We start from the raw sequence: 72,089 nt of genomic DNA on the forward strand, positions 1-72,089 counted from the left end.
TCAGTAATAAAATGGAAGAAGAGTACTTTTCCATACAGATCGTGGTAAGTCCTTAATAATAGAGATGAAACTAACTTGTGAAATAAATCACAATAAAGGGGAGAATGGCATGTAGTTATTTTTCTGTGTATGTTTGCATATAAAACTGTTCTTCTAACCTATTTCTGAATCAGATTAATGATTCTTAACTACATTAAGTCTACTATTTTCCTCAGAAGCTCTTGCATTTTTTGTTTGTAAGGTTATTTTTTGTTTTGTTTGTTAATTTTAATTCATATTGGGGTTCTGTGATAATGGTTTACCCCTATTTAGAAGGCAAATCCATCCACTAGGAATGGGTGTGTTCATTATTTCTTTTCTTGCAAAATATTTTTAAGTGTGTTATTTGTATCCCAGTAACATAATTTTATTTACCAAAAATTTCATAGGCACAGAATAGATGATGAATCAAAGTCATAAATGTTTAAAAAATTAAATAGTAAAATATATTAGTTTTTCACAGATGATCTCTTGGAGTCACTTCCTGTATCTTCTATACACTCATCTACAATTAATTGGCTATAAGTTTCTCACATGTTGCCAAGGTCATTTGGTGACTCAGAACATAATTAGTGTTCAATATCATGACTGATATATCTGGGACTCCTGGACTAAAATAAAAGATAGGAGAAAAAAAATTACTTCAAAGAAAACTTAAGTTCTTTTCTCTATTTAACTACTATCTGTAAGTGATTATGGGAAATTGAAAATTTTCAAAATTTCACCAGGAAAATGAATCAGAACTTTGATCTGAGTTCCAAAGTTTGTTCTCATTTAGAATGTCTCTATAACTTCATCTATCCCATCGTTTACATGTGCTCAGATTAAAAATCTTTGTGGTAGGCATTAATACTCTTCAAGAATGGTCTGATTCTCTTTGATGCACATCTTAAAATTTTCTTTTCAACTGAGTTTACATTAGGTGTTGTCATGAAACTTACTTTGGACAATGGAATATGAGTGATAATGGCCAATACTCAATTTATCATCCTCCACCAGTCTCTCTCTCTCTTTAATTAGTCAAAGAGAACAGACAAGTTCTCAATAGTGGCTGCTGCATCTGCCTGGGTCGAATAGTAAAGGTAACACAAAGCAAAATGCACAGCCAGCTTGAAATGGACAGATATTTATATAAAAACTGAACCTTTATTTTTTAAGTTAATGAGTTTGTTTTTATTATTGATATTACCATGACATATCCTTATGCATCGTATATGAATCATCAATCTATACATCCCATCAGTGAAAAATACTTGAGAAGAGGATAGGAGTGGGGCAAAGGTTTAAAAAAAAACTACCTATTGGGTACTATGCTCAGTACTCACGTGATCCAATTAATCATACTCCAAACCTCAGCATCACAAAATATACTCAAGTGATACGATTTGGATCTGTGTCCCCACCAAATCTCCTGTTGACTCATAGTCCCAGTGTTGAAATCGGGTCTGGTGAGAGGGTTTGAGTGATGGGGGCAGATCCCTCATTGCTTGCTGTCCTCCTGAAAGTGAGTGAGTTCTTGCAAGATCTGGTTATTGAAAAGTGTGTATCACTTCTCCCACACACTCTTCTTGCTCCTGACATGTGACTTGCATCCTCCTGCTTTGACTTCCAACTTGAGTAAAAGCTACCTGAGGCCTTCCCAGAAGCCAAGCAGATGCCAGTATCATGCTTGTGCTGCCTGCAGAACCAAGAGCCAATTAAACCTCTTTTCTTTATAAATTACTCAGTTTCAAGTAATTCTTTATAGCAATATAAGAATGGCTTAACATACTAGGTAAAAAAATCCCACACATGTACCCCCGAATCTAAAATAAAAGTTAAAATTATTTATAAAAAGAAAAATCACACCTTATGATACCTCTTTAGCCTTATAATATTTATTTTTATAGATTTAATATCTTTAGGTTTTATTAAAATACAGGTTTCAAGCAGCCAGATACCACCCTAACTCTCTGTTCACCACTATTTCATCACTACCTATAAAGATCTAATACAGGGTAAGCAATAATTAAGTACTGTTAAATAATCTGGCTTAATTTGTAAAAATGACGAAATAATTATTTGTTTAGGACCTTGTGAATTCAATATTTGTTACTGTTAACTGATATGCAAATCAGATAATTCATAGAGTAATTAATAGCATGTAGGGTCAGTAGACAGAACTAGTGATAAATCTAATGTTTTTGGAACAGGTGGGATTGACAAAGTATATGCTTCACACCTGATAAACTGAATAAATTAAGTGTAAAATGATGTTTCTTTGGATCAAATGCATATATTGTTAAATCTTATAAGTATTGCCTACTACCTGTATACATTTCTACACTATTTTCTAACATTTTCTTAACTCCTTCAGTCTAAAAATAACAGAGCCTACAAAAGACCTAGAACATATTATCTCTTGGATGAAGTAGAATTATTCATAACTTTTGGACAAAGTAGAATAACCATTCTTGGCCTCATTTGATTTGATACTTTATGTTCTAATTTCCTCTGTAAATACTTTTTGCCTTGTTTGTAAAATAATACAGCTGAATGATAAACAATGTGATCGCTAGAGCCACATGTTGTGGGTCAAATAGACTTTGTGGTTCAAAGACCAGCAAGTCTTTGAACAAATTTATTATCCCAATAATCCCATACCTCCCTGTATGGAGGTAAAATGTCATTCATCATTGTGTCAAATAATGTAAACTAGATAAAATGCTGAGTAAAATAGTTTGCATAAAGTCAGTTTTCATAAAAATGTGATCTCAAGCTTGGCCCAAAAGGAATTCATGGTTTAATAAGAAAGAAGATACGTAAATCTTTAAAATACAATATTATCAATTCAGATAAAGATAGGCAAAGATACAATGAGATACAGAGTAGTGTTTACTTACTTATCCAGATAATGTTGGAAAATCAGTAAGGAGGTGATACTTAAGCAGAAACTTGAAGAAAAATCATGACTTGAAAAAATGAATAAGCACAATCATATAGAACATAATATAAAGGGAAAAATGTATAATGAAGCACAGTTTCTAAGTGAATGACGGTGCTATTTACAGAAATGAAATTTTCAAATGCTGCATTCAAGTAGACATCTGGTGAGTGTGTCCTTGAAACTAGTATTTGTGAATAGAAAAGTTTTAACTATATTGTTTCTAAAACGATGGTAAGTGGGTATCTAGAAAAAGAAAATATCACTAGGGTTAAAAATTACTATGGTTCGCGGTGGCTCACGCCTGTAATCCCTGCACTTTGGCAGGCGGAGGCAGACAGATCACGAGGTCAGGAGATTGAGACCATCCTGGCTAACACGGTGAAACCATGTCTCTACTGAAAATACAAAAAAAAAAAAAAAAAAAAAGAAAGAAAAAGAAAAAAAATTAGCTTGACGTGGTGGCAGGCGCCTGTAGTCCCAGCTACTCCGAAGGCTGAGGAAGGAGAATGGCATGAACCCGGGAGGCGGAGCTTGCAGTGAGCAGAGATCACGCCACTAGACTTCAGCCTGGACGACAGAGAGAGACTCTGTGTCAAAAAACCAAACAAACAAACAAACAAACAAAAATTACTATGGTTCATGAAAAATACATCAGAGAAAAAAGCTATTTCCATTTTTATTATAGGGTCCATTGATTGAAAACCAGGGCCTTATTACAGAAAAGAAAAAAAAAAAAAAAGAACCAAAAGAAAAAAAAAAAGCTGTTTCTGGATCTGAGAAAGTAGTTTCCTCATGATTAATAAATTAATTAGGCATGGAGGAAGCTCTCTATTGGTATGCCATTTGACCCGTTGTTTTGTTGTTGTCGTTTGTAGCTTCCCACTCAATAATATCAATAAGCTAAATGCAATATACTGTTCAATTTTGCTAGATATATAGATTTGAGAAGGAGAGCAGTGTACAATGGATTACAAAATTAAAAATGTTAATAGACAAGACTACTTGAAACTATAAGGTAAATTTTAAAAGAAATAGATGCAGAAAATTACATTGAATTAAAAAATCAACACATAAGTACAAAGTCTTCATCTTAAGGAGTCTCTTTACTTCATATTCTGGAATACATTTTTTTGGTGAGAATTACAGTCAATACTTAAAGCAAGAAAAACGGTTTATGATTGAATATATTTGAGAACTCTTAGGACACACAACATTTTAAAAATGTACTTATTAAATGAAGTCTCAAATTTACTTTTGATAATATCAACTGTAAGTCTATATAGGGGAATGACGTTAAGTAAAAGTTAAAAATCATTTAAAGTACGAAATCTACCTTCCGTAATGAAGCATTTTCTGGGATCAATGTTTTTGTTTCAAAGCTTAACCATTGCTGGAAGTGTAGAAAGTGATTGAAATTTTTAGTCAAAGAGATCCTACTAAGGGTAAATTTGCACACATTAAACTGATCACAGTGAGTACCTTATAACTGGTCTCTGATATTAATGCATAAATAATTTTAATTATTTTTGAATGCTGTTTAATATTTAGAGTCTTATATTTTACTTTGTTTATTCACTTATTAGTTATACCAGGGATACGCTGATATACAAGGAATATAATAGTGAATAAGATAGATGCTATTTCTTCAGTGAATTTGCAATTTAGTAGAAGAATAAAGGTACTAAGTAAGCGTGATAATTTTGGATTGTATTATACACATTTAAGGAAATATTTAGAATAATATATTACAGAATATTTAGCTTATTCTTTTAAGGAAAATACTCTGGCAACTCTCCTCAAGGAAACACAATTTGAGCTGTTAATTAAAATCAAAACAATAAATGAATGAAAGTAGATAAAATGAAAAAAAAAGCTTTAGGAAGAAATATGAGAGCAATTGATGAAAAAAACAATAGATCTTCCATGGACACATCATAATTTTTGTCTTACTAAGGAGTGAAAGCATTGTAAAGTTATTATATATCTTTTATTTGAATACACAAAAATTGTTTTATTTTTAACTTCTCTTCTATGCCTTCACACTTAGTGAAGATTCATTTTGTATTTTAACATTATATGTACATTTTAGTTATTCAGATTTATATGTGAGTTTTTACATTGCTTATATTTCAGCAATATATTTTTTAATTTTAGTAGGAAATTGGTAGACGTTAAAGCAACAGGTGTTAATAATATACTACTTAAACTAGAAGTCACTTTTAAACTTTGATTAAGGTTACACATTAATCATAATACTTTAGGAATCTGGACTCAACAGCAGAGTTTTGCTTGCATTCAGGGGAGAAAATTTGGGAATAGAAATACTAGTTCTTGAAGTCTTTTGATATACATGCGTAAGTGAGAAAATAGAGGCTCACTGTAAAACATCTAATCTATTAAAATGAAGAGAAAGAATTTGTCTTAAGCTCTTAGTTGTACTTGAAGTTCATTTAAATAAAGCACAGTTTCTTCAATTGTATGCAGCAGTACTTAGTAAATATAAAATTATTGTTTTACTGATTCAAATGTTTATAATCTCAATAGATAATAACAGTTGAATATTAAATAATTGAAATCATAGAGAATAGAGAATGAAAAAGGTCACTAGAGGCAAAAGAAATTAACTAGTATAAGATAATAAAATTACACTTTGTGCATAAATCCTAGTTTCTAATACCTTTCCTCAATATAAACAACCAAACCTCCTTAGAAAAATAAATGGTTATAGTTCTGCAGCAGGATACATACAGCAAAAGTCTGAGGCATCAAATGCTACCAGAAAGAAGTGTTAAAAACAATCAAACAAATAAACCAAACAACTTCTCAGAGATGGGGGTTAGAGCAAAGAAACACAGGAGCCAATTGAGAGAATTTACGAAGTTGAAATATCTTGCGGGACAAAGCAATAGCCTAATGTATAAAATACCCATGCGTCCATAGGCATACTGATATCAATAGCTGATTAAATAAATAGAGGGCATGACACAAATCTCTCTTGAAGAAGAATTCTGAATAACTTATGCAGGTATTCTGCTCTCAAGAAGGTGGTACATAACTACCACCCTTAAGTGTGGCCTGCACTTGGTACCTTCTCCGTAAACAGTGCCATATAGAAAGAGGGGAACTATAGCTTTCTAGTGGAAAATCCTGATAAATAAATTATATTGATTGTATATACCCTTGAGATAATATGATGTGATGAGAATGACACACGTTGTCTGTAGTCTTCCTTCCAAATATCTGTAATTCCATTTCAATCATGTGAAAATGATAGCAGCAGGAGGCAGACAAATTCCTAGGCAGACAAAGGTTGGTCCCTGGTGAAACCTGACCTTCAAACCAAAGACAATTTAAAGCCTGAAGTCTGATAACTGAACTGCCCCTTCTCCATAGAGTCCACCACTGGAATGAGAACTTCCTCGATGCCTTTTAACCAATCAAATAGTGCTTTTTCCAAGCCTGCCCATGGACCAATCAGCATAAACTCTCCCATTCTGAGCCCATAAAAACCTTGACTCAGCCACATGTTGGGTTACCGGCTTTCTGATCCCCCTCTCTCACAGAGGGCTATCCACTTTGGGTGCCCTCTCATGTGGAGAGCTCTTATGTCTGTCACTCAATAAAACCCTTCCCCTTACTCCCTCTCTGGTGTCCAAGTACCTCATTTCTCTTGGACGTGGGACAAGAACCTGGAATCCTCTGAACAGCCTGTGCAAAAAGAACTGTAACACTGTAATCCTTCCTCCCACTCACTGAGCAACTGGGGAGAAAAAGCAATGGTGCCACATGCTCCCATTCACCAAGCTTTGGGCAGTGGGACTGAAGGAGCTAGGACAATCCCTGTCCTCTGAAGCTACAGGCAGAAGGAATGAACATAAGCTGTAACAATCCTCTGGGGCTCAGACCTTGGGGGTCTCTGAAAAAAAGCTGTAACACCCCTTGAGGCCCCACAGTTACTGGCATCTCCGTGTTTTTGGGCACCACTGCATCCCCCTAGTTCAGACGCCAGCACCCAAGGTTGATAGAAGACATTCAAGGTGGCACACCTGGACTTGGTCTGGGAACAGATGCATAACAAATAAACATTTTATAATGAAAAGCAAGTTGACTTTTAAAAGTATAAAGAAATTGAAAATTAAGGGAATATTTTTTAAAATTCAAAGTCAAAAGATTTTAGTCTTAAACTCAAATAAGCAGATTTTCTTTTTACTAATTAAATGTCCTAGAGATTAAGCACAAAATTAGAAGACTTATTAAAAACCTGTAAGTGGTTTAGAAAAACAGCTATAAAATTTACTCTTTTCATAAAAAAAGAGAAGAACAAAATTATTGGATAATTTATAATAAGACAATAGAGTGGTGGTTTTTGTTTCTTTGCTTAAAAAAATGATGAGAATTATTGCTAAGAACAATTTGTGTTAAACTACTTATTTAAAATTCAATAATTTACTTGAAACTTTTATCACCACTAAAGTCATATCTCTCTTAATTCTCAGAACCAAATCTCAGTTCCAGACTCTGTATGGCAATAGGTGCTGTTAGAGGTAAGAAGAAAAAAATGACTGTAATTTAAAACAATGAATTTTGACAGAAGCAGCATTCAGAAAATGTCTGTCCCAAAGATATAATTTTAATATGCTGGAAGTAATAATGGACAACAGAGAATGAGTCAAAAAAAAGAATTAATATTAAACAATTTATTTTATCCAGTAACTTCAACTACCTGAAATGAGTTATTCCTTTAATTAGCAGAAAAATCTGAAAACATTTGTCCATATTTGCTTTGTTCTTTTGTCGGTGAGCACAATTCATGGAGTCACAGAGAAATTAAGTAATCTTTCTAAGGTCATGCAATTACTTTGTGCAGTGTCTTTTATATTTGCTTTCTTGGTTACCATACCAAGTTGTTTTTCATTAATTTATTAGTCCAAAATCAAGTACTGAATGCATAAGATGTCTGCCATCCCCTGTAAAAATACAAATAAGGAAAGGAAAACAAAAATGGGACTCTGTTGCTTCATAAAGTTTCTAATGTCTTATTATTTTTGTTCATTCTAATTTCTAATAAAACTTTTCTGGTCTTTTAGCTGTGCTTAATTCCCACACATTATAGATTTTTTTCTTTCGCATGTGTTTTATGTACTTTTTTCAACTATTTCATATCTGCTAATGTGAAGGATATATATTTTTGCAAAACTCGATAACTTGCAAGCAATGTTTAAATATAAATGCCACTGTCTCACATATTAGAATGTTTCAACCAATTAGTTGTCCATTTTTACTCAGTTGATTGGCCTCATAATTATTCACCACCATGATAACTCTCTGTGTTTTGCCTATTGTTGCCAAAAGACAAAGTCTCTTGAGTGCTATTTTAAAGGAATTTACCTTTTAGTTAAAGAATGTGAGAGAGCTCTAGATCCTCCATATTATATCTAATATTTTTTAAACTTAATTTTTAATTTTTAGTTTTTGTGAGTACATAGTAGGTGTATATATTTATGAGGTATATAAGATATTTTGATATAGACATTTAATATGTGATAATCACATCTGGATAAATGGGGCATCAAGCATTTAGCCTTTCTTTGTGTTACACTCATTCCAATTATACTCTTATTTTATTATTATTATTATTTTGAGACAGAGTCTCACTCTGTCACCCAGGCTGGACTGCAGTGGTGCGATCTCAGCTCACCACAACCTTTGCCTCCAGGTTCAAGTGATTCTCCTGCCTCAGCCTCTGGAGTAACTGGGATTACAGGCCTGCACCACCACACCCAGGGTAATTTTTTTTGTATTTTTAGTAGAAACGAGGTTTCCGCATGTTGGCCAGGCTGGTTTTGAACTCCCGGTCTCAAGCAATGCGCCTGCCTCGGCCTCCCAAATAGCTGAGATTGCAGGCGTGAGTCACCGTGCCTGGCCCACTTAGTTATTTTTAAATGTACAATAATTTTTTTTTCTTTTTCTTTTTCTTTTTTCTTTTCTTTTCTTTTTTCTTTTTTTTTTTTTTTTTTGAGACAGACTCTTGCTCTGTCGCCCAGGCTGGAGTGTAGTGGCGCGATCTCGGCTCACTGCAACCTCTGCCTCCCAGTTCAAGTGATTCTCCTGCCTCAGCCTCCTGAGCAGCTGGGATTACAGGTGTGCAGCACTACACCCAGCTAATTTTTGTATTTTAGTAGAGACGGGGTTTTACCATGTTGGCCAGGCTGGTCTCGAACTCCGGACCTCAAGCGATCTGCCCGCCTCAGCCTCCCAAAGTGCTGGGATTACAGGTAAGAGTTACGGCGCCCGGCCCCAATGTACAATAAATTTTTGTTGACTGTAGTCACCCTGTTGAGATCCTACTCATTCTGTCTAATGTATTTTTGTATCCATTAACAATCCCCACTCCCCCAACCTCCATCCCCCACTACCCTTCTCAGCCTCTTGTAGTCATCATTCTATTCTCCATCTCTATTAATTCACTTGTTTTTATTTTTAGATTTCACAAATGAATGAGAACATACAAAGTTTGTCTTTCTGTGCCTGGTTTATTTCACTTAACACCATATCCCTCAGTTCCATCCACATTGTTTCACCACTTTTTATAAACACTAAGAGGTTTTCAGTTACAATATGAAAAGAAGCTCTGTTAAGTTCCTTGTCGTAATGCTTTCTACGACAGTTGTTATAGGCAATCATTAAATTCTGCTATTAACCAATGTATTAATTGCTTATTTTAAGAGCATGTATTCACTTAAATATATTTATTTATGAAGTATCACTCAGGAAACAAAGAACTGAGAAAATTAAGTTTATCAGTTCATCAATTTTAAAGTTTTTAAAGTATAGTGCAAGATTCATGTTTAGTTTCCAAGGTATCACTTTACTACAAGCAATTTTTTTAAATCTACATATTCAATTCATAGTAATGTTTTTGAAACAAAGTATGTAATTCAGTATTTCATTATATTTCACAAAGTCTGAGATGAAACAAATTATCTTTTAATCTATGTGCATTCATACATGAACTTTCTTTGTGAATAATTTTCAGCAGGCATGGATTTACTATATGCCAAATGTCCAAAATATTTATTGATATTCAACATTTAAGAAGTAAAAAGACTCTCCTTATTAGATACATTTTCCCTGCTGTTTGCATTCTAATCATATGTAAATAAGTTGTTACATTTATTTCCCTTTGATAGTGCATTTGTTCATTAAGCTTTAACACATTGTCTGTGTTATTCACCACAAAGAATTTAGTTTCTCTGTTTAATCAAAAGTTGGAGGGTCCTAGGATACCTGTTTTTTTATGTTGCTTTTTACATCTCATTAACTTCTTCTAATTGATATCGGTAGTCAATGTATACTTTTTGTGCTGCTATTGCCATGAAACAAATTATTCTACCCCTCATGAGTGCTCTGGCAGCTTCCCACAAAACACCCCGGCTAGTTTCTTGGTTTTTATTGATATTAATTTATTCTGAAATAGTCTTCATCTGTTGCACAAATGCTGCAGTTTTAATTAGAGAGTTGTTAAATCTCCATACTTCAGATCTCCTATAATTTAGTACATCACCAGAGACATTGACACCAGGAAATTACCAAGCAAAGATAGATTTTCAATAGCAGATGGTTTCATGCTTCAACATATCCCATAATTTTTTCATACTCAAGTAGTCAGGCTTCAATAAAATGTTAATAAAATAAACCAACTTGTATATCTATTTTTATAGTTTATTTCTCAGTCAATATGAAATTACTTAAAGTAATAACGTATCCAAAACATTATTTTGCACCTTGCCTTTTTAAAAAAGAAATTCAGTATATTGTGAAAATTATTACAATGTAGTATGTGAGAAGGTTTTTCTCTATTCAGGGCAAGGAAACTATGTAGTATTATATCATTTTAATATACTGTAATTCATTTAGTTTTTATTTGAAAATTGCCATTAAGGTGATTTCAATGCTCTGAGAATGTCTTTGAACTGGAGAATGGGGGACTGAGTTTCAAATTAATTTTTAAAATTAATATGTTTAGACTTTTCACATTAATTTTTCCAGGGTCTAGGAAATTATGCTTTCAGTATCAAATTTAATATTGTGGAATTAGTTCATTGATGGATTGGATTTTATAGTATATTTCTTTCTTTTATTTTAGTTGAATAGTACACAAGATTATATTCAAATACAACAACTTGAAGATATGTGCCATCATATTCCACTTTATTCAAGTTGTGAAATCTACTGAATATGTAGAAAGCTCAAAAGATATGTAACAGATAAACATATTCTCTTTATATACATAAGTATAGATATATAGTTGATGTTAACATTTTGCCACATTTGCTATAGTACTGTAATTTTCAAAGAATAAGTTGTAACGGATACAGCTATGAATAGACCTATCATTCCCCCTTTATTTTTCCAATACAAGTTACTATTATTCTGAAGTGTAAGTTTTTCCTTCTAATTAACATTAGTTCCTTATAAATACAAAAATTCTGTCTCCAGTATGTACTACTGTTTACTGTGTTGTAAAATTTATAACATTTCTATTATACTGTATTATATTTTATAGCCTTTTAAAACTTTCATTTATTGTTCAAAATTATTATGAAATAAAACATATTGATACATGTATATATACTTCACTGATTTAAAATTATGTATCATACAATTAATATATTAATAACTGCTGCGTTGTATCATATACTAAGGACTTTTTTTTTCCTAGCACTTTTTCTTTTAACAATACAGAAAGCACTTTTGTATGTATCTTTATATATGCGTGAGAGAGTTTCTCCATTGTGCGGTTATCAGATGTAGAATTAATAGATCATGTAAGATAACTACCTTCAAATTTTCTAGGAATTGCCAAATGGCTAAGTAGATATAACAGTTGATCACCTACCATTAATGTCACATTTCATTCTTTTTCCAGTCTCTTGGATGTAAAACTTAAATTTTATTCTTTTAGAATTTCCATTTCCCTAATTGAGATTTTATTATTTTATGCATGATTTCGTAACTGTATTAGTACTTTGGAATTCAACTTTTAAAATCACTTCCTCCAATTTAGTGTCTATATTTCAAATGGAATGTGAGTGGTTGTGATTTTCTTTCTTTCTTTCTTTCTTTCTTTCTTTCTTTCTTTCTTTCTTTCTTTCTTTCTTTCTTTCTTTTTTTTTTTATTCTTTTTTGAGACACAGTCTTGCTGTGTTGCACAGGCTGGAGGGCAGTGGAGCAATCGTGGCTCACTGCAACCTCCACCTCTGAGGTTCTAGTGATTCTCGGGCCTCAGCCTCCCGAGGAGTTGGGATTAGAGGCACATACCACTATGTTCAGCAGGTTTTCTTGATTATTCAAAATGCTATAGTCTATACCATAATTAGTATTTTTGTGATTGAAATTTTTTCAAACACATTGACTCAGTCTAAGGTTTGTCTTGAACATTCCTTATAGTATTGCTATATAGGGCCAGACAAGGTGGCTCACACCTGTAATCTCAGCACTTTGGGAGTCCAAGGAGGGTGGATCACCTGAGGTCAGGAGTTCGACACCAGCCTGGCCAACATGGTGAAACCCCATCTCTACTAAAAATACAAAAATTAGCCAGGCATGGTTGTGGGCATCTATAATTCCAGCTGCTTGGGAGTCTGAGGCAGGAGAATTGCTTGAATCCGGGACGTGGAGGTTGCAGTGAGCTGAGCTTGTGCCACTGTACTCCAGCTTGGGTGACAGAGACACTGTCTCAAAAATAAAGTAAAATAAAATAAAATTTAATATAAAAATGAATAAAAATAAATAATATTGCTATATAGAATGAATTAAGACGTGCATTTTCCTTTAACTGCCTGATATCTGTGTATGCTTTAGGGCATATATATTTTCCATTACTGTAGTACATAGTCTCTATTTCTGTTGCGTTGATTTTATTGTTTATATTTGCATTTTAATGTATTAGCATTTTTACCCATCTGACACGTGGTCTCTCTCTCTATATATATTCTTATTATGATTGCTATTTGACTTGAAACTATTTATTAAGAACTATTTATTAAGAATCAACCTGTCTCCAGTGATATCTTATGTACCAGATTAATAAGTGTCAGTCCCCTGTTTCTGTCTTCCATATCTTTGGTATAGGCTGTATCCCTAAACCTATAGAACACATACAAATTGCTACATCATTATAGCATGTTATTATCTGTGTGCAAATGACACATTTATTGCTTTTAATTTTCAAAATTATCTTAGCCTTTTTGGAAAATGTATGCATGTGGACTAAAAAAGTTTGCGAAGAATCCTTAGGAAAGATTATATTGTTATTCTAAAAACATATGAAGGAAGCTGCCATATTTAATATATTGAATTTTGTTTTACAAATATAGAATGTTCTGTACTTACTCCTACCATACAGTGTGTCTTGTTATGTGCTATTGTAAGTTGGATCACGTAAAATATAAGTATTTGATTATTTATTCATGTATAGCACTCATTAAGTGTTGTTCATTTATATTGCACCTAGAAACCCTGCTGGATTCTCTTAGACATTCTAATCCTTAAATCTACATTTGTTTGATACTCAATATACAATCTAATAAATTTATGAATATTAATTTTTATTCTTCTCAACATAGTAAAAAAAACACATTTAAAAGTTGATTACTATTCTCTTTTATATAGTGCTAGTAAGAAACTACATTTCAATTGGAATCATCATGGAGCACATTTTTGGCATTTGCTTTAAATATAAAGAAAATTTTAAGAATTTACCATTCATGATACCGCATTATGAAAGTTTGGGTAGATTTACTATAATATTATTTGTTTTCCCAGAGGTATAATCATAAATTGAAGTGGAGTTTTGAAAAATAATCTTTGTGCATTGGGATGTTTTAAAACTTTTATTTTCTTAAGGTATTAAACTGATAGCAATATTAAAAGTTGTTGTAAAGTTTAATAACATTTGTATTTCTGAAACAATAGCAAATTGTTTGCACTGTGTTTTTACACTAAGTACTGTGCAAATACTTAGATTTTGATTTGCTGTATAGACATTGTGACACTGATGTGATTTTGAGTGTTTTTAAAAATTTTTAGAATTCCTTAGAATGTTGTAAAAATTATGATCACCTTTTCTCGAAATAAAAGACTACTTTAAACATATCAAAAAGTAGTATATTCGTTTATTTTTGTATTTTGGAGGGTAGGTAAATTCCAGTTACTGGCAATGAAAGGTTATGTGTTCAAATTTCAATGAACTAAATGTGACTATAGTTTTACCTTACTAGAAAATTTTCTATTTCTTCAAAGCATTTACATTTTCACATTTTGTAAATGTATTTAGTTATATATATTTTGTAAATACATATATATATGTATAGAAAATATTCCTGAATGAATATACAGAAAGATATTCATATTTTTCTGTCGTGTCTTATTATCATATCCCAGTATAAACTTTTAAAAAATATTTGTTTTGGCATTGTTTCTTTTCTTAATTGATGAGTTTCCTATTGTACTAATCTGTTTAAAGAATATGTTTTTGGCTTTATTTTTGTTTGTTTTGTTTTCTTCAACTTTTTTTCTCATACTTTGTCTTTATTTGGGATGAATATATTTTTCTTAATATTCTTGAGTTTTATATGTGAATAATTAACTTTCAGTTTTTTCTTTTTTCTTTTATGATTTGATCCCTAAACATTCAAAGTAATTATTAGTGACAATCAGAAGTTTTAATGTTTAGTGACATTTTTGTCACTCTGATCTAAAAATTCTCTAATTTCTATTGGAGACTTAACCTCTAAATTAATAGTTTTTAAGAAACTAACATTATTCTGTTTCAAAAATTTCATTATTGTTGTATTTTGTTCAGAATGGATATATCTGATATCATGCAATTTTTATTTTTACATAAATACAAATACAAAGTGAACACACTCTATAAATGCTAAATGTGTATCAGAAAATAATGGAAAAATTAGTATTTGTTCACATGTAGATATCCAGTTTTTTTCAGCACCATGTGTCCACAAGACTACTATTTTCTCATTGTGTATTCTTGGAAAATCTGTCAATAAATAGAAGATTCTATATGTGTTGTTTGTTTCTGAGTTTGCTATTCTGTTCCAGTAGCCTATGTGTCTGCTTTTATGCTCTTGCCATATTGTTTTAGTTACAATAGTTTTGTATTATAATTTGAAATCAAAGTGTGATGCCATCGTCTTTATTCTTCTTGTTCAAAATTGAGTTATTTGAGGTATTTTGTAATTTTTTTTAATTTTTTTAATTTTTAAGAAAATATATTGAAATTTTGATGAGGATTGTATTGAATCTGTAGAGTGCTTTTGGTAGTAGGGACATTTTGACATATTAATTTTTCCAGTTTATGAACATAAGATATTTTTCCATTTGTGTCTTCTGCAATTTCTTTCATCAATGTTTTATCATCTTCAGTGTGAAAATTATTCGCTGTCTTGCTTAAATATATTTTAAAAATAATGTTTTTAAAATTATTTTCAGATTGTTATTAGTATATGGATATGTAACTGATTTTTTTTTTTTTTTTTTTTGCATTGGTCTTGTATATAGCAACTTTATTGAGTTTCTTTATTCTAACAGTTTTTTTGGTGGAGTCTTTAGGATTTTTCTACATATAAGTTTATGTCATCTAGAGACAGAGACAATATTTGTTTTTTCTTTCTGATTTGGATGCCTTTAATTTTTTTCTCTTGCCTAATTTTTTCCGGTTAAGACTTTACATACTATGTTGCATGGAAGTAGTGAAAGGGGACAGTCATATTTTATTTCTGATCCTTGAGAAAATGCTTTTGTCTTTCCTAAATTAAATGTGATTTTAACTGTGGACTTGTCATAAGTGCCATTTGTTGTGTTGAGGTACATTTTTTGTATACTTAATTTTCTGAGAACTTTAGTCACAAATGGACACTTAATTTTGTCAAATGCTTTAAGGTATAAACATCAGACATACATAAGGAAATCAGACAACTCAGAAGCTAAAAAAAAATCAAACAATCTAGTTGTGTTATTTATTTATTTTTATTTTTTGAGATGGAGTCTTACTCTATCACCCAGGCTGGAGTGCAGTGGCACAGTCTTGGCTCACTGCAACTCTACCTCCCGGGTTCACGCCATTCTCCTGCCTCAGTCTCCCAAGAAGCTGGGAATTACAGGTGCCCACCACCACGACTGGCTGTTTTTTTTTTTTTTTTTTTTTTTTTTTTTAACAGAGACGGGGTTTCACTGTGTTAGTCAGGATGGTCTCAATCTCCTGACCTCGTGATCCATCCGCTTTGACCTCCCAAAGTGCTGGGATTACACGTGTGAGCCACCACTCCCAGCCCAAGCAATCTAGTTTTTAAAAATAGGCAAAAAACCTGAATATATTACTCAAAGAAGACATACAAATGGCCATCAGGTATATGTACAGCACCACCAATCATCAGGAAAATGCAAATCAAACCCACAATGAGATATGAGATATTGCCTCATATCTGTTAGAATGGCAATTATCAAAATGCCCAAGACGTAGAGGTATTGGTGAAGATGTAGAAAAAAGAGAAGTCTTATTCACTGTTGATGATCATGTAAGTTGGTGTAGCACTATTTGTAAGATATGTACGATGTTTTCATGTAGGAATATAATATATAATGTATAGTGTTCAAATCAGAGTAAGTGGGGTATCTGTCACCTCAAGCATTTATCAATTCTTTGTGTTGGGAATTAATTTTATTACTGGAGACTGCCCTATAGCAGTTCTTTCAGCAAGAATATATCATTAATTTTTAAAAAGTATTTTGCTTATTTTCTTGTTTGATGGTTATATTTCCTCATTCCATTAGCTCCTAACTTCTACTTTTCTATTTTCTAGTTTGCTGTAAATATCAGTGTAAATACCAGTGTAAATACTTTGTACTTATTCTGTCTTTTCTCTAGTTTTTTTTTTAATATTTATTTTGCTCTTTAATGCACGATTTTTACCAAGTAACTATTTAAGGTTTTATTTTTATTCATCCTATCCTTAATTTATTGAATTTGAATCATCTGAGACACCAGAACTTCTGATTTTTCTAGAGAAGTCTTTGCCAAGTTCTCTTTAAATATAACATTTTCCTCATTATCTCAAGCCTTTCTTTATAATACTTCCTTTAAATAGGCAGTCTACATTTTCTTTCACATTGCTTTTTATTCCTTCTATCTGGAATTATATGTACTTTCTCCAAATCTCTCTCATGATTTACTAATTTCCTTTTCAATATCTCACTAATCTATTCTACAATTCTATATCTACACAGTACATGTGAAGGGCCTTTACACAGCAGTTCTGCCATTTATTATGCATACAAAGTCTCCATTTTCTTTTCTTTCTTTCCTTCTTTTTCTTTTTTTTTTTTTAAACTTTAAATTCTGGGAAATGTGCTGAATGTGCACGTTTGTTACATAGGTATACACGTGCCATGGTGGTTTGTTGCACCCATCAACCAGTCACCTAGGTTTTAAACCCCACATGCATTAGGTATTTGTCCTAATGTTCTCCTTACCCTTGGCCCCACCCCTAGACAGGCTGTAGTGTGTGATGTTCTCCTCCCTGTGTCCATGTGTTCTCATCATTTAACTCTCACTTATGGGGGAGCATATGTGGTGTTTGGTTTTCTGTTCCTGTATTAGTTTGCTGAGGATGATGGTTTCCAGCTTCATCCATGTCCCTGCAAAGGACATGAACTCGTTCTTTTTTATGGCTGCATAGTATTCCATGGTGTATATTTACCACATTTTCTTTATCCAGTCTATCACTGATGGGTATTTGGGTTAGTTCCAAGTATTTGCTATTGTAAATAGTGCTGCAATAAACATACATGTGCATGTGTCTTTATAGCAGAAAGATTTATAATCCTTTGGGTATATACCCAGTAACAAGTTTGCTGGGGAAAATGGTATTTCTGGTTCTAGACACTTGAGGAATTGCCACACTGTCTTCCACAATAGTTGAACTAGTTTACATGCCCACCAACAGTGTAAAAGCATTCCTATTTCTCCACCTCGCCAGCATCTGTTATTGCCAGACTTTTAATGATTGCCATTCTAACTGGTGTGAGATGGTATCTCATTGTGGTTTTGATTTGCATTTCTCTAATGACCAGTGACGACGAGAATTTTTTTCTTATGTGTGTTGGCCACATAAATGTCTTCTTTTGAGAAGTGTCTGTTCATATCCTTTGCCCACTTTTTGATGAGGTTGTTTTATTCTTGTAAATTTGTTCAAGTTCCTTGTAGATTCTGGATATTAGACTTTTGTCAGATGAGTAGCTTGCAAAATTTTTCTCCCATTTTGTAGGTTGCCTGTTCACTCTGATGATAGTTTCTTTTGCTGTGCAGAAGCTCTTTGGTTTAATTAGATCCCATTTGTCTAGTTTGGCTTTTGCTGCAATTGTTTTTGGTGTTTTCGTCATAAAGTCTTTGCTCATGCCTATGTCCTGAATGGTATTGCATAGGTTTTCTTACAGGGTTTTTATAGTTTTAGATTTTATGTTTAAGCCTTTAATCCATCTTGAGTTAATTTTTGTATAAGGTGTAAGGAAGGTGTCCAGTTTCAGTTTTCTGCATATGCATAGCCAGTTTTCCCAGCACCATTTATTAAATAGGGAATCATTTCCCCATTGCTTGTTTTTGTCTGGTTTGTTGAAGATGAGATGGTTGTAGATGTGTGGCATTATTTCTGAGGCCTCTGTTCTGTTGCATTGGTCTATACATCTGTTTTGGTACCAGTACCATGCTGTTTTGGTTATTGTAGCCTTGTAGTTTGAAGTCAGACAGAGTGATGCCTCCAGCTTTGTTCTTTTTGCTTAGGATTGTCTTGACTAGTTTAAAAATGGATCATGTAGATAAATGGGGCTACAAACTCTTACGACTTTGAGTTCCTTCTTTATTTCAACTCACATTTGTTTCTTTATTTTTTCAGTATAAATTATTCATTTAAAGTGTTCTATTTTTTCTAGCATTTCTACATTTATCATCAGAATTTTCTATAAATTTTTCAAATTTGCCATATTTTTAGAATCTAAACTGTATATTTCTACTTATTTAATAGTTACTGACTTAGTTCATAGTTGAGTCAATGCAAATACAAATATGTTCAACTTTTACCTGGAAATATACATAAGTATCTTTCAAAATCATAGCTATATACAGATAGGTAGACTATACTAAAAAAGATGATAGATTTTAAATGTGTACAGAGCATTAAATATGAGTAAATTAAAACAAATAGCTTCAACAATAATTTCACTGAGCTAAGAAAATATACCATTTGAATAAAAATAGACTCAATCTGGCTGGGTGCGGTGGCTCACGCCTGTAATCCCAGCACTTTGGGAGGCTGACACAGGCAGATCACCTGAGGTCAGGAGTTCAGACCAGCCTGACTAACATGGTGAAACCCAGTCTTGACTAAAAATATAAAAAAGTAGCCGGGCATGGTGGTGTGCAACTGTAATCTTAGCTACTCAGGGGGCTGAGACAGGAGAATCACTTAAACCTGGGTGTTGTGGTGAACTGAGATTGTGCCACTGCACTACAGCTTGGGCAACAGAGTGAGGCTTCATCTCACAAAAAGACTCAACTTTTCTGCTAATGTCTCTAGATTTCCCACATTACTTTTTCCTTCTCATTTTTTATTTACTTAATATTATATCCTAAATTGTATGTTTGTTTCCTTGTTATCAATACAGATCTATTACTAGGTTATGCCGTATGAATAATCACTAATGGAGTCAATGAAATATGCTCTTGGCTTTATTAGTATATTAAAATTTTGTTTTGTTTTGTTTTTTTTAATGGAGTCTCACTCTGTTACTCAGGCTGGAGTGCAGTGGCATGATCTTGGCTCACTGCAACCTCCGCCTCCTGGGATCAAGCAAGTCTCAGCCTCCCAAGTAGCTGGAATTACAGGTGCACACCACTGCACCCAGCTAAAAATCGTCTTTTTAAATTTAAGGGTTAACTCATACAATTATGTATAATAGATGCAAGATGCACAATACAAAATCATTAATAAGAAATGTGTCTTCAGTAATGAAGGGTTGTTATAGAGTAGAAAACCAAATACATATGAATCTGTTGTAAAACTCTAAACTTAGTATATACTAACAGAGAACAAATCGAAGAAGGGAAGTTTAGGTTTAATTTCAGAAAGTTTAAAACAGAAATCTTTATGAGAAAATTAGAAGTTAAATAATGAAATTGTAATTTTTAGATTATAATAGATGAAAAAATGCAATGGAAAATTGAAGGCATGTTGTTAAAGCCTAATACTCAAACCACTGGCAATAAGTAATGGAATCCTATTAAATGAAAATATAATTGAGTAAAAATGTGATGGATTTTTTTTGTTGTTGTTCAATAGATTTGGTCTTTTTCCCCAGCCTGCATAGATTTAAGGCTAAAATGTTCTTATTCACAAACACATAAGAGATAATTAGTTTCCCAACTGGTAGCATATGAGACTGTTTGGGAGATTTCTCCAAAATGTGATTATAATTTTTAGTATATTTCCTTTCCTTCATTTACTTATTTCTCTATCCGTTCAAACTACCTGTATTATTTAGACATATTTAAGGTAAAGATGATATTGCATGCATTGGAAAATGGAATTCCATAGTGCAACTTAGATTATGTTATCCCAAAAATATAATGCTCAAAATTTTATTATATAATACAGGTATTTGATGTTTTTAGTGAGCTTATTTTCTTTCTTATAGTTTTATTTTGTTTACTGGAAAATAATAAGATATAATTGTTTGGATGTTATAAGTAGGATACTCTGTTTTTGATTTCCTGCTTTTGTTGGCTGTGACCTTGAAATATTTACAAAATGTTTTATTCCAATAAATACGAGAACATTGTCTTCATATTTCCTGGAAGAATTAACACTAAAAATAGAATTTCTGGGAATAATGTCAAAATGTTAGTTAATCACTATTAGCTGATACAATGACATCATTACTTAGAACAGCATTCTTCCAAATAGGGTAATTTTAAAAGAGAATAAATGAGTAAAGTTAAACATTCAAATATTTATCATGATTACCAAAATGTGATACCCAAAATGAGCAAGATTAAACACCAGGTTTCTTTTAAAATACTTAGTAGAAATAGACATTTAGTATTTACTTTCAAATTTGAAATGCTATTATTTTTGAATCAAATTATTGTTTTCTGCACAACAAACCATCATGATTCACATTTACCTATGTGACAGACCTGCACAAGTACCCCTGAACTTAAAAGTTTAAAAAATACATTCTGTTCTACTATGCGCTAACCACCAATGCGGCATACATTGTGTATAATGATGAACAGGGTCAAAACTCTCCTTGCCTCATTACATTCAGATCCTAGAGAAGGTTCCAGATGAGTAAGCAGAAAATAATAATGAAGCAATTCGAGCTAGGGATGGGGTAGTAGGGAATATCATGAGAGTACATATAGAAGAAAAGCACTACTCAATATTTTCTATGTGTTTTTGAGTGTGTTTTAGGTTGATCAGGAAAGACTGTCATTTAAGCTGTGGTGTCAAGAATAGGGTCAAAGGACAAAAAGTAGTAAATACTTAGTGTGACCAAGTCAAAAGATCTAATGTACAAAATGAGGACTATAATTAATAATGGAGAGTTGTATTCAGAATTTTTGCTAAATTAGTAGACTATACCTGCTTTTGCCAAAGGGTGGGAAATTAGTAACTATGTGAGATGATGGATAATTTAATTTGTAACAATATAGTAACCATTTTACTATATATATATGTGTGTGTCTGTGTGTCTTATAACATCATGTTGTATATATTAAATATATACAATAACATTTATTTTTATTACAAACTTCATTGCATTTTTCTGTAGGTGGCTAATGCAAAATTATATATTGTTAGCAACATTTCTTTGCATGACTGTAACATAATACATTTCTCATGTAACATATTTTCCTAAAAGTTTCACTTTGGAAAATTTATGTTTCCTCTCAAAATTTGAAATAACAGTTAGTTTCAGTAACATCTATTTCTGGGTACCATAAAAATAACACTTTAAGTTTTAAACAGTTTAGAAATAAATTTGAACTTTATGAATTAAAATAAATATTTCATAAAATTACTTTATTAGAGGTATATACTGAGCAATTTATTTAAATAAATCACTCTGTGCTATGATTCTAAAGCTTTCTCTCTATATATATCGTTAATATACATATCATTTAATATTTTTGTATCTATGGGTCTGATGTATCTCTCATTTTAATTTAATTGTATATCTGGTCTTCAAGGAAAAGTCTGGATTCTGATCTTAATCCAAAGAGTTTGTCTTCCTGGAAGGTTCTCATAGATTTTCTGTCAAGAGGGAGTAAACTGCTGGCCATAGGAGCTAAGCCTAAATTATTACGTATGCTCAAGGCAAACCTCCTATTCTCTGACTTACCTGGAGCCAACATAATTCTAGAGTCTCACTCACTAGAGTAAAATAACCGACATTTCATTTTCAGGTCTCTGAACCACTTTAGGAAGGAAAAAACTTCCTTTAATACTTAAAACTGAAGAAAACTCAGGCAACTATGACCAATATTTTTAAACAACAACAACAAAAAGAAGCATTCCATATTTTTTTGCACAGTAAATATTTTTTTCTTATCTAGGAATTATATGGGGCTGACTTTGATAATTAAAAAAAACAACTGCTCACCAATATTTACAATGAAGATCATCCAATATTTGTAATGTAACCTAACCAAAAATGCAAAACTGACCAGAAAGTATATCATAGTCTTAAGGTTTTGTTTTATAACACTTAGGCTAAATGTAAATATGCCAAACAAATGTGTTTGTTTCTAAATTTTTAAGCTTATTTTTATGTATAAATTAAATTTTGTGTGGCTGATACAAACTACAAGAACACATTATCAGGTGATTTGATCATTTTCTTGCTAATGCTCAAGAATCAAGTCCAAAAAAAAATGAAATCTAATTTAGGGTCAAAGACCAGTGATAATTTTCCCTTTAATTTATGTAATTGCAAAGTTTTGAATAATTATTTAACTCTATGTCACAAAATTTATTTCATTCTTTTTAGATTTGAATGAGAGATTGCTTTTTTAATAAACTATTTTGAAATCATGAATCCTTTAGGTGTCCATTTTGAGTAAGATATCAGGCAAAGAGTTTTTCAAGTGGACTAAAAAAAATGTGCAAAAAAATTGAAAATGCTTCGGCAACCCTAGAAAAAACTCAATGTCCTCAGCCTTTGTGTTGATGATGAGACTAAGCTATTTTATTCAGCCACTCCCTTCAAACAGATGTTTCCTTATAAAAGCAATAATAGTCTGGGAAGTTTTCCAAATTCATTTATACAAAAGTAAAGAGTTCAATTATAGCTACATTTTATAGGGTTTTTCATTATCTCATTATGATCTGAATCTCTTACACAGGACTGTCTGTACCTGTTGTGTGCAGGGCAATGGACTCTTCGTTGTGTGCATCCTTTTGTGATTTTAACGCATTATTCTGTAGTAGCTATGCAGGAAAAAATTCAAGCCTTTCATCGAAGACTCACTCTTTGTAAATGTTACATGCAAGATAGTAACTCAATTTGAGAACAATATGTTTACTTTCTTTTAGATGGAGTTGGTCAATGTGTACTTCCTACTCTTCAAACTTAGAAGGTTTCCCTGACATTTCTAAAATTTACATTGTGAAATACACAACAGACATAGTAGGAAATTATAAAATATTTATATGTTCGTTTGGGATCACAAATGTCACTGCAGCTCAATTTAATTGCAATTGTAGGAGGCAACTTTGGGTACAACAGCTACTATATTTTCATAACTACATTATGTTCCAAGTTTCTTTAAGTAAAATGTGTTCTTTACTCCTGTGATATAACTGGATTTGTACTGTGATTTTCAACTTGAATATTAAGCTTTATATACCTTTCTTGGTTTGAAGCCACCTGTACTAATAACTCCTGTCACTATTATTTTAGTGTTCCACTTATTTTTTATTTAATCGACAATCTGAAAAAACATCTAGAACCAGAAAAAGGCAAGTGTAGAAACAACTAAATGTGTTTCTCAATAAGCCTGGTTGTACCTATGCATAATTCAGAGAGTGGTCCAAATAGAGTTAATACTGATACTGTAAATAATACTGTGAATAGAGTTACAGTTATAACTGTATATCAACTGGCATCTTAAGAAAAAAAATCACATCATTTCTGTTGTTTTAAAATATTTTTTGATTCTGAAGCATCAGGCACTCTGCTAAGTAATTGTCATTATTATCCCAACAAATTTGCACAAAAATAATTTTCCCATGAATATAGATATATCTTGACCCATTTTTAACTACAGTTGAATTAGATAGTATAAAACACACGTTTTCAAAATTACTGTATTTGTGGCTCTATCTATAACATTTAAAATGAAGTGATTTTATGAATTTTTTACTTATTCAATGGGCAATTTAATAAGTTTCAAGGATTCTATCTAATGTCTCCTATTTATTAATATTACAATAAAATTCTGTTCAATAAGCTTAGCTCCCTGCACTATTATTTAAGACTATATGTTAATTGATTAATAATATGATATAGATAATAAATTAGATTAAATTATCAATATATTCATCCTTTGGTAATCTTCATATACCATGTTAGTGTTCCAGAGTACAATCAGTAATAGTTTAAACTGGAAAAGGTGGCCTCCAAGAAAATACAGGTTAAAATATTATGTCCTTAAAATGTTATGCCATACTGCAGATCTTTGACTTGACTCCTTTCTCATTTAGTAATTCCCCTCTGCATCCCTCATAATTTTCTTTTTTTTTGTTCTGAGGTTTACTCTATCTGAAATTAATATAGCAATGTTAGACTTCTATTATCATTATCATGGTATATCATGGTATAGCAATACAACAACACAAAAAAATGTAGGTATGTCTTTAATGAAATAGGTAAAGAATATATATGTAGAATATTTTAGAACCATAAAATAAACCAAAGAGCATCTAAATAGACATTAATTCTATGTTTATAGATAAAAATACTGACTATTTATAAGAAGACAAATATTATTTTTATTTTTTTCTGTTTTTATTTACAAAGTTCAGTGAAGCAATATGGCATCACAGTTTAGAAATACTGTAATCTCACTATGATTTGACATTTAAAAATCTACTAATTTTTGATATTCAACAAAAAATTATAAAAATAATTTTACATTTATAAAATGAATCATTATTTCACAACACATTATTCATTCATATTACCTGAAAACAGTTGTATGGTATACAAAAGGAATACATTTCCTTATCAATATTTTGAAAATATGTCAAAAACATTAGTTCCTTTTTGTTCAGCATTTTTGACAGTTCAGTATACAAAATATTACATTATAAATTTCTTAACTATAGTTATTGAAGCCAAATCATTACTAATAGTTTCTAAAACATAGCTGTTTACTAAACATATATGGATAAATTAGAAGTTTCTTTAAAAATGAACTTTATGTTTTGTATTTTAAAGTTATTTGCTATGTTCTGAATGCTTGTGTGTGTGTTGTTTTTTTTTTTTTTTTTTTTTTTTTTTTCAGACAGAGTCTCACTCTTTCCCCCTTGCTGGAGTGCAGTGGCCGGATCTCAGCTCACTGCAAGCTCCGCCTCCCGGGTTCAGGCCATTCTCCTGCCTCAGCCTCCCGAGTAGCTGGGACTACAGGCGCCCGCCACCTCGCCCGGCTAGTTTTTTTGTATTTTTTAGTAGAAACGGGGTTTCACTGTGTTAGCCAGGATGGTCTCGATCTCCTGACCTCGTGATCCACCCGTCTCGGCCTCCCAAAGTGCTGGGATTACAGGCTTGAGCCACCGCGCCCGGCCAAATGCTTGTGTTTTTAAAATTTCATATGTTGAAAACTATTGCTCGGGGTGATGCTATTAGGAGGTCTTTGAAGGTGATTAGGGGCCTTTGGGAAGTGATTAAGTCATGAGGATTAGTGTCTTCAAAATAGAGACCCCAGCAGAGCTGCCTTGTTTCTTTCATGTGTCGGGACAAAGTTAGAAAATGGCAGGTATGAATCGGGGACCAAATTTGCCAATAGCTCCAATTCCTTGATCTTGGACTTCCAAACCTTGACAACAATAAGAAATAAATTCTGGTTGTTTATGGTCTTCCCAAGGTATGGTATTTTGTTGTAGCAGTCTGCATGGAACAAGATGGCATTTTTTGTATCTTCTAAGAGAAAGCCCTGCAAACTCAACAAAAACCTGCAAAAGGATATTTGTATATATAAAAATTTTAAAAATATATTATTCATGAAGCAGACACTAGAGTAAATTTTCAAAAAAGAAGAGTTAACCTCCATCAAACAATGATATCCTTTATGGTTTCACAAGGGTATCAGGTCTTGAAGAAATTGTATTGGTTTTATTAAACCAATTATAGCTTTTAAGTAACCATTTTTCTACATTGAGTTGAATTTTACCTCAGCAGCCAATAAGTTAACATTAATATAATCTTTTCACTTGTAGGGTAAGTGAGATTTATGGCATCATAGTCTTAGTATTGCTTAAAGATCCTGAAAAAGTTTATTTAATTCAATATTTTACAGGTTGGAATAGTTTTTTCTAAAATATATCATTGATATTAATACTTACTCTGACAGTTTTCCCTCTTATCAACCAGAGAGGAACCACTGACTCTTGAGGTAGCTCAAGATTAAATTGTTTTAAAATAAGCTCTAGCTTGGAGATGATATCGAGTAGTTTAAGGCTTCAACAAAGTATATTCCTCAGTCTGGAATTAGACAGTTGGTACATCCCTCAGCTGCCAGATTTTGAAAAGTATTCAAAGTCAATTATTTGAATTTGTTTTTGTTTTCATCAAATCTACTTGGTGAATGTTTTATTTTCTTTAATTTCTTTAGAAGAAAGTCTTATTAAAACTACAAAAGTTGTTTCTTATTAAAACTGCAACAATTTTACACTCATTGCTTACATCTAAATATATTATAGGCAACATGATAGATAATATCCAATAACCACTCAATTGCATATATTTAAAAAACACTGTGAGTAAGAAGCTTGCATTTTTTATTGCACAACAAAAATTTATAATCATTAATGTCAACCAGACCTAGATTTACATTTATGAACTTTGGTTATGTTCTTAAACCCTCAATTTAAGGTTATTTTATTGATAAAAGAGAGATAATACTCTCTCTCCTAAAGTGTTGTTGTAAGGACTAAATAAGGCACATTGGTGGAAAACAGCTAATTTGTCCCCAGGATCACCTTTCTTAGAGTGGCATGCTTTTGGCTGACACAGAAATTGAACCTATAGATGATTCTCCTGGCCGCCCTGGGACCCAGCTGCAGGCATGTGCTGATTTCTAGTCAATGGAGAACTATTTCTAGATTGTTTCAGAAGAAAGAAAGAAATGTCTGTCGAATTTGAGTGAATCTTTTAGGAGTTTCTTTGTTCCTGTTTAGCCTGTATCTTAACTGATAAAACGAACATGTCTTAGCTTAACATAAATCTTCAAAGACAGTCACATTTCAAAAAATATCCAGTCTTTCTTGGAATGACTTTTTATAATTTCCTAAATTTAGGATTGGTATATTTAACTGTAGACAAAAGAGATGCTTCTTTGCCACAGAACACCCAGAGGAGATTCTTCAAAAAGGTCTACGTTATTCTACAGCAATTGCTTTATTTTTCTAATCTGCAAGTTTGTAATTTATTTAAAAAAAACCTTCATTTTATATTAAACTGAGATTTCTGATCCACTATTCTAAGTTTAAAAACTACATTTTGTTCTGCATCACATCACAATAAAGCAATTACTTATGCATTTCAATCAATATTAAGAAAACAAATCAAAGGCACATATTAGACTTAACAGATGCAGGCAGAATGCAAGGGCAGAACAAATACACTGGCCGGGCGCGGTGGCTCAAGCCTGTAATCCCAGCACTTTGGGAGGCCGAGACGGGCGGATCACAAGGTCAGGAGATCGAAACCATCCTGGCTAACACGGTGAAACCCCGTCTCTATTAAGAAATACAAAAAACTAGCCGGGCGAGGTGGCGGGCGCCTGTAGTCCCAGCTACTCGGGAGGCTGAGGCCGGAGAATGGCGTGAACCCGGGAGGCGGAGCTTGCAGTGAGCTGAGATCCGGCCACTGCACTCCAGCCTGGGCGACAGAGCGAGACTCCGTCTCAAAAAAAAAAAAAAAAAAAAAAAAAAAAAGAACAAATACACTGTATAAACATCTTCAAACTCTAATATACATTGATTTCATGTGAAAGTTTCACACAGTGGCAACAACAAACAGAAGGAACATGTAAAAAAGAAAATAGGATACCATCTTATAACAGTACCGTGAAGAAGCCTTGGATCAGAGTTTGCCAAATGTACTATCTTGAGATGCTTTAAGACAAACAGCTTTTCACATTTATGCAGCGCTGTTCAGAAATAAACACATTTTCGCTATTGTTTTTGTTTGAAGAGAGGCTGGTGAAATGACTGAAGCTTGATTTGTAGTTGTTCTGTAATCTTCTTGTCCAGAGCCTTGTGGTGGGGAAGGGAGTGGGGTTTCAGGAGTTCAGATGTGGTCTGTATGAACCAGTGTGTGCATGGGACCTAAAAGTACAGTTTGTCCAATCAATGGATCTTGAGATAAATGTGGATGTATTGGATGATGGAGGTGACTACTACCATTGGAAGCCCCATCTAACATTTCCTGAAGTAGGTGGACAATTGAAGTCATCCCCAAAATAAATAAACTGTATTTGCTCAGTCATTTGCCAAATGATGCACGGCAGTGCGGGCAGCAGCAGAAACAACTCTCCAAACCTTCCCCAGGGAGCCATACTGCCTGCGGATCATTGATGTAGTTCTCCAAACCCATCCACTCTTGGAATTGCATGCTTTTAATGTTTATTGGATCTGTGTAGCCCATTTAAGTGTAGCCCTTTCGCATCTGGGCCAAAAAATACAATTGCCTTTTGGATTTCTTGAAATGGTTGAACCAGCTCATCTAGAACCCGATTGATTACACTGCTAATCTCAACTTCACAGCTGTTGCAGTGAATAATATAGTTGTTTCCCAAAAGCAAAGTATCTTTATACATCATGGATCTCTTTATAGCTCCAGGCAGTTAAGTGTTCCCCTGCATGAGATCTCAACAGTGCCACCTTATCATCCAGTGGTAACTGACAGAAGGCAGTAATATATTTAGCCCATTCCACCAAGACTAAGAGCTGCTGTTTCAGAAATTCACAGACATCATCAACACTTTCAATTTTTTTTTTCATTTTATTTTTTTTAACATGTATGTCAGTACATGCCTCAAGGCTTGAGACTGAGATCTGGCAAGACAGAACTTCAGCTTGTGTCAGTGTGTTAATGGAGGGGATATCGCTGCCATCACATGTGCTTCTTCTGGTGCTTGTTCTATTGCATTCATTATGCACAGCTTCTTTTTCATTTCTGCTCTAAAACACTTTTTTAATCGACAGTATATACATTGATTCCTTTTGGCCTTGTCAACAAAACATTGCCGACAGAACCTGCAAGAATAAACGTGACTCTTGCATATGCTGCATCTGAAGAAGCCCTTGCACCCACCACAGCTCGATGCCCCACAGTGTTTTCCTGATGCCTCGATCCTCATATAGCACATAGACAGATGAGACTCTAGTCTGGGCATTCATATTTGTCCTCTCTGGGGCAGAAGTACCTGCACGGAGCCACTCCCGGAGCTCTGGAGCTGCAGTCACTGTCCTGCAGCCACCTCATCTCCCTACAGCAGGTCCCTTCCATCCACCTCAACCGCGATATCTGACACCACACTTTGACAATTATTTTTCAATTGATTTACAGATTTAATAAAATTCCAGTAGAAGTCCAGGTGAGTTATCCTGTACATATTGATAAACTGGTTCAAATGTTTACATGAAAAGACAGGAGCCCCAGAATAATTCACAACAAACTGAAAAAAGAAGAAAAAAAAAAAAAAAAGCATGGAACTGACACTACCTGATTTCTAGAATTACTGTAAATCTATTGTAATCGAGATGCGATGGTTTTGATGCAAGGAATAGACACATAGATTAATGGTAGCAAGCCCTTAACTAGAATCACACAAATGCAGTGAACTGATCTTTGGCAAAGAAGCAAGGGCAATCCAGTAGAGAAATGAATGTCATTTTACCAAATGGTCAGGAAAAATTAGACATCACCTGCCAAAAAGTAAACCTAGGGATAGATGAAAGATCTCACACCTTTCACAAGCAATAGTCCAAAGTACATCATAGAACTAACTGTGAAACACAGCACTATAGTAAACTCCCAGAAGAAAACGTAGGCAAAAACGTGTGATTTTTGTTTAGCTGACGTGATGTTAAATACAAAACTGAAGTCACAGTCTATGAAAGAAAAAGAGATGATGTGAAGGGTTATTGAAGTTGAAATATTTTGCTATGTGATAGTCACTGTAATGACAATTAAGAGGCTAGTCACACCCTGGTAGAAAAAAAAATTGCAAAACATATAAAGAATTTGTATAAAAATATACAAAATACTTTTATAACTCAATAATAAAAAATAAATAATGCAATTGAAAAATAGACAAAATGTCTAATCAGACACTTCACAAATTAATATATACAGATGGCAAATAGGTATATGAAACTGTTCCACATCACGTGCCATGATAGAATTGCATATTAAAACTGCAACAATAAGATAGCACTACATATCTATTATGATGGATGTAACCCAAAAATATGATAATACCAAATTCTGGGAATAAATCAAAGCAATAGGAAATCTCTTTCATTACTGATAAGAATGCAAATGGCACAGTCATCTTGGAAGACAGTTTGGCAATTTCTTACAAAGCTACATATAGTCTTATCATAAGATCCTGTAATTGTGCACCTAGATATTAGCCAAATTAACTTCAAAACTTATGTTCAAACAAAAACCTGCACATAAATGCTTATAGAAGCTTTATTCATAATCCCAAAAAACTTCAAGTAACTAAAAGCTACAATAGATGAATAAATAATCAGATTCCAATATATCCATTCAATGAAATATCATTCAGTGGTCAAAATAAGTAATCTACATTTCCTTTACATTTTTTATGGCTTGATAAATATAAAGGAAATGAAAATGTACATTGCTATGTGTGTTAGTCCGTTTTCACCTTGCTGATAAAGACATAACCAAGACTGGGTAATTTATAAAGAAAAAAAGGTTTAATGGACTCCACAGTTCCACGTGGCTGAGGAAGGCACACAATCATGGCAGAAGGCAAAAGGCACATCTTAGGTGGCAGCAAGATAAGAGAGAATGAGAGATCCAAGCAAAAGGGGAAACACCTTAGAAAACATCAGATCTCATGAGACTTAACACTACCATGAGAACAGTATGCAGGAAAACACCCCCATGATGCAATTATCTCCCACTCAGTCCCTCCCACAACACGTGGGAGTTATGGGAGCTACCATTTAAGATGAGATTTGGGTAGGGACAAATCTCTAAAAAAATATTTCGGTAGCCAAACCATATCATTCTGCCCCACCCCTCCCAAATCTCATGTCCTCACATTTTGAAATCAATCGTGCCTCCCTAACTGTCCCCTAAAATCTTAATTCATTTCACCATAAACTCAAAAGTCCACACTCCAAAGTCTCACCTGAGACAAGGCAATTCCCTTCCACCTATGACCCTGTGAAATCAAAAGCAAGTTAGTCACTTCCAAGATACAATGAGGTACAGGCATTGAGTGGATAAATACACCCATTCCAAACAGGAGAAATTGGCCAAAATGAAGGGGCTAAAAGCCCCATGCAAGTCTGAAATCCAGTGGAGCAGTAAAATGTTAATGCTCCAAAATGATCTCCTTTGACTTCATGTCTCACTACCAGGCAAGAGATGGGTTCCCATGGTCTTGGGCAGCTGTGCTCTGTGGCTTTGCAGGCTCCCCTCCTGGCTCCTTTCAGGCTTGCATTGTCTGTGGCTTTTCCAGGCACACAGTGCAAGTTATAGGTGGATTTACCATTCTTGGGTCTGGAGGATGGTGGCCCTCTTCTCACAGCTCCACTAGGCAGTGACCCAGCAGGGACTCTGTGTGGGGGCTTCAACCTTACATTTCCCTTCAGCACTGCCCTAGCAGAAGTTCTCCAAGATGGTCCTGCCCTTGCAGCAAAATTTTGCCTGGACATCCAGGATTTTCCATACATCTTCTGAAATATAGGTGGAAGTTTCCAAAATTCAATTCTTGACTGCTGTGCACCCACAGGCTCCACACCACATAGAGACTGCTAAGGCTTGAGGATTGCACCCTCTGAAGGCGTGGTCCAAGCTGTACCTTACCCTCTTTTAGCCATGGCTGTAGCAGCTGGAATGCAGGGCACCAAGCAGCCACTGCACAGAGCAGGGGGGCCCTGGGCCCAGCCCATGAAGCCTTTTTTTTTCTTTTTTTTTTTTTCTTCTAGGCCTCTGGGTCTGCCATGGGAGAAGCTGCCAGAAAAGTCTCTGACATATCCTGCAAACATTTTTCTCATTGTATTGGTGATTAACATTTGGCTCCTTGTTGCTTATGAAAATTTCTGCAGCCAGCTTGAATTTCGCCTTAGAAAATGGATTTTTCTTTTCTATTATATTGTCAGGCTGAAAATTCTGAACTTTTACCCTCCATTTCCCTTTTAAAACTGAATGTTTTTAGCAACACTTAACTCACCTCTTCAACGCTTTCCTGGTTAGAAATTTCTTCCACCATATGCCCTAAATCATCTCCTTCAAGTTCGAAGTTTCACAAATCTCTAAGGCAGGGGCAAAATGTTGCCATTCCCTTTGCTAAAACATAGCAAGAGTCAACTTTACTTCAGTCTGCAACGAGTTCCTCATCTCCACCTGAGATTGCCTCAGCCTGGATTTCATTGTCCGTATCATTATCGGCATTTCGGTCAAAGCAATTTCACAAGTCTCTAGGAAGTTCCAAACTTTCCCACATTATCCCGTTTTCTTCAGATCCCTCCAAACTGTTCCAGCCTCTGCCTGTTACCCAGTTCCAAAGTCACTTTCATATTTTTGGGTATCTTTACAGTAGCACCCCACTCCTGACACCAATTTACTGTATTAGTCCGTTTTCACACTGATGATAAAGATATACCTGAGACTGGGTAATTTATAAAAGAGGTTTAATGGACATACAGTTCCACGTGGCTGGGGAGGCCTCACAATCATGGTGGAAGGTGAAAGTCACATCTTACCTGGCAGCAGACAAGAGAGAATGAGAGAGCCAAGCAAAAGGGGAAATCTCATAAAAACGTCAGATCTCATGAGACTTATTTACTACCCCTAGAAGAGCATGGGTGAAACCCTCCCCATGATTTAATTGTCTCCCACCAGGTCTCTCCCACAACATGTGGGAATTATGGGAGCTACAATTCAAGATGAGATTTGGGTGGGGACACAGTCAAACCATATCACTAAGGGACAGAAGCTAGTCTGAAAATCTTGCATACTTTTTGATTTCAATTACATGATATTGTGGAAAAAGCAAATCTATATACACTTAAAAGATTGGTAGTTATCAGGGATTATGAGAATGAGAGTAGGATTGATTAAGAGGTATAAGGATTTTTAAGGCAATAAAAATAGTGTATATGGTCCTATAATTGGGGATACCTGGCACTGTGTATTTGATAATACACCTAAAACTTTACTAAACAGAAAATAAACAATAATGTGTGCAAATTTTAAAAAATCATTTAGGAGACCCAGAGATCCCAAGAAGGAATGCAGACTGTAATAATAGAATCTAACTGTATTGCAAATGTATGAAAAAACCTTAGTGACGGGCGTGGGAGAACAAGCTGCTGACCTAAGTAACTTGAAAATGAGTGAGGCCTATAAGACCAAATACAAAAGGAACTTCACATAAACACTGTACTATAGTTGATAATAGTGTGTCCTATGAGAGTGTGGGTAAACAATTCGGATATATATATATATATATATATATATATCAGTATGAAATACTTAAAATATGTATGGAATTGAAAACAGTAAATGGATGTGACAGATGATGGGAAGCTTGTTTCTTACCAATGGTGTGGGAATTTACAGCTTAGTACGACGAGAAATTTAAAAAGATCCATGTGGCAATAAATTAAAGTTGAAGACATAAAAAAATCATGTTAATATAGAGACATATGTCTACATGTAGAAATGTTTATAGACATGAGTATATACATGTGTTAGCTTATACACATCTATTTTCTTGCTCTGATAGCTGAGAATGAATAAAAGAAATAAGCAGAAGTGACTCTTAGTTCTTGATTTTGATTACCATTCTTCACTAAAAGGAACCAGTGCTGCTTGGCAAAATTGCTGATTCTGGACCCAGGGCAGCATTTGTACAAGATGAGCCTGGACTGAATGGAAAGCCAGAGAAAATGTGCATAATCAGATGTGTAATGAGTGAGGAGAATAAAACATCAAATCTTTAAAAATTTTCAGAGCTTGATTAACCACTGAAAGCAAATATGATTGCTTTCAGCCCTGTACCCTTCCCAATGATTAACACACACACACACAATCAAATACAAAAGCAAAAGCAAGTGTTTCCTTAGTATAAATAGAAAGTAAATTAATTTTCAAGTAATAGAGAACAATTTAATTTGAAAATGTGACGCCTGGTCATTTTTGTAATAATTCTGTAATAAACATATTTCTGGAGCACTCGCTAATCTGTTTAATCCATATTGTGGAGAAAGGATAAATAATCATGGACACACTATTTTTGATCTTATGAAGCAATGAACAAATGCATGCAAAGGCTACTACTAATGATACCACCCTAAACAGTAGGTACTTTACTAAAACTACAGCAATCACATCTCCTTTTTAAGTTTATAGTATTCTAGCTGCAAATAAGTGCAAAGCCTCTAAATGATATAGGTCCAAAAGTCTCTATCATTACAGATACAATTAAACGTTAAAATGCACGAGAATAGATGAAATTTACTCATCTTCAATCATCCAAACTTAAGAAGATTCTTTATTTCATAAATGTCCTTATGCAGTTAACTGGTATAATGCTATGAAATGTAAGTACTGAAGACCCCTTCACTGCGTTTTTGCTTTCCTCAGTTTCAGTCACCCACAGTCAAATACGGTGAGAAAATAGTAAATGGACAATTCCAGAAGTAAACGGTGTAAGTTTTAAATTGGGCACCATTGTGAGTAGCATGATGAAATCTCATACACTGGCATGTGAATCCTTCCTTTGTCCAATACATCCATGGTATATATGCTACCTGCCCATAAGTCCCTTACCCATCTCGATTATCAGATCAACTCTGGCAGTATCACAGTGCTTGCATTCAAGTAGTTGCTATTTTACTTCACAATAGCCCCAAAGTGCAAGAGAAATGATGCCAGCAATTTGGCTATGCCAAAGAGAGGCCATAAGGTGCTTAAAGTACATAAAGTTGAAAGTGAAAGTTCTCAACTCAATTAAAAAAAAAAAAAAAGGAAAAAGGTTGTACTTTTTGCTAAGATGTAGGGTAAAAATAAATATTCTATTTGTGAAATTGAGAAGGAGGAAAAAATTGTGTTAGTTTTGCTGTCACACCTCAAACTGCAAAAGTTACAGCCACAATGTGTGACAAGTGTTTAGTTAAGAAGGAAAAGGCAGTACATTTGGGAACGGAAGATATGAACAGAAAAGTGTTCTGATTGACGGCAATCAGGTTCATTACCATCTGTGGTTTCATGCATCCCGTGGGGGTCTTAGAACATTTATTTCAAGGGCAAGGGCTATTCTAAAGAGCAAAGATCTGATAGAAGATTAAACATTATTCTATAAAATGACAACTTCTCTCGTAAATTACCTAAAACAGAAAAGCCCCAAACACAATGCCATTAATTTTATGATGGGTTTGCTGAGGGGGGGTAATTAACTGGTATTAAATATGCATTTTATTTTCTCTTATTCATTCTAGTGGAATATTTTAAGTATTATTTTCATGAGCAAATTTTCATATTTTGGTTGTTCACTTTTAATAAGTAATTAATTTGATCATGTTCAATAATTTTATAATTTTATTTTTTAATTCACCCAATATGAAAAATATGATAGACATTTCATACTCTATATACATAGAGACAGAATAATTTGAATATTTGATAGGATAAATCTATTAAAATACAGTATATATAATAATAATTCTAGATAACAAAGAAGAAAAATCCTTAGCTGGCAGACAAGTTTGAGCAGAAATTCCAGTACTGAGATACATAAAAAAGATTCTTTATTTCGTAAAAGTCCTTATTTTGGACATTTTCAAAATAGGAAAATTTGTAGGAAAAAAGGGAGAAAGATTGAGTTAAAGATAGAGAGAAAGAAAGAGACTGTTTGGAGGGTGGTGCCGATATAAATACCCCAGACAGAAATCCACATTTTAGTATAACCTTTAAAAATTCATCAGGATATCTATTATCTATTTATAGGAAACAAACAGCAATGCCAACAACAAACACACACATTTTCAATAAGTTAATCTAAGTTTTGTATTTCAGCTTTTTATAAAAAATTAAAATAAACTGAAAATGTATACTAAAGTTAAAGTACAACCAATGTATTCTCTCTAAAAACATGAAGAAAAAATTGTTATCCCTTTATCAGATGAAAAAGTTTTAAAACCTGGCAGTTATGATCTTAATTAATACAAGTGATGAATGAAAGACTTCAGTTAGCAATAAACAGTAGAAGTGAGAGGTGGTCATTTTTAATACCACCTCTAGACACACCAACATCATCTGAGTTATACCAAAAGCCATTAAAACAATTTTATTGGACATGAAATTTCAAGGAAAAAGAAAAGGAGAGCCAGTACTTTGAAAGCAAACCAACCAAACATAGAGAGTTCATAACAACCAATCTACCAAATATATATAGAGTCCATAACACTTGCGCAGCTCAATTGAGCACTGGAATTCTTTATATTTTTAAGAATTCTTGGATCCAGTTGCAGTGCTGCTAGTGGCCAGAATACCAACTAAAATTTTTAAAAAAATAAATTTTTGTGTGCGACAGGAATCTAGGTTTGAATAAGGCTAAAACACGCAGGAAGTTAACATAATAGATGGCATCACTGAAGAGAATTTCTGGTTATTCATGGATTATCAGTGGACATATATACTCAATTGCTTATTCAAAGTTATTACTGAGTGCCTACCATAGAATAATTCTTCTTTCCTACACAGGGCTCATTCGTCTAGGCACTGGAACATAGTGCTTTCCCACAATTTGCTTTTGTATCCAAACAATGAAATATAATATGACAGTTAAATAAAATTTATCCTTTAAATACAACAAATATTGCTGACATGGATCCAAATTAAAAGCGAGTACCATTATTTGTGTGACATCAGACAATTTGATTTCCGAGTCTTTTAAATCTAACATTGGGGTGAATAATTAGTATTTAAAATTTACTTATAGGTCTGTCTTCTTATAATAATAAATGAAATTTTACATTATAAAGTTCTTTGGCAAGCACTAACAAATGATCACAATCAGAAGTGAAAATATCATTTGCACAGATTTCACAGATGAAAATGGTTTTATAGAGGATAGTGGCAGTCTTAAGATCATCCAGAGAGTAAGTCAATAATTTGAATAAAATTGCAGGGTGTCATACCTTTATCTCAGTGACCTGCATTTCCACAAATCTTGGTTCATTTAATATATTTAACTGAATGGTGGAATATGTAAAATAAATGTTTAAAAATTTGTAAATACTTTTCAGAAAAAAATACCTAACCTCAATCCCACACTGGTAGATGTGTTTGGTAGATAAACTAAAACAAGGACTGTGCTGTATTTAAAGTTTTATAGGTTTTTCTTCAGTTAGTATATCTGAAAAGATTTGACTCAAGTTCCAAAAAAAAAAAAAAAATCCTTTAAATGTATTTTTACTATTGTTTTAAATTTTTTCTTATGTTTGTTCATTTCTTGTGTTTGTCATTTTTAAAATAGTACTAATTAACCTAAGGCTGGAGAGAAAATTGTATTACCAGATCCTGGAAGCTATGACCACAGTATAGATGCTGGAATTATGACAGGGCTGTTCTTCAGAAGGTATGGTTTGGTGGAAAATGGAATTATAAAGAAATAGGGTCACCTTATTCATTATGTTCATTAGGTACCACATCTTAGTCTTGAGATCATTTAGGGGTACACAAAAATGTTTTAATTTTAATTTTCTTAAAATTGAAAGAAAAACTGAATACAATATTTGCAAATATATAATGGTAAATGCAATTTGAATTATAATTATTTTTATACCAATATGTTCATTGTAGGTAGATAGATAGATAGATAGATAGATAGATAGATAGATAGAGATATATAGATCTCTCTTTCTCTCTCTCTCTCTCTCTTTTAGAGAGAGATACCTTTATAGAGAGAGACAACCTTCGGTGCTCCAACAATCTTCCTGCCTCAGCATCTGGAGTGGATGGGTACACAGGTGTATGACACCATGCCCAGCTAATTCTTTATTTTATTTTATATTTTGTAGAGACAGAGTCTTGCTATATTGCCCAGGCTGTCCTTGAACTCCTGGCATGAAGCAATCTTCCTGCCTTGGCCTCCCAAAGTGCTGGGATTACAGGTGTGAGGCAACAAACCTGGCCAGAAAATATAATTGTTATTTATTTATTTATTTTTCTTATGGACAAAGGGATTCACAGAAGCAAAAGTGCATAGTGCCCACGAAAGTCATTATTTGATACTTTGGAAGAGGTACAGCCTTGCTTAGAAACACTATCCAAAGCAGAATAAGCAAAGAAATATGCCATATTTTTTCTTTTAATTTCCTGGTAAAATTTCCCTGTGGCTGAATCTAGCTGGAAGCATATTCACAAGAAATCCTGGGAAATGTAATTTGCATTGTTAGCATATTCTGGTACAGTGCCTTAGGGAGGCAAGGAATAGATACTGGAACATTACTAGTTCAATCCTCCCATATTGTTATTTAGCATTAATATAACAATTCCCCTATATTTATACGGAAATAAAATTATCTTTCATCCCTCCATCTAACATGAAGCAACTATTCAACATATAAAGACATTCACATCTTCTTCAGAAGGAGAAGACACATGTTCTCAATCAATTATCAACCATTTCAAAGTTCAGAGTCTCCAGATGGTAATCAGACTTTTCATCAAATAAAAAAAATGCCTCTAATATTTATATAATAAATAGTAGAGGTGGATAAGACTTTGGCTGCTGAGTAGGATGGCATGGCAGAACAACCCCAAGAATAACTAGAAAATTAAATAATAAATTAATCTTATTTTAAAGACATTAAAGGCCTCAACATTCAAACCCTGTCACTGAGTAATTTTGTGCATGGGCCAAATGAACAAAGGATTGAGGAAGCCGAGCACAAAGGAGGAATAATATCCATAGGATGTGCCATTTTGTACACTTGATTATTGAAAGTCTCCTTGGTAGTAGATGAGAAGTTACATGAAAAACAGATATCCTCACACCCTGTGCCTACACTTACTATTCCATACACGTAACTCTTCCCCAGAGCTTGATGTGACAGATATTTTAATCTTGTTCTTTCCTAATCTGTAATCTAGGAAATGTAGATCTTTATCTCAGGTGACTTTTTTTCTTCACACAAGGGAGATAATCAAATGTACTTCTTGAAATTTTAGCAATATTTCAATTTCTTTCTGAGCTAACCCTGAGTTGGACTGTAATGCAACACCCATCTGCTTCCAGGTGAAAGAAACATATCATGCAGAACTATATGTAAATCATGTTTTATCTTTATTTTATTTTATTTCTATAGATTTAGGGGATACAAGTGCAGTTTTGTAACATTGATAGAGTGTGTGGTGGTGAAGTCTAGGTTTTTAGTGTGACCATCACCCATATACTTTTCTTTTTCCTTTAGTTGGCCACTTTGCCATAGATAGGGTAATCATACATCTGGTTTGTGTATTCCTATTGTTAAAACATAATGATTTATAACTCTGTATTATCCTTACACTCTGACATTTGGGTCATCTAAGTCAATGCTTTTTCAAATCTTATAGGCATATTAGTAATGTGATGATTTTATTGAAATACAGATTCTGATTCAGAAATTCTATGGTGGGGCCTCAAATTCTGCATTTCTAACAACCTTTCAAGAGAGGCTGAGGCTGCTGGTCAGTGTCCAAACTTTGAGAAGTGAAGACTTAGAGAAATTTCCATCTCTGGTTTACCAAAATATCAATGTAGGTGACTTGTAGGAAGTCCATTTATGAAAATCTTTGCAAACTACATGAGGAGAGAGTCAAAGTGTTGACATGGCCCTGATATAAGACAGATGAGTTACACTGCTACTGATAAAAGAATACTACAAGTAATTTTATGGAAACACTCTGGCAGATTAAAAAACAACAACAACAACAACAACAACAAAACAAGTAAGCAAACAAAATTTGCTCAAGGAGATGCCAGAAGCTGGGTAGAACAATAATGCACTTTAATGTCTACCAGGTTGGGTTTAAAATAATTTCATAAGCATTCTCTAATATCCACACTTCTCACTTCAAATTTAGAGTTTTGGCAGAGAATATCATTTTTGAAGCTAACATTTGGCAATTCCTACAATAGTAACCTAGATTCATAGGTTAGAACCTCTTGATAAGTTTTTACATCCATATTTATTTATTGGGACAAGAAACAAGAGCTCTCCAGAGACAGTAACAGAACTTGTATTTACTCATGTAACATCTTAGCAGTGCCAGCTTCCCATACACAGATTCCTCATGAGGCAATGTAATGAAGGCCAGACATGCCTGTGTGTGCAGCAGGGTTAGCATTACAGGGAGGAACACTGAAATTCAGACCTAAAGTTTACATAGGGCAGCTGCCCATCTGTCCATCATCCTTTCAGGGATATGGAGAGGGAAAAATAAGCAAAGAAATAAACAAACCTTGATTTAAGAAGGTAAATAAATCTTCTCTGGGAAGAGGATAATCCAACTGCTGTTAAAAAAAAAAAATTGAATTTCAAAAGTGAAAACTGTAACATCTGACATAAAAATTCACTGGATGTGTTCAATTGAATAATGAAGATGATAGAGAAATAAGTCACTAAACTTTAAGAGTAGGAATTATCCTACCCGAAAAACAGAGAAAGAAAATACAATATTAAAAAAAAATAAACAGAGCCTTGGAAACTGTGGAACAATATCAAAAAGATCTACTAGTCCAGTCATTTGATTATCACAAGGAAAGAAGAAAAACACTGGTATAGAAAAAAAAAAGTTGTAGAAATAATGGGCAAAAACTAAAATTTATAAGTGGAAGGAGCTAAGACTTTTTGCAACCATCATGTAACAAAGACACAAGATAATGCATTTTTCACTGACTGACCTAAACTGACAGATAAATGCAAAACTGCAATGTCCTTTTTCTGAACTTACTTAACCCTAGATTATCTTTTGAGGACTTAAAATTATTAATTCCATAAATGCACTTTTCTGGAATTTTGACCATTTTTTTTCAAGAAGTGAAAATTGTTTAATGCAAGCTTGTCCAACCCACAGCTCGCAGGTCGCATGCAGCCCAGGATAGCTTTCAATGCTGCCCAACATAAATTTGTAAGTATTCTTAAAACACTATGAGCTTTTTTTGTAATTTTTTTTTTTTTTTAGCTCATCAGCTATCATTAATGTTGGTGTATTTTATGTGTGTCCCAAGAAAAGTATTTTTCTTCCAATATGGCCCAGGGAAGCCAAAAGATTGGACACCCCTGGCTTAGTGGAATTATTTTCCTTTATTTTCCTTGCCCAAACATCATACAATATTTCCTGGTTCTCATTCCGATCCTTTATGTTTCCCCTTCCTATTTTAATTAATAAAAATCTTTGCTTATTGCAAAGAAAATTGCATCTGATTTGTGAAGGGTATTGGTCTTCTTCTTCTTCTTTTTTTTTTTTTTGAGGCAGAGTCTTGCTCTGTCACCCAGGCTGGAGTGCACTGGCTGGATCTTGGATCACTGCAGACTCTACCTCCTGAGTTCAAGCTATTGACCTGCCTCAGCCTCCTGAGCTCCTGAGTAGCTGGGACTACATTACTTTTAACGGTAAAAACAGTAAATACTTGTGAACCAATCTAAAAAAAAATTGGTAGTTAATGCTATGAATTTTCTTCCATGTGCTGTACTAGTTACATCCTAAGGATTTTAATACTTTATGTTTTAATTTTCATTTTCGTAATATTTTCTAGTTTCATTTTTTGACTTCTTTGACTTGTAGCTTATTTAAAAGTATCCTTTCCTCTGTGTTCTGGGTCTATTTCTATGTACTCTGTTTTGTTTGTTTTTTTTTGTTTGTTTCTCTCTCTCTTAAAGGGTGTATTTTCCTGCTTCTCTGCATGTCTTCACATTTTTATTGGATGTCAGACATTAACATTTATAATTGTTGGATGCTGGTTACTTTTATCTATCTTCCAACATTCTTGAGATTTGTTCTGGGATTTAGTTAAGCTACTTAGTAACTGATCTTTAAAAGATTTGCTATTACTTTTTGTAAGGTTGGATCAGAAGAGTTTTTAGTCAGGACTACTTTTTCCCCATCACTGAGGCAAAAACATACTGAACATGTCAACCAGCACCTCATATATTATGAGATTTTTCTGCTCTGGCTGGTGGGAACACAAACTATTCTAGGCTATGTATCAATTCCTGGATTGCTTTTTCTGCTAATGTCTGGTGGGTTATTCCTCAGATTCAGATTTTATCCTCCCATTGAATTGTATCATCAATATTCAGCGAAAGACTCAATAGAATCCCAAGCAGATCTCTGTAATTCCTTCTGGAGTAGTTCTCTCTTCTTTCTTACTCAGCCTTAATAATTCTAGCCAACGTGGCCTCTACTGTTTCGGAAATTTGTCTCCTTAAGATAGCTTATAACAGGTAGATTCTAGTTTGGTCCCTCTAGCTCTTTGTTGAAACCTACAAAGTCTCCTCAGATAGAAAGTTCGTGCAATCATGAGGTTTTCTTAACTGTTTCCATTAACCTAGAGATCAATGTCTTGTGCTGCTTGTTTTCAAATATTTGAAAACTTGTTTCTTACTGAATGCTTGATTTTAGTGAAGCAGTATAAATAACTTGATATAATTTGGTATATTCAATTAATCATAAAAAACCCTTGCATGTCCATTTTTTCGTGTGTTAACAAGGAAGAATACCACCCAATGTGCCTGACTTGCATGTATTAACAAAGAATATCCACAAATTGCTTAAAAGCCTGTTGAAATACTGTTGTCTTTTCCAACTATATGTCTACAAAAGGCAATAATTTCCCTATACCTCAACCAAAACAATGTATCTCAGCAAGTTAAATCCAGAGTCAGAATTATCATTATGAAGGCACATATTTTTAAAATGTTTGGAAAAGTATAAAATAATTTCACTCTTACCGCAATTTGGGAGAGAAAAATATATTTTTCAATCTGTCAGTTCTATCAACATAGGAGATTATTATTTTGCGAATGAGTTCCTAGACAAACACTTTAAAATACTACATTTTAATTTCTTGTAAGGTAAGTATCAATAGGTTTAACCCAAATAAACAGCATCTATTTATCATTTCCAATCCTTGCAATCAAAATTTTGAGAATTACTGATCTATTTAATTTCCTTGCCTTTAATTATCATTTGAAGCAAAGTTATAGCAATAATTTTCTGTATACTATTTTTGTTGTTCTCAGTGTAAATTTGTTAAACATTAGATTATTAAACTGAAAATGCTTATATAAAAATTATTTCAGCCCCATATTTGACAGTATCAACTCATATTAGTCAATAACTCAATCAATACCCTAAAAATTAGGGACCTAATGACATTTGTGTAATTGATTCTTTGGGCTACTCAATTGGCTTCTTGCCAGTTAGGATGTGTGCGTGAGGTATGAGGATGTGGTGAGAGATTGAACATCCATTCATAACTATCCTCCAAAGCTCAAGATTCTGCTTAGGTTTTTGTTGTCAGTTATAGGGATCTATACAGGACATCCAATTACAGCACTATCTGTTTCTGAGATTTATAGTTAATCATTATAAAGGGGAAATCCACTCACAGAAAAATGCTCAGGGGCCTTCACTAATCCCTACACATCTTAAAAGATCTGGCAGTAGACTGTGGAACCAGGACTCTATTCTCATTTCCAGGAGCATTGCAATTTATCACTCCCTTAGCTGTACTTCTGCAGCAAAGAAATGTGTAAATTTCACCTTGGAGGAATTAGCTGAGCTGCTTTTTGTGCATTTGTAATGTGTGTATGTATTCCAACTCTACTATTTTATTATTATGAATCATGAGCAGTTAGTCGTTACTTTATTTTTTAGTCTTCTATATCTTCCACTCAAAAAAGACCTTTAAAAATCACCTAAAAAGGCTGTAGGTCCCCCGGGACAATAAATCTCTACCTGCTATCTGATTTGTTACAATGCTAAAATCTTTTCCTGACAAGCCTAAAGCTCTATATAGGAATTTTTTTGTCCTTTTATAAAGGTCTTCTATCAGAATAAAGGTTTAGATTCTATTTAGGTTAAAATCTAGCAGAACTTTATGCCATCTACAATTAAAAGTAAAATTATGTAGTGGGATATTAAATTTCTATCATATAATTGCATATGATAAAATCATTTGTGTCTCTGTACTTTTGGTAAAATCTGGTCTAATTTACTAGTTTTAGAAAATGAAATAAAATACACAGTTATTATGCTTGTTGTTTTTCTCCTTACTATTACAATCTTATATTAGAAATTCATGCAAAGATGTCATTCCCTACATATTTGCTAAGTGAACTAAAAACTATTTTCTCATGATAAAGAAGTATGACTGTAGAAATGCAAATCAAGTAATCTTTAATTTCCTAAATATATATTAATATACAGAGTGAATAATAAGAAAATGTTTATAAATCATTACTGAATATATTTTATGATCAGTTTTTTTTAATGTGACTGACATTCACAGATTGCTGTTTGTGTGCATAAGTGTGGGAGAGGAGTAGGTATGTATTTACTTTATTAGTTCATTTTAATCATGATCTCACTGAGAAAGAGGGCAAGTATTTAGTATTAAAACACTTGAAACATTTATATCAATAACCAAAGTGTATTATACATAGTAGATGGATAAGTGTTTTTGAATAATTGTAAACTGATTATTACATTTTAATTTTCTTTGAATTTCTTAACTATATGGTTGAAGGTCCCATATATGGATTGATTGAAACAACTGCTCACTTTGAAAGTTTAAAACTTTTTATACCTCTAGAATGTTTTGATCATATTTACTTTTTTTTAGAAAATGACAAGAACACATAAAATATTTTAATATAATCAGACATTTGTCTATTATGAAAATATTATATTTTTTAAACAAAAATATACATGAGCATAAAATTTTGAATAGCATTCTTGCCCAAAGGGAAGTCTAGATGACATAAAAACTTTCCCAAAGCAAGTAACTACTAAAATACAATAAGCACATATTTACATACACAGATATCAAATAAAAGAATTTCTAGGGACCATTAACAAAGAAAAAGTATAAGTGAGAGAAGAAACATATATACAATCACAGCTAGTACAATTTTAATAAAACAAGAATTGATGAAGGAGGCTATGTGCAAAGGGCAATTATTTTGGATTCTCTGCACTGATGAAAGACAAGAATTCTCAGATACTGAAGTACAATGAAACTTAATCAAAGTAAACTAAAATATAACCCATAAAAAACACACAATTAGATGCATCTAAAAAAGGCTCCCCATAAAAACTTAAATAACTATATACTGCTAATCAAATTTTCAACAAAGAAAAAAAACTAGCAGACTATTTTGTTACAATGTTAGAGGCAGGAGGCAAAGAAATTCTTGGCAGACAACGGTGAGTCCCTGACAAAACCTAACCTTCAAGCCAAAAAAACTGAAACCCACGGCCCAATGTGACAACCTCTATCCCTGTTTTCCCTCTTGAATGTTGCCTTTTTCTAAACTACCCATGGCCCACCCCACCCCTAGTCCTGTACCTCTGAAGACCTCAGACTCAGTCGGAGAGAAGTAGAGAAGCGGCTGGACATCAGAGAGAAGTAATGTGACTTCAGAGGGACAGATCAACGGCTTGAGTTCGGAGAAGAGTCTGGCCAGAGATGGCTGGACTTGCGGGGAAGGTTACCTGCCTGTTTTATACCCTTTTCCAGCTCTTCTTCCCACTGACAGCCACTTTCATTGTTCAATAAAATCTTCTTCATTCATCTCATTTTTCCTGGACACCGGACAAGAGCTCAGGACCCACAAGTGCATATAACTCCCTAAAAAGGTTGTCATGCTAACCTTCAGCTAAAGATGGCTTCACAAGGGAATTTTGTGAAATGCTTTATAAATAAATACAACCAATATCACACAAAATGAGAGTAAGAGGACATACTTTCCAACACATTTGTAAGGTCAAAGTTATTTTATGCCAAGATCAAAGATCTTTCAAACAGAAATCAACATCCTTGATGAACACAGATGAAATCATTAACAATACCAGCAAATCTAATTCAGTATATAAAAATGAAAACATACTACAACCAAGGGAGTATTATACCAGGAATGAAAGGTAGATTCATACTTAAATGATACAATATAATTAACAACAGAATAAAGGACAAAACCAATATGATTATCTCAAAAATGCATGAAAACAATTGCAAAAATAACCCCGTTCATGGTAAACATTCTCATTAAATTAGAAATAAAAGGAAACTTGAGCAAGAAAAAGAAGCAGCCACAAAAAAATTTGTAGTTAATATCAAGCAGTAGGTTGAAGTATTAATTTATCCTCCCCAAATTGAGAATAAGAGTGGTCAGTCTCTTAAGTCGGGAAAATAAAATGTTTATGTGTCGTGTTAGAAACAAAAAATGTGAAATTCCCATTTTTCAGAGTTGACATATTCAGTTACATTTAACAATCTCAAGATATATGCAAAGAAGCTACTCAAACTGAATGACTTTGACAAGTTTTAGGATAAAAGGTCAATATATTTTGACCTTTTCAATTATGTTTCTATGCACTGGCAATAAATGATTGAAACATAAAAATTTAACATAACACCATTTAAAATAACAAAAATAAAAGCATACATCTAGAAAAGGATGTAGCTTCAAAATATGTAAATCACTGAGGTTTCTGGGAAGAGGCGAAGAATGAGAAGCACCAGGAATTTGTTTCTCACCTAGGCAACAATTCCACTGGCATAATTTGTCTGATGAAACTATTTTGAACTCTAGAGGCTAATGAAGGCTTGCAACTTCCAGGTGAAGACTCAGATGATAAATTGTCATTATTTTTAGTCAGTTTCAGCTGATAGCACAGTGGCTAAAAGCCACCCATCCCCCAGTCTTCAACCACAGGATAGACAGCTATACCCCTATTTCTCGAACAGCTTGAACACAGCTTGTGGGAGCCAGAGTAGGCAAAAAAAGAACTCTGTCCTTCAAACATTGGGATCTGTGGTCTGATTGCTGATTGCTGCTTCTGATCACAAAGGCACAGACACAAACTCAGGCAACCATTGATGCACCTCCTCCCATTGTTGCAAGACTCTTCTTTACCTAATGTGACTTCCAAGAGATTTAAATGCTAGATGTCCTCTTCCATTTCATTTTTTTTTCCTTTTGGGGTGCCAGAAATTAAGTAATAAAACATTCAAAAACAATTACATATACTGGAAAATTGAAAATGAGCATTCATGCCCAGACAATGTCTCAGAAAAGATAGGAAAAAAACTTAAGTTTATATATCAGTCTGATCCTTAGTACAGAGACAGTCTAAAACAATTAAAAACAGAAATAATAACAAAAACCAGAAAATTCAGAGGAAGAAGGAGAACTAATTTTCAGAATCTAATTATCACATTATTAGATTCCATTGTCCAGTTTTCAGCAAAACAACAACCACAAAATAACAAGAAATATAAAGAAACAGGAACATATGGTCCAGTCAAAGCATAAAAATAAATCAGGATAAAATGTCTTTCAAAAAGTCTGACAGCAGATTTGCAAGACAAACTGAAGCAGGGGAAAGATAGAAAGTGTCAAAGAGAATGTTTGAATAAGTAACGCCTGCAGACTTTTCAAATTTGCTGAGAGACATAAATATATACATTCAAGACCTACATTCATCATTGACCTGTATTCACCCTTATAGTATTATATGAAGTATTTTTACTACCCTACAAATTATCTGTGCTCTGCCTATTTATTCCTCCTCTCTCAGCCTCACCCTGGCAACCACTGATCTGTTTATTGTCCCTGTAGTTTAGCATTTATGCAGAATGCCATATAGTTTAGTTTATACAAAATGTAGTCTTTTTATATGTGCTTCTCTTACTTAGTAATATGTTATTTATGGTTTTGCTATGTCTTTTCAGAGATTGACAGCTCATTTCTTTTTAGCACTGAATAATATTCCATTTACTGTATACATCACAGTTTATTTATTCACCTAATAAAAGGCAACGTGCTTGCTGCCAAGTTACTGTAAATATCAAAAAGGAAAAAAGAGACAGAGAGAAAGATTTGAATGTGTACTATCTTTACCAGTGTGTTTTATACTTTATATGTTTTTGTGTTACTAATTAGCATTCTTTTATTTGAGACTGAAGAACCCTCTTTACCATTTCTTTTTAGAGAGGTATGATGGTGACGAACTCCCTTAGCTTTGTCTGTCAGATAAAGTCTTCAACCTTCAACACTCCTTTGTTTCTGAAGGACAGCTTTGCTGGGTGGCCAAGGACAGTACACTTGCTCGGCAGTTGTTGTTACTGTTTTTCCTTCAACACTTTAAGTCAGGGGTGTCCAACCTTTTGGCTTCCCTGGGCCACACTGGAAGAAGAAGAATTGTCTTGGGCCACACATAATATACACTAACAAATACTAACAATAGCTGATGAGCTAAAAAAAAAAAAAAAAAAAAAAGCAAAAAAAATCATAATATTTTAAGAAAGTTTACAAATTTGTGTTGGACCACATTCAAAAGCGTTCTGGGGCACAGGCAGCCTACGGGCCACAGGTTGGACAAGTGTGCTTTAAATATATCATATCACTTTCTTCTGCCCTGTAAGATTTCTGCTGAGAAATCTACTGCTAGTCAGATGGGAAATCTCTTACATGTGATTGGTTTCTTGTATCTTGTTGCTTTCAAGATCGTCTCTTTGTCCTTGATTTTTGACAGTTTGATTCTACTTAATGTAGTCTTGTTCGGATTGATTCTGATTGGAGAACTTTGACCTTCTTGTATCTTCATATTTGTATCTTTCCACAAATTTGGAACGTTTTCCATTATTTCTTTAAATGTGTTCTACTCCTGTATCTTTCTGGTTTTCTTCAGGAAGTTCTATAACTGGAACATTTGTTCTTTTGATGCCGTTTCATCAAGCCAGTACATTCTCTTCATTCATTTTGATTATTTTTTCTTTTTTCTCCTTGCAGTGTATATTTTCAAATAATGTCTTAATTCAGTCTTTCTTTTGCTTGATCAATTTTTGTTGCTGTTCTTTATTGCATTTTATATTTCATTTCTATATTTTTCTGCTCTAGAATTTCTGTTTGATTTTTTAAAATGTAATTTTGATCCCTATTTAATTTCTAGTTTTTATAATTTATTTTTTAACTGATTACATTGAATTGTTTCTCTGTATTTTCTTCACATTTGCTGAGGTTCCATAAAGCAATTATTTTAAATTATTTGGCAGTTCTAACATATCTATTTATTTGGTGCTAGCTAGTGGGAGATTATTGTGTTCTTTTGGTGGTAGTACGTCTCATTAGTTTTTTCTTTTTCTTTTTCTTTTTTTTTTTTTTGGATTCTTTATTACCTTATTTTGATGTGTGCATATTTGCAGAAGGGATTTATTCAAAGGTTTGTAAACTAATTTTTTTCTGTGAAAACTCTTCACCAGTCAGCCAATCCAGAGATTCTGGGAAGGCTGTTTGTTGTGGTACAAGGACAGTTTTGCTGCCGGGGTCCTTGGGCAGGTTGGCTTGGTCCCTGAGTCAGCAGAACAGTAGGTCAGATGCTAATTCCATGGCATTGGGTCAGAAGCCTGATCCACTGGGTTAGACCTGTTGATTGGGTCTACAGGATGGGCCTTGAGTCTGGGTGCACAAGCTTGGAGCTGGAGCTGGAGCCTGTGTCCATGTATTAGACCATTTTTGCATTCCTATAGAGAAATACCTGAGATTGGGTATTTTATAATGAAAAGAGGTTTTATTGGCTCATCATTCTGCATGATTTACAGGAAGCATGGTGCTGATGTATGCTTGGGTTCTCAGAGGTTTCAGGAAGTTTGCAATCTTGGCAGAAGACAAAGGGAGGCAGACACATCACATGGCAAAAGCAGAAGTAAGAGTAGTGGGGGTGGGGAGGTATCACACACTCTTAAATAGCCAGATCTCATGAGAACTCACTGTCACAAGAACAGCAGCACAGGGATGGTACTAAACCATTCATGAGAAATCCACCCTCATAATCCAATCACCTCCCACCAGGTAATCCCAATATTAAGGATTACCTAATATTGTAATCCCAATATTAGGGATTACAGTTAAACATGAAATTTGGGTGGGGATACATATGAAAACAATATCAGCCCATGAGGTTAGCCTGAATTCTGCAACCACAGGGGATGAATTGGTGCTGGGGCCACTCTTGAACATGAGTTTGTAGGGACTGCTCAAGCATTAAGCCAAGCCTGGTTTGTAGACCTACTGAAATGTGCCTGGAGCCTGAGTCCATGGACACTGACCTGACACTGGAGCAGGCCTGGAACCTGAATCTGCATTATGTATATATCTCCTGAGTTTGCAGAGTCTAACTTAGAGCCTGGGTCTGCAATGTTGGTCTCGGAGTCTCAGGTCACAGAAGCTGGCCTGGTACCAAGGTCGAGACCCTGGGTCTACTTGAGTAAGTTGTAACCTGGGTCCTCTACAGCCTGGGGCCATGGGGACCTCTCTGGTACTTGGAGACAGCCTAGTGCTGGGGCTAACATAGAACCTTGGCCTCTGAATCTAGTACGGAGTTTAAAGTCATGGATACTGGCCTGATACCTGCAATCACTGATGCTGGCCTGGATCCTGAGACCATGGGGTCCAACTGGGTACTAGAAGCAGTCTTGAGCCTGGGGTCACTGAGGTTGTGCAGGCAGTGGGGGCATTCCAGAGACTGAGGCAGAAGGCAAAGGGAGACAGAAGGTACTAGGCCTAGCCTGAAGCTGAAAGTGGTCCTGAGCCTTGGACTACTGAGGTCAGCCTGGCAGTGGGTCAGCACAGAAACTGACTGTCAAGCAGTCCTGCAGCATGGGGCTTCAAAATTTAACCAGGGGCTCAGTCTATGAGTACTAAACTGGAGTTGGGGTCATGAGGACCTGCGTAGTGCTGGGTTTTACTGTGGGTGTCTCAGTTTTGCGGTTTGAAATGAAGTTCTATGATTACTTCCTTTTTCTTCCCACATGTGTAGCGTATCTCTCATTACTCTGTACTGCCTGGGTTAGCAGAGGTGTGACATGGGTAATGTAAACTGCCCTTTCTATCCTCTTCAATGCATCTTTTTTTATTTCTGTGCTACACTCAGGTATGTTACTGTGATCTCTCATTTGGTTTCCTTAGACTTTATGAAGGTACTCTAATGCATGGATAGTTATTCAAATTGATGTTTCTGTGGGGGTGTCTGTATGGAGAGTCCTACTCCAACATTTTTCTTATGTCCATATACCTGATAAAAATTTTTTAAAGAAAACCTTGAAAGTCTGTTACAGAAATAATGGAGAAGAAATATATCTTTCTTTATGAAAATACTGTCTCCCTTGCTTTATATATAAGATCATATGAGAGCTTCTGTCCTTATACATCACTCCATGTCCCTGGTCACAGTGACTGTGACCCATGCTGAGGCAGCCTTTCTAGTTTGAAATGCAACATGTGGTGATATGCTCTTTTCTCACTAATATGAAACAATGACATCATTAAATTAAACTAGCTAATAGCTATAGTTTTAGCATTGTAGAAAACACAGTTTGAAAAGATGAAACCAAAGCACAGAAATGAGCAAAAGTAAAAAATTACAAATAGAATGTATTGATGATATTCAATCCCTGATCAACCATATCCAAGTTTAACCCCATTCTTGTCCTTCCTGCAATTGGTATATATCAGCTAATACATTTCTCACTGGCCTGTTGGTTAGTTAGATTTGCATTTCTATCATTTGCAACCAAAGCATGTATTAATATAGTAAGTGAAGAAATAGTATCTATCACTGGAAATAAATATTACTGTAATTCTTTACCAGATTTTACATACCTTGCATGACTTATAGATACATTATTTTTGCTCTCTATTCTGAATAATGATACAAATGTAATAGCATTAATAAATCTGTTATTCTTAGTTCAAAATATGGCTTCATTATTTCTATCATTAATAATAACAGTAACATTAGGCCAGGTGCAGTGGCTCATGCCTGTAATCCCAGCACTTTGGGAGGCCAGGGCAAGCAGATCACAAGGTCAGGAAATTGAGACCATCCTGGCTAATACGGTGAAACCCCGACTCTACTAAAAATACAAACAAGCAAAAAAAAAAAAAAATTAGCGAAGCATGGTGGTGGGCACCTGTAGTCCCAGCTACTTGGGAGGTTGAGGCAAGAGAATGGCATGAAGAGGTGGAGCTTGCAGTGAGCCGAGATCATGACACTGCACTTCAACCTGGGTGACAGAGTGAGACTCCGTCTCAAAAAAAAAAAAAAAAAAAAAAAATTAAAATAATAATAATAATAATAATATTAGAATTGTCCTCTCTGTACCAACTTCTTTTCTTTCTATTCCACCTTTCACATTGCAACAAGGAAATGCTGCAAAAAGCTCAACTCTAATCATATAATCTCTCAAATACCTTTCCTCTAACAAAATAGTTATGAGAAGCAATAAAAGAAGCAAGTGAAAATGTGTTAGTATCTTAGTATCACATTCAAAGTCCTTGAAAATATAATTATCAAAACTTTAATTATCATTTTAAAACTGGACACCACCTCTTTGATCATGCAATCTGCTTGGTTGAAGTTATTTTCTTCCACTCCTTGATTTATCAATATTCTACCCCTCCTTTATGTGCTAACTTAAATGCTCCTTCACCTGTGATGCCTTTTTCCCAAAACACATATTAAAATTAAACTAATTTATTTGAATTTATATCAATTTGGTTTTATTTATGTTATGGACTCATGACAATATTACTAATATTTTCATTAACGATTTACATTTTTGTGTCTATAAATAGACAATAAGGCTAAACATCATCAGATACCTTTTCAAAATTACTCAAATATAGATGTAAATATTTGTTGGATGGAATTAATATTTGATTAGTTTACTGCTTTATGATAGTACTAAATCAACACAGGTTATCATTTTTAATAAGCATTATAATCTCTGTTTGACTTCTCTTTAGCTCTGATCTCAGACAATATGTTATATATCGCACACCATGCAAAGTAAAATGAAACCTATATAAAAAATTGAAAGCTCAAAAGGCAATTTTTAAAGTTCCACTTAACAGCATCACAGTTTGAGGTTTAAAAATGTCATCTCTTTATAAAAAGATATGAGATTCTACAGGACAGAAGCCTTTGCCTTAAAAACAAACAAACAAACAAACAAAAAACTACTTTGCCGAGGAACAAAAGAGAAGTGGATACCCATTAGAGTAAATTACAATGTTGTAAACAAACAAAATTAGCATTTTAGATTGAAATTATTAAAATTCATGTTCACAAACTGAGAGGTTTTAGAAATACTGTAAATGTGTGACTCTTTAAGTGAAAATTGACACTCAGTTCTGTATCATCCACTTTACATTAAAAAGAAAGGATCTATGAGGCACTGTAAACAATAAGTTAGAGGGATTCCACAAAATATTACTTAATGCTCCGCCTAAGTTATAGGGTAGCCTCAAAAGTGATGTGCTATATACTGTTTGAAACACTGAAGAGGAACAGACAAGTCTTTATTATTGAAACTACTGGAATAAATATATATGTGTTTGTGTATGTGTGTATGTTTGCAACTAATTTTTTTACAGAACCAAAGAAAATTTAAGTGGATAAGACTGAGTGTACGGAGTATTGTTAGTTGAAATTTTCCTAAGTATTTTTTTTAATACTTAAATACAAAGAAAGCAACTGCATTGTTTTATTTGTAACAGATAGCTTTTGAACTTCTTAGCCAGAACATTGGTGATTTCATTTTGCACCCAGAAATCATTTAAAACCACATGTGAGAACATTCTCTATACGTTATTGACTTCTAAGGAGTTAAGATTGGATACATTCACTTTCATAATACATGTTAACCACCTAAAAAAGAAACAGTCACCAACTATCATGTTTATTGTTTTTAGTGGAATGTTTAAAATTGTCAGAGATAATACACAAATATTTCTCTTTTTTTTTCCTTCATTAGTCAGAGTTCATGTTTTATTAAGTATTAGGAAATTTGGTAGGAAATAATAGGAAACAAATTGAACACTATAGAGTCATCCGACAAGTTTCAATTTATGTTCCAAAGGATTATACTTAAATTATATTTAATATGATTTTCCAAAACTTGGATGAAATGTATTTTTCCTTTTCTTTTTTCTTAGAAACAGAGTCTTGCACTGTTACCGAGGCTAATCTCAAATTCCTGACCTCAAATAATCCTCCTCCCTCATCCTCCCAAGTAGCAGGAATTACATGTATGAGCCATCGTGCCCAGCAAGAAATTCATTTTTATATGTTAGGAACAATTATAAAATGGCTTTTAGTTGGTGGAATAATTTTATATAAATCCAATAATCTAATAATCTAATAATGTAATATAATCTATATATCAGATAAATATAGACCATCAAATCTAATTATAAAATCTAACTAATCATCTAATCCAATATATAATCTAATGGCCTAATCTCTACTAAATACAAATTTTATGTTTAAGTAGAAAAATTACAACTTTAATTCCTGTAATAATCTCAAGGCAATAGAAACAAAACTCTTGTTATTTCATGTCTTGGGTCAATTTCTTACTATCTCCCCAGTGTATTTTCGCTCTTGTCTTGTGTCCATCTACCATTCTTCATTCATTCATTCATCCAGCATATATCAATCAAATTACACGATGTGGCAGTGGTGGGTGCACGTGATACAGAAGTAAACAAGCTAGACAAAGAGATATGTTCTTGCATATAGCAATAGAAACATGTTCAAATGAGTAAATAACATGTGTATGTATATAAATAAGTTCTGATCATGACAAATGATATGAAGTAAGTAAAATAATATATTTGAATGTAGAGTGACATAAATTGGGTTTTTTGATTGTACATTCAGGTTAAAAATTTATGTTTTACTTTGAGGGCAAGGGAAGCCAATAAAGAGTTTAAAGCGGAGGATTAACATAACATGAGTTGTGGTATTAAATTATTAGTCTCTCTGCTGTATACAGGATACATTGTAAGGCCAAGAACATAAGTAGGGAGAGCGTATAGAAGGTTTTTGCAGTAAACCAGGATCAACTTGATAGCAACTGAGAGAAGTAAAACTGTACTCAACTACCAGAAGAATATTAGTTGACAACAAAAATTTTTCACTCCCTCATGAATTCCATTCAATAAATTCTCTGAAAGATGGAGAGAGAACTTCGCTTGCAGCAAGTACCTTAATTAAAAGAAAAGAGATATAGTTAGGATTTTCATATAGAAAGAAGACTTTATTTAGGAAACGTATTCATGTGTTTCTCTAAGTAAATAGGAATAACAAATCTGTATTACAGGAATAATGAAAACATGCAATGTTATTTCCATAGACAATTTTCATAAGAAATAACTAAAATTCAGTAGCTTTATAAAGTTTGTGACATATAATAAAACGTTTTAAATTTCATATAAATTTTGATCAGATAATTTAAAAATAATGCAATTCAAAATGATAACTCATTTAAGTCATCTCAAAATTTATAAATTGTGGACATACATATTTGGGACAATAATATAAGTTCATTAGATTTAAATGTATCCTCATCATACAAATTCTATTATCAAATACAATGGCATTAAATTAGAATTCGATAATAGAAATATCTCTGAAACATCCTGAAATATGTGAAAGTAAATTTACAGACTTCCAAATGACTGAAACATCAAAAAAGAAATCTATCCAAAAATTGGAAGTGAAATTAATGAAAATTAAAATGAAGTGTATGAAAATTTGTGAGATGCTGCTAATGCAATAATAGTAGGGAAATTTTGTAGATGTAAACATGTATCTTGAAATAAAAGAAAGGTCTCAAACTCAAATTCTACTTTAAGAAACTATAAAGTAAGTGTAAATTAAAAGGAAGGATAAATTGGTTCCCAAGTAAACAGAATAAAGGAAAATAGAATAGTAGACTTTACCAGTCAATTGGAGAAACCAAAGAGAACTACTGGGAAAAATCAATAAGACCAAAACCTGGTTTTTGAGATTTTTTTAAAAAAATAATAATCTAACCAGGCTAATAAAATAGAGTATACACAATTTAACAATATTGGGAATGAAAGAATTTACATTACTACACATTCTATGGATATTAAGAGGCTGGTATGTAATGATCAAGATTAATTTTTTCTCAAAAAACCAGAACTTACATTAAATTGATAAATTCTTAAAGACACAAACTACTAAACTAATCAATAAGTGGATAACCTGAATAAAAATGTACTATTCAGACCTCAAATTCATGGTGCCATGGTTTGTCTCCTCCAAAACTTACGTTGAAATTTAATTGCCACTGTGATGGTATTAAGAGGTGGGACCTCTAAGAGGAGTTTAGGTGATGAAGGTTTCACCTTCATGAGTAGGCTAATGTAGTTATTGCAAAAGTGGGTTTGCACACTCTTTCTCTGTCTCTCTTGCCCTCTCTATTTTTTTTTATTATGTGATGCCTTCTGTCATATTTTGATGTAGCAAAATGAGCCTTGCAGATTCTAGCCTCTTGACTTTGGACTTCCTGCACTCCAGAACTGTGAGAAATAAATTTATGCTAATTATAAAGTATCCAGTCTGCGGTATTCTGTTACAGCAGCACAAAAAAAAAAACTAAAATATTTCATTAAAAGCCTTCCCACAAGGAAAATTGTAGGTCAAGAAAGTTTTACTCATGAATACTACCTAACATTTAGGGAGAAATAATATAAACGTACACAAACTCTTCCAGAAAACTAAAGAGAATATAAACAATATAAAGACAATATAATACAAATTATTCTCTGAGGCCAGAATTACCATGATGTGATACCAGACAAAGACATTATAAGAAAAGTACAACTTATTATCCCACATGAGCATAGATGGAAATAATCTAAACAAAATTCTAAGAATCTGTCTATATATTATATAATACTATATATCATACATTATATATAATATTATATCTATATATAATATAATATATAACATTATATCTATATATTATATATCTATACAAAATATAACTATACATCTATATATTATACATTATATATCTAGATATTATATATAGTATAATATATATCTATATATGATATAATATAGTATATGTCTCTATATAATACAATGCATATCTATATATAATATAATATAATGTATGTGTATAATATATGCCTACATATAATATAATATATGTCTATGTATAATATAATATATAACTATATATCTATATAATGTATTGTATATGTCTATATATTATAAATGTCTATATAATATATTATATTATATACAATATTATATATAATTTGTATGTCTATATATTATATGTCTATATAATATGTCTATATATCTATATAACATTATATATAGACATATATTATAGATAGACATATATATTTATTAAGTATGTATATTTTGAAGTATAATATATATTAAGTATACATAGTTTTAAGTATGTTTTTAAGTATATCTATTTTTAAGTATATTTTTAAGTATATATAATTTTTAAGTATATATATATATTATTAAGTATAATGTGTCTAACATTATACTTAAAGATGCAAATCTACAGGCTTTCTTCCTAAGGTCAGGAATAACTTGAGGATGTCAGCTCTCACTGTTTAATGTTGCACTAAAGATTCTATCCAGCACACTGGAAAGAAAGTATAACACCTATCTACAGCCATGAATCCAAATGGGAAAGGAAGATGTAATGCTTTTTTTTTTTTAAGGAAATATTTAGCAATGTAGAAAAATAAATATGTACAAAGTTTCAAGAACTAGTGTTTAGTAACATTGATATGCTAGTAACAAAGGTAAGTAATTCAAATGAAAGTTACAATGCTTTTTCTTTTTCTTTTTTTTTTTTTTAAATGGGGTCTCACTCTGCCACCCAGGCTGGAGTACAGTGGGGCGATCTTGGCTCACTACAACCTCTGCCACATGGGTTCAAGTGATTCTCCTGCCCCAGCCGCCTGAGTAGGTGGGACTACAGGCATGTGCCACCACAACAGGCTATTTTTTTTTATTTTTAGTAGAAATGGGATGTCACCATGTTGGCCTGGCTGATCTTGGACGCCTGACTCAGGTGATCCTCCCGCCTCGGCCTCCCAAAGTGCTAAGATTACAGGCATGAGCCACTGACCCTGGACTATAATGCCATTTTTAAAGACATAAATGTGTGTAGTTTAGTGTATGTTAATAATTGTTCTTTTTAAAATGAGGGTCTAATTCAACCATTATGTTCCTCAATTAGAATATTACTATACTGACAAAACAACATGGATGACCAGAAATTGTAGATTATGAGCACATTATTACTCTTAAACAAATATAAAAATGCAGAGAACTTTGTAATACATCATTTAAAAAATATCACATTGGCCAGGCGCTGTGGCTCACCCCTGTAATGCCAGCACTTTGGGAGGCTGAGGTGGGCGGATCACGAGGTCAGGAGATCGAGACCATCCTGGCTAACATGGTGAAACCCCGTCCCCACTGAAAATACAAAAAAAGCTAGGCGTGGTGGCGGGCGCCTGTAGTCCCAACTGCTCGGGAGGCCCAGGCAGGAGAATGGCGTGAACAGGGAGGTGGAACTTGCAGTGAGCCTAGATCGCACCACTGCACTCCAGCCTGGGCAACAGAGCGAGACTCTGTCTCAAAAAAAAAAAAAAAAAAAAAAAAAAAATCCTTTACTGCCTATTTGGGCTTTCTACACTAAATACTATCTGAATCTGGTATAATAGAGATGACTACTAGCTTACATCTAAACAATTATCTTTTTCAAGTAAGAACATCAAACAGGCAGTCAAGTGCAAATACAATATATATAATTTTTAATCTTTCCACCTGAATTTGCCAATTCCATAATTTTTTTCTATTCATTTTTAGTTATTTTTAATTCAAAAACATAAAATCTTCAACATGATGGTCGAAAAGGCTGTAAATGTCTATAAGCATTTTCTTATTTATGAAATGAATCACAGGCATTTAGAATACTGAGAGTCTCTTTAGCTGTAAAACTGGTTACTGAATGCTGTTTGAGTACTGAAAAACAATATTAAACGTTATATATTAAAAAAACACACTGCAGTTTTAAAAATATATTTTGAGTACTATGTAATTAAGATGTAATTTAACACATAATATACTTCTTTGCATTAATATTTAAGGAGTTAACATATATTACATTAAGCTCTGTAAAGCAAATATTAGCTGAGTTTGCCCTGACTTTCAAGATATGAACACAGTTGGCTCAATTCCCATTATCTCACAATCAGAATGAAATGGATGTCTTCTGCAAGATATTTGTTAATTACCACAAATTTACAAAATCATGGTCACCTCTCCATCCAATTTCCTGCTCCCAATCCACCTACTAATATCTAATATCCCCTGAATTTTTAATCTCCTTACTCAGGCTTTGAATCAGACAAAAGCCAAACTAATTTTCTTTAAGCTTTTCAAAATAACTGTCAAATAAAGCAAAAGTGTCTTATTAGCCATCTCGCCTCTTAAAAATGTCTCGCACTCTGCCATCCAGAGCTTCTCACTGGGAAGCTTTCTGAAGGCTCCAGCTTCCTGTCATGTGGATTAATTTATCTGGAATTCTACATTACTGTTTTCATGGCGTCGAAAATTCTTTGCCATCTCTGAACCAGAGATTTGAATTTCTGGCAATATGTGACTCAAAGGTATTGAGCCTTAGATTCACCTGTATGTGTTAAATTTATCTAAATGGTAGAGGTGCGGGTATTGCTTACAAATCTCTTACTTGTGACAGTCCCTGGAAAGTAGTAGCAAATAAGTGAACATATTCATCAACTAGCCACCTGACTTGGAGATAACTTAATTTAGGGGTAAGTAAACGCCTTCCCCTTGAGATTTGGGAACACTACCTTATACAGTTGAGTCATCTGTCATGAGCTCTCTTATTCTGAGCAGCAATTTCCAGCATACTTCATTCCTGTGCTGTTTCTTAAAGAGAGCAATAATGGGTTACTGTCTCTCTTCTTCCTTAATTAACTTCCTGAAAGAAAGTGCTTTATTATATTATGCTGTTCCCAAAATGACATGACACTCTTCAGAGCTTCTGTGGTACCTTACTCATATCCTTCCTGTTTATTGTTTGTTCATTTAGTGGTATGCATCTCCATTTTTTTTTTTTTTTTTTTTTTTTTGCAGAACACGTTATATTAATATCCATGAAGCAGCATCTGTGCCTTCTTGTTACTGCTTAAACATTTAGAAATCCGAAATCTTATTCTCCTTTACTCAACCTACAAGCTCATACATATTTAAGAGCTGTTATACAAATGGTAACATACTCTGAAACACTTGAAATTGTAAACTATTAATGACTTTTGGAGGACAGCCTCAGAAATTTCAAATAATATCTTGATTTCTATGTGTCTGACACCTTTCATGTTCTTTTTAAAAATTTCTACATCTTGCTATGGTAAACCGACTACTATTACAAATCTACAGTTCCCATTCATTCTCTGGCATTTGTTGAAGCTACTTCCAGTAATTCTTTTAAATGTAGTCTCTACTATACTGATATGTTCCAATATATGAGGCAGCTCCCTTTCAGAATCACTCTTAGCTAAAACAATCTTGTAACCACTCATCTATTTGGGCATATCTTTTTGATGTTGATTTACATAAAAACGTGTAGACCATTTATTTGCTTGTAATATTAAAAAAATGAATATATGTACTGTTAAAGGTTTATACTATAATTTTGGTATTCCCTTCTTGTCTAAAAGATAAGAGTCGAAAATGCAATCTCAGACTCAAAATGATTTTAGATAGCTATCTAGGAATATTATGTAATGTTAAATCAAGAGCCATGTTTCAATAGCCTGTACCATTCTTTTACAAATAGGTATTTTGAAGATGCATGCATGGCTGCTTCGATTATTTAGATAATCATTGGTTTAAGAAACAGATTGGGCTGCACATAAACTCATAAGCACTTGAAATCTATTTTTCAGATGTAATTAAAAATGAAATTCCTGGTCACTTTCATCTTTGAGGTTTATTTTAAAACCATCTAGACTCCTTAGTATCGCTTGCTGTGAAGCCTCATCCTTTTCCAGGGCCACTGCACATTCTATGGGAGACAAGGGAGAAGAACTTGGAACAACGTATATTTACTTTCATTTCCATGTGGAGACAAGAGAGTTGAATGTGGAACAGATTACATCATCTTCTATTTGAATGTCCTTTTCTTCATGGCTTTTTCCATAGGACATTGTAGTTTTTTTCTAAAATGGTGAAGATATCTGCCTATTAAATCTGGGATCATGTTTTTTACTTGCTTTGGCCACTGAAATAGTGTATAGATAATAGTGATGGTATGCCAGTTTCAACCCTACACCTTAAGAATTATGACATGTTTTTCTTTGCTTTTTCAAATTTTCATTATCATCTTTAAAAACATGTGTCCAAGCTAGCTCACTGATCAGAAGGATGAAATATACTTCAAATACAAACAAGTAAGTGTGCATCAACTAAGCACTGCTTATGCACAAGAAGCAAATATTAAATTATGTATGCCACTGAGATTCTGTGGTTGTTTATAATCAGTAATTTTATGACGATAATTAATTGTACTAATTGAACTAACCACTCAGAACTAGGCAAAGAACGTAACTCCTGTAATTGTGTTTTCTCGCACAACACTTACATAAAATATGTATTTGTATGTATTAGATATTACTGAAGGTTTGGGGGAAATATACAGGATCATAATGGTTTCCAATATCAAAATTCTTAAAAGTGAAACTATTGTCAAGTCATTCAGCCATGATGAAGTTCTCATTATCTATTTTCCTAGCATTTTCCCTCCTGAAGTGGCTCTGCAATTGAACAAGAGATTAATCTGCTTCTACATTCTCCATTCCTCTAGAATTTAAAAATCTCTAAGACAACCTAGGTAATACCATTGAAGACACAGGTATGAGCAAAGATTTCACAATAAAAACACCAAAAGCAATTGCAACACAAGCAAAGGTCGACAAATGTGATATAATTAAACTAAAGAGCTTCTATACAGCAAAATGGAGTAAACAGACAGCCTAAAGAATGGGAGAAAAATTTTGTGAACTATGCATCTGCAAAAGGTCTAATATCCAACATCTACAGAAATCTAAACAAATGTGTGTGTGTGTGTGTATATATATATAAACAACCCCATTAAAATGTGGTAAAGGATATGAATAGACACTTCTCAAAACAAGACATACGGCCGGGCGCGGTGGCTCAAGCCTGTAATCCCAGCACTTTGGGAGGCCGAGGCGGGCGGATCACGAGGTCAGGAGATCGAGACCATCCTGGCTAACACGGTGAAACCCCGTCTCTACTAAAAATACAAAAAGAAATTAGCCGGGCGTGGTGGCGGGCGCCTGTAGTCCCAGCTACTCCGGAGGCTGAGGCAGGAGAATGGCGTGAACCCGGGAGGCGGAGCTTGCAGTGAGCCGAGATCGCGCCACTGCACTCCAGTCTGGGCGACAGAGCGAGACTCCATCTCAAAAAAAAAAAAAAAAGAAGACATACATGCAGTCAACAAACATACGAGAGAGAAAAAAAAAAAAAGCTTAAAATCACTGACCATTAGATAAATGCGAATTAAAGTCATAATGAGATACCATCTCACACAAGTCAGAATGGGTATTATTAAAAAGTCAAAAAATAACAAATGCTGTTGAGGCTGTGGAGAAAAAGGAATGCTTATACATTGTTGGTGGGAGTGTAAATTAGTTCAACCATTGTAGAAGACATTGTGGCAGTTTCATAAATACCAAAAGACAGAAACTGAAGGTTTCTGAAACACCTTTCGATCCAGCAATTTCATTACTGGTTATATACCCAAAGGAACATAAATTATTCTATTTTAAAGATATATGCACACATATGTTTATTGCAGCACTATTCACAATAGCAAAGACATGGAATCAACCTAAATGTCCATCAATCATAGACTGGATAAAGAAAATGTGGTATATAAACACCACGGCATTCTATACAGCCATAAAAAGAATGCAATCATGCCCTTTGCAGGCATATAGACAGAGCCTGGGGACATTGTCTTTAGCAAACTAATTCAGGAACAGAAAAGCAAATACTGCATGTTCTCACTTACAAGTGGGACTGAATGAAGAGAACACCTGAACTCACGAGGGGGAAAAACACACATTGGGCTCTGTTGGAGGGTAGAGGATGGGAGGAGGGAGAGGATCCAGAAAAATAACTAATGACTACCAGGCTTAATACCTGGTGATGAAAAAATCTTTCCAACAAACCCCCATGACACACATTTACCTATGTAACAAACTTGCGCGTGTATCACTGGACTCAAAAGTTAAAAAAAATATAATACCCCCATAATCTTCAACTGTGGGTTTCTGTTTACAGACACTATGTTGGGATCTACTGAACAGAATCAGTTAATCAGAGTTATCTATATTTAGAGTCATGTCTAAAAGAACTGGAAAAATTTGGCAATATAAATATTTCCTCCCCTTTTAGATTCTTGTAGATGAAAGTGAGCAAAAAAAAAAAAAAAAAAAGTATTTATTTTCCCACAAACAAAATCATGTATTCATCTTTTGAAGGTAGAACCTCCCATAATCATTTTTATTGTAACTAATAACTTTTTATTCTACATTAATACAACAAATGTTTCTGTATGTTCCAATTTATTATTGACAAGTTGTGATTAGCAAGGTCCTATGTAATTGGAATAAACACCTACCATTATATGTTTTGAAGTATTCTGAAAATTAGGCATGTCCCAAATTATTCCAAAGGGAAATCTTCTACAAAATTGTGTTAGAAAGTTTGTGTTAACTCAGAAATGCCAAAATGATATTTAAAGGGAGAGAAATATTGGAAGTAGAGTATATTTAATCTGAGGCTCCGGAAACAACTAGGCTGGGATTATTAATTTAGTCATGATTAGAACGTGATCTAATTTAAAGAAAATATATCAACAAGCTGTCCTTATCAAATTTCCTTTCTGCAAAGATCACCTTAGTAGCAACATGGAGACTCAGTTGAAAGGGACATAGAAAGACAAATTAAATATTTACTGTATTCATGAAAAATAAAAGTGATTGTTTCCATGAAAATTGAATAACATTAGCTACATTAGGAAGAGATTTAGGAAGCAAAACAATGGAACTGTTGAGGGATGTTGGTAGTCATGAAGAGAGGCTACATGGCTACATGAAGATTGCTCCATGATTCACACTTCAGTGTGAATTAGCAGATAGGTTATTATGATATCTACATGTTTCTTATAGATTCAAAATATATTAATTTTTTTTTTATCCAATTGCATCTGATTGAAATATCAGATACTGCAAACCAACCTGTATTCATTTTAACAAAGCAGCTCTAGTCATTCAGTGGAAAAATACCTGGAGGTATTTTCTCCTTTTTTCTCTTTCAGATACGCTTTATAGTGATTTCAGGAACAGTAGGTTCATGTGTAGAGGAAGCCAGTGTGGTTAGCATATTAGGTCACTTATTCCTAAGAGGGAAAATACTGTCGTATCTCTCAGTGAAATGGGCAAGTACATGCATGACAACAAGTGGGACTTCCCGGAAATACTAAATCTCACGTCTTGAAGCATCATAAAGTATAAGATGGATAGAACCGGTGACCTGGTAACTCATAAATTTTATCCTGCTTGAGCTGAGTCATAACAGTTTCCAGTTTTAGGAATTTTTTTCATTCAACTGGAATTGGGAGAAAAAAATGTATCTATCTTTGCTGTATGTCAGATTCATACCTGAAAGGCTGTCATTGGTCAAAAGATAAAATCTGACTGGAGTGGAAACCAACATTCAGAAAAGAAGCATTAAAAGAAAAAGGAGAGGGAGATTCTTGATATCAATCCTGTGTGTGTATTCGGTTAAACACACAACATTGGGGTAATTTCTGACTATGGGTCAGTGAATTCCCTTTTATGCACAAGCTATTTTCACTTGGAATTTTGAGTTTAAAGTCAATGGTCATGCAAACGCCATTTTGTACAAATGATTTGCAACTTTTAAAAGGGAGATCATTTACATGAAGTATATAGTATATTTCATTATATACTAGACATCCTTTGAATTAGCTAGTTAATAAAATTGCAACCATAATTTTGGATTATTTTTTCTAATGGTTATATTCTAGTCTACGCTTTCACATAATGAATAATATATTCTATGTACAAAATTAAAAATGTTCTAGTACGTCTTAACTGTATAAACCACTGTCAAATCAATATATGATAATATTTCAGAAATTTAGAAATATGTTAAAGCTCTTGTATGGTATCATTACCCTAGATTGCACTGCTCTTATGTCTGTTGTGTAGACTGTTAAGTGACACTTGACATGCCTGGTATTTAAGTAGCTATAACTTGAAAACATTGAAAAGAATTATTAAAAAATTAGGATTTATAGCTACTCTATAGAACAAAATGCCTGTTTATGTATTAATTTCTTATTATAATCCTAGAAGTAAAGACAAGGCTTGTAGTGAACAGTAGGTTTAGAATCAAGCTACTGAGTCAACGGAAAACATTCAAAATATTTCATTTGTGTGATCTAAAATAACTGTTTGAATTATAAGAATATAAAATATATATATAGGGTCTGGGTGCAGTGGCTCATGCCTGTAATCCCAGCACTTTAGGAGGTTGAGGTGGGAGGATGACTTGAGTCCAAGAGGTAGATCAATTGAGCTGAGATAGCATCACTGCACTCCAGTCTGGGAGACAGAGTGAGATCCTGTTTCGGAATGAATGAATAAATAAATAAATAGTGTTACAGGCGTGTCTTTGTTCTTAGAGTTCCCAGGATGGTGGTGGGCCACTCCCAAGATGGCAGCAAGCCTTTTGTTCTCTCACCTGAGGTTCTTGGCCTCACGGATTGGAAGGAATGGAACCTTGGGCCATGCGGTGAGTCTTACAGCTCTATTAGAAGCCATGGGTCACGGAAGGGAACCGTGGAATCCAGCAACTAGTGTTGAGCTAGATTAGGACAAACCTGGGCACTTAGTCATACAGAAACAATGGCAACCCTCTAGCTGATCTGCAGTGGCAGTGGGCTCCTTGCTGGATCAGAAGCACAGCGGACACCCTGCCCAGATCCAGAGGGCTGGAAGTCAGCGGAGGGTTTGTGAAGACTGCAAACAGCAGTGGTGGACAGCAAGCGAAAGCTCAGCTCAAGTCGTAACAAACACGGACCAGAAGAGTGTGCAGCTGAAAGATTTAATAGAGTGAAAACAGAGCTCACATACAATAGGAGGGGACACAAAGCGGTTTGCAGCTCCGGGCTCTAATGCCTGGGTTTATAGCTTGATCATTGCCCCTCCCCCATGCTCTCAGGTGATACATGATTTGACAATTTCTTTTCCTCCTTTTTTTAGCCTGATTTGTATTTTAGTGAGCCCTCTTTACTACCTGATTGGTCGGGTGTGAACTGAGTTACAAACCGTGTTTAAAGGTGGGTGTGGTTACCTTCCCCAGCTAGGTTTAGGAATTCTTAGTAGGTCTAGGAAATCCAGCTAGTCCTGTCTCTCAATAGGATATGATGCCATCATGATGTCAGTTGAAACATAATTCTTATTTGAGTAAAGCATAAGCTTTGGCTGTATCAACTTTGAGAATCAAAGAAAGTCTGTAATATTAAATTATATTTTTCCAAATTAGAGATTATATTTTGAGAATAATTATTTAATCCCCAAAAGTTTGATTTTTTTGATTATCAATATCAATGGTATTCTTTCAGTGTAATTTCTACTACCCTCATAGAATGAATGTAATTAAACACACACAGAGAGAGAGAGAAAGAAAGAAAGAAAGAAAGAAAGAAAGAAAGAAAGAAAGAAAGAAGAAAGCAAAAGAAAGAAAAAGAAAACACTGAGAATTGAGAATTAACTGAAAAACAGTTTTGTGAGACTGTTTTGAAAATTTTTAAAAAACATTTAACACTATCATGTTTATATATAAAAAAGAAAATAATTGTTTTAAATTATGAGCTACAAAAATACTACTTGGTTTAATTTGTCCTTTAGAAATATTAAACATTACTTATTTTAACCCTCCTCAAATAAGATTACTGTAGAAGAGTAAAAGATTACTTGAATTTCTGAAGAAATCCAGGGTCAGGCCTTGTGACTTTGTATTTACAGCACTTGGCCATAATTAAATCTCCATCATGTTGAGTGAGATTCTTAACAGAGTATCCTATCTCTTTGAGATAACATTGCAATTACTATATCATTCAATTTAAAATTACTAGACATGCTCTTATCATTTGGCAGATGTTTTAAATGTTGTTACCATACTTGTAGAAATGACATAGGCCAGAATGAACATCTTAATTTCTTATATGACAATTTTGCAAGTTGGTTGCCAGTGAACAGAACCAGACTGGCACTTCAGTAAGTAATCTATTTGACATTCAGTATTTTTAAAAAGAAACTTAATTAACACACATAAAATTATGATATTTCATATAAAAGCATGCTTTTTTGTTTCTCTCCCAAATTCAGAATACTTGGCAAAAATAGGCTCACGATCTCCACGAGTAAGAATCCATTTGAGGACAGTAGCAGTTGTCCATGTAGATGAAGCACCACAACTTACTATTTTTATTTTCTATATATTTTGCTAATTTGTATCAAAAATGACCCCTTTAACACTTTGACTATGTGATTTCCGTTATATAAGTTTTAAAATTCATAATAAATTGTTTCTTAGACAAAATAATAAATAACATATATTATGAATATCATAACAGACTAGCTCTTTAAACTGCAAAAGTAGACTCAACACTAATTGTTATAAAGACTGATCATGCTATAAGCCCTAAATAAAAACATAAATTTGGAACACAAAATTAATTTTTAAAAAAATGACAGGTAGCAGTGCATGTTTTTATAATACACAACATGATGTTTTAAAGTGCATATATATTGTAGAATGGTTAAATTTAGCTAATTACAAATGCATCACCTCACATAGCACAAAATATTTTGATGGGGAACAGCTTATCACAAAATAAGCAATGTTCATAAACTTAAATGATTGAAAGTGAAAAATTGAGTCACTGATGTCTATATTTGTGAACAGAAAGAATTGTAGTTTTTCTTCTAATATAGAATATTATATCATGCATATGAAATATGCATGATATTGGTCCTTAGACATGAAATACTGCTCTCAAAAATGAACTCAAACAATACTTGAATTACAATCAGAGTATTTGTACTCTATAATGGCGTACCACTATGTTTTGTACAAATTCTACTTATCATCTTAGAGTTTTATTTGATCAACTACAAGAAAGAGTATATAATCCTAATTTTAAGTGCCATTATGCAAATTAGATAAATTGATTTTCTAAGGCCTTTACAAATGGTAAAATGTGTGGAATACAATGGGTTTTTCCACTACCTTCTATTTTTACTGAACTCCAAGCTCTTGGTGTGGTTATGACACACAAACATCGAACAAAAAAAAAACCCGGAAACTGAAAACTCTTGCCAATTATTAATATAGATATTGTACCAAAACATCACATTTATTTTAACATTAAAAACATTTTAGATCATACTAGTAAGAAAAAAATCTTAAGATATAAAAATCTGTATCAACTTTTTATTTTATTATTTTTAATCAGCTTTTCCTGAGTATTCTGCTAATAATCCAATGTTTTCAATATTTATTAATTTTTAAAATAATTGTACATGGTTATGTAGATTTCTACAAATCTTAAATGTCAAAGCACAGACCATAGGCAAAAAAATTACATATATTATTTTATAAGATAAAATAGTAAAATTAATATCAAACAATTCTTATGTAGTCAAATATCTAATAGTAAACATATATAACAAAATATTGTGAAGCCATTGAAATAGTTACATTTTTGAAAATAATATTAGAACTTTCTTATGACATATTAACACAATTTTATTATTAGAAATATACCATTTTGAAGTTGATTCAACAAATATTTACTGATAATTTCTCATGTGCCAGAAACTATTCTAAGTGTTAGAGATACAGCAATAAACATAAACTGATAAAAAAAACTTTGTTTAATAGAACATGTTTTATTAAGCAAAAACGTACAACATAAAAATTAAGGAAATTATGTAGCATTTTTGGAGAAAGAACGACGAATTAATATTTTAAAAGGGTGGTCAGGGAAGCCTTCGATAAGAAGATAACATTGAGTAAGGACATGAAAGAGGTGAGGTGCAAGTCACAAATATATTCAAAGGAACCTGGTTTAGTAAGAGCCATAATATCATGTTCCATATACAAAAAGGAGACTGTTGTTCTTAAAGGCATTGAGTGAGAAGGAGTGAGATCCAGACTGAAGTGAGCTTAAGGAATAAATAAGATAAATTACAGACAGAGAAAGCGATGACCTTTTGGAAGAGTTTTGGCGTAAAGAGCAAAGAGGTTTTAAGATAATTTGTGAGACCACAAAAACGTTTTTTTTTTTTTTTTTAATGGGAAAAAAATGGAAAAGTTAGAGAGAAAAAAAGAAAGATAAAAAGGAAAATTGCTTGAATAATGTGTTTGAGTAGATAACAAAAATGATATCTAGTTTAGAAATGAAAAAAGGTGAACTTACATAGAACTATGGCTAACTTACAACTGGAGGAAGACCTGGGAAGTGGTGGCCTTACTCTTTGACCTATTGAGTCCCATTAATTGGACAAGACAAAAATACATAAAAACAGAAAATTGGCTTTTATCCTGTCTACCATCATATATGGTCTTCAACCTTCCACTAATTAGCTCCACATTTATCGATAAAATCCACTGTCCTTGATTCAGGATTAATATAAGCTACCTCGCACGTCTTAAAATTGATCACATACATTCCTTGATCAGATGAACAAAGCCTGAAAATAGTGACTTATTAATGAAGTATACGTGCTATAACTTTTCTGGCAAAATGTAGACATTTAAATTTAAAGATTTACAATAATAAGATTGATAAAATAGATTTCTTAAATACAAACTTTATTCTACCTTTTCCTTACTACATCTCTTAGGAGAGAGAAGACCCATAAACTGAGGAATTGAAATATACATGGAAATAGAAAATTGACTTCTAACTTGTCTACCTTTAGATATGGCCTTCGACCTTCCACTAATTAACTCCATATTTTTAAATAAAATCCTTGACCTTGACTCAGGTATTAAAATAATGTAGGCTACCTTACAGCTCCACTTACCAATGGCCATGAAGGTAATAAATAATAAATAAAGGACAGATAAAGGGGAACTATCTCAGTGGGCATAACTTTGGGAGATACTCTTGGTTGCCACTTTCTGTGAATGGCTTTATTCACATAGTGGTATGAATCTTTACTAATTCATAAATGATGACAAATGGGTTTTCTAGAAAGACAAAATTGAGGTGACAAGGAGATCTGAGAAAGAGATACACTGAGGGACTGAGGAAATTTAGTGGTTCTCATTCCTAAGTTCATCAATGGACAATTCCTTATTTCACATTGCTGTTTTCTATTTTGTCTTTTGAAAACTGACATTAGCAAAGAGGACCTGTTTCAGTTAAACATATCCTCTCCTTTGTCATTTTCCGACTTTCAAACTTACGTCATAGTCCTAATTTTGAGCAAAGTTTACAATGTGGCTTCAAGAAATAAGAATCTCTCTATCAAGATGCTACATAGGACCTCTGCCTATCATAGCATGCTTCATGTTGATGGTTAAATTCCCTGAATTACCTCTAATCATATTATTACAAAGATTCTCAGTGCAACAAGCTCACATTGCAATTTTTATCATTATGATCGTACCTTTACCAAATAAGTGTCATACCCAGTACCTACCTGACTACTTCACCTTCCATCTGTATCTCAAACCAATCTACCACTGATTAAAACTTTCGTAGTGATAATGCTACTGCATACAAGAGATTATCCCCAACACCTCCCAACAAATATACACACAATTGTTGTAAGTAATAATGCTGCTGTTGCCTTCAGAATATGGAGAAATCCAAATCCTCAATTAATTCTGTGTGTTGCTTTCTTAAGTTACTCCTGGTTCCAGCAATTTTTGTTCAGAAATCCTGCAACATGTAAAAACATGAAATATTTTCTCTAAAGTTCCACATATGGGAATAGGTTCCTATTATATTTTGGGGTAAATAAACATAAATAGATCTAGCATACAATTTTGTAACTTCACACATACGTAATACTGTAGGTTGTGTTCCATTTTGTTATATAAATAGACACAGAGAAACATTTCAATATACATCAAAATGTTGGATGTTTGTCTTTTTTCCCTTTTCCTTTCTATGTAAATTAGAGTTTTTCTTGCTGAGTTTTGTTTATTTGCTTGGTTTTACTTTATGTCAGTAAAATAAATGTAAATATCA

General features: G+C 33.5%; 1 pseudogene; it reads right to left on the reverse strand.

The window, feature by feature from the left end:
• Window positions 1–28,465: 28,465 nt before the first annotated feature.
• On the reverse strand, window positions 28,466–29,687 carry LOC100424438 (hepatocyte nuclear factor 4-gamma pseudogene; annotated as a pseudogene).
• Between the last annotated feature and the right edge of the window lie 42,402 nt (window positions 29,688–72,089).

This window comes from Macaca mulatta, chromosome 17 (genome assembly GCF_049350105.2).
Source record: "Macaca mulatta isolate MMU2019108-1 chromosome 17, T2T-MMU8v2.0, whole genome shotgun sequence".
NCBI classification, from domain to species: domain Eukaryota; kingdom Metazoa; phylum Chordata; class Mammalia; order Primates; family Cercopithecidae; genus Macaca; species Macaca mulatta.